This window comes from Notamacropus eugenii, chromosome 4, assembly GCF_028372415.1.
Source record: "Notamacropus eugenii isolate mMacEug1 chromosome 4, mMacEug1.pri_v2, whole genome shotgun sequence".
Lineage (NCBI taxonomy): Eukaryota > Metazoa > Chordata > Mammalia > Diprotodontia > Macropodidae > Notamacropus > Notamacropus eugenii.
The window spans coordinates 315,534,262-315,606,350 of NC_092875.1; positions in this window are offsets into that span (position 1 = coordinate 315,534,262).

A 72,089-nucleotide genomic window follows, 5' to 3' on the forward strand; every position below is an offset into this window, starting at 1 on the left:
CTTTGTAGATCATTAATATAACTTCCTCAATTTAACAGTACAATTAAAGTAGCACCTAGTGGATAATGAGAGGTTTGTGTCACAAGAGGAGAGGGAAATGAAGGAAGTAACTCTTGAGCAGAAAAACAGCTGGAGGGAGACATTTTCCTTCAAGGATTTAATGTGATCTTTGCTGTCCATGGCAAAAAACAAAACAAAACAAAACAAAAAAAATTATGGAGGACATGTAAGAAAAAAGTAGTGGAAGGTCATTAAACAGAGGAACTTTGCAATACTTTCAGCCCAGTGAGCAGTAAAATTGTTGTATCTTCTCTGGAGGATAAAAAAAATGAAAAATGAAAGAGTTTAGTTGTATATTTCATATGACAATGCCAAGGTCCTGAATGCTCCCCTGAATTCCAAATGTCATTTTTTTTGAGTTGTTTTAGCCATATTATATTCAACTCTTCATGATTCTATGTTTTGAGGTTCTCATGGCAAAGATACAAAAGTGACGCCATTTCTTTCTCTAATTTATTTTATAGATGAGAAAATGAGCCAAAAAAGGGTTAATCAACTTGCCCAGGGGCACAAGATGAGTAAGTGCCTGAGGCCAGATTTGAATTCATAAAGTGACGTGTTTCTGATTTCAAACCCCAGTGCTCTATCTACTGTACCACATAGCTGCCCAAACGTTTCCTATTTTAAATTAATTATAAAATGCATCATTATAAGCAAGTGCTTGAGCTTCATTAAAAAAATGTAGACACATTAGTAGTATTAGATCTCAGTTTGTATTATAAAATGATAATCATCAAAATAATCTGGTATTGGCTAAGAAATATAGTGGTATATCAGTGGAATTCATTTGATTTATAATACACAGTAATAAACAGTCATGGTAATCTAGCATTTGACAAACTCAAAGAACCAAGATTTTACGACAAGAAATCACTATTTGACAAAAGTTTCTAAGAAAACTGGAAATTAATTTGGCAGAAAATAGATATAGACCAACATTTCATGTCATTTATCAAAATGAGGTCAAAATAGGTGCCTGATTTTGACATAACGGGTAATCTTTATAATATTAGAAGAGAATGGAATATTTTACATGTCAGATGTCCTGATAAAGGAAGAATTTATGAACAAAAAAGAGATAGAGATCATTATGAAAAATACAAAGGATAATTTTGATAATATCAAATGAAAAAGGTTTGCATACACATGTACATACCTATATGAACAATTCATCCAAGATTAAAAGGAAAGCAGAAACCGGCAATGGGGCATTTACACAAAGTTTTTTTGATTAAGGTCTCATTTCTCAAATATATAGGGACAAATTTGTTAGTCAAATTTATAAGAATATGAGTCATCACCCAATTGTTAAGTGGTCAAAAGATATTAATGGATAATCTTTACAAGAAATCAAAATTATATATAGTCATGTGAAAAAAAATGCTCTAAATTACTTTTGATTAGATAAATTCAAATTAAAACAACTCTGAGATACCACTTCACACCTAACATATTGGCTACCATGACACAAATAAAATGATAAGGGATTGAATAAGGAACTGAGCAACGTTGTGGTATATAATTGTGATGGAATACTATGGTGTTATAAGAAATGACCAGGAGAATATTTTCAAAAAAACCTGGGAAGACTTACATGAAACTGATGCAAAGTGAAGGGAGTAGAATCAGAACACTGTACATCGTAACAATATTGTATGATGATCATCTGTGAAAAGACAGTTCTCAGTCATGTAATGATCCAAAACAATCCTAAATAATTTATGATCAAAAATACTATCTACTTCAAGAGAACAGACTGATGATGGCGTTTGTATCACTAAGCACCCCAACATACACAGCGTGGCCTGTTATCAGTGTTTCTTTGATCTGTTTTTCTAAAAGGAAAGGCAACTTTTGAGGGATTAACAATCACTTTAATCAAGCATATGTATCACACACTTAGTTCAGGAAAAAACTCTAGCACCCTGAACTTCAGAGAAAATACAGAGAAATCTAAATCAACAGACAGTACTTCCAAATTGTCTGACGGTAAGTAATACATACATCATAAATCAATAGAAAGATGCAACTGCCTGACCCTACATACATAGTTACCAGGGAAGGAAGCAATAACATCTGGGTTTTCAAAGCCGGGGTAGAGTGGGGCTGCTTAGTGGCTTCTCAGTTTCATCTGGCACACAAACCTTCTTCCAAAAACTAAGCCTCAAAGTAAAACCTCACCCTCAGAGTGTGTGTGTGTGTGTGTGTGTGTGTGTGTCTGTGTGTATTTAGAGCCAGGGGGCATCACAACCCTTGAGAAGCAGTGCCTCATTAACAACAGGTGTGAGTCTTCCTACAAATCTTCCCAGACCCATTAATGGACCTTAAATCACATTATTCTTTAATCACATTATTCAATCAGAGGGACTTAATTAGCTAAAAAAGGCATTATCAAAATAGCGTTGAACACAGATGGAAAATATACTCTTTTATAACTTTAGTATTTTTTTGCTCTGTATTTTTTTGCAAAATGACTAATATGGAAATGTTTTTCATGACTGAACATGTATAAAATGTATCAAACTGCTTGGTTTTTTCAAGGCAAACCTGGGGAGGGAATAAGAGAAGAAGAGAATTGTGAAATCAAAATTTTTGAAAATGAATATTATTTTACATGTAATTGGGAAAAAACAAAATTAATATTAAATGGAAAACTGTAGACATTAAATATGAGATAAAACTCTTTAAAAGCATCATGTACTTTTTCTTAAGGATACTGTGAAATGCAGATTAAAATTTTAATTTTCCATGGCATTTTGGGTAGAGATAGTTTTAGAAGAGGAAAGAACCATAGAGGTTAACTAGTCATTGTAGGATCACAGTCATATAATTGGAAGAGACTTTGAAAATTGCATCTCTTCCCTCGTTTTAAAAGGAGGAAACACAGGTCTCCTTATGTGAAGTAACTACCCTTAGATGTTTCATATAAGAGATGAGGAAACTAATACATGACCCAATTAGGATAAAGGACACGAGAGTGGTAAAACTAAGAGTAGACCCCAGTCTCCTGAATTCTTGTCCAATGATCTTTTCATTACAATCTTAGGGTAAGCTTGCCTACCTAGACTTAACCTAGTTTCATTATTATGACTCTGTCATAGTGATATGAGAACATTTGACAATATCATAATGGCTGAGAAGTACATAGTCCTTTAAAATTTGTGAACTGTTTATGGATCTGATCTCTTCTATTCCTCAAAATGACCCAGTAGAGTCTACAGGTATTATAATTCCCATCTTGCAGATGAGAAAATAGAGACTGAGACATACCTGTGGTCACATAGGTCTTGGATAATACTTGAACCCAGGCTTCCTTGACTCTACATTCAGCACTCTATCCATTCAGTCATGATGGAAATCTTGAAGGTTTTGGTAATAGTTTTAACTGAATACATACAGATTTTAGAAATTAGGTGAGAAGAACCCATACCTATCTTTCAACACATTCATTTTAAAGTTTGTAGTTATAACACTATAAACTCTCTTCATAACTTAGTCATGTATGAGATTCTCAAATTTGCTGATATCCCTGAGGCTTGAATGGGGGTATACTGCTAAAGTATTACTGGCACATCTCTGTCTGTCTATAATCTATGTTGTCTATATGTAAAAAAGTTCCTGGAATTACTAATTACATCTCATCTCACAGAATGTTATGGAATTTTCAGCACAACTGGAAGCAAGATGTAATGCCATAATGTCAGAAAAAATCATAATAGTATCTAGTATAAGGTATATCCTGTCTCTGGTTTGGGAGTGAAGAAACAGAAGAAGCAATTTGAATAGTACACTATCACCCCTAAGTTCTGCATTTACCATCAAAATTCTGTACATAATTTTACACTTCAGGACAGCAGAGAAATATATGTATATGTGAGGAGATCTTGAGAAAAAAATCGAAACACTCAAAACTCAGGAATCAGTTTATTAATCACAGGCATTTAAACATATGTGACAATCTTAACCTATAGTCCTTCAGCAGCAAAGATGGCTTAGGTATTCAGAGTTATACATCCACTACAGAGCCTAGATCTCCTGAGTCTCTGAACTTAAATCTGATTGTTGTTGCTAGACAGTTTCACAAGCATTGAGTCAGAGGGAAATTTTGAAGGCACTCAATAGGTAGACATTTCCCCCTACACATACACACATATACACCCTTCATCAACTATAAGTTCACTATTATTAGTAAATGTTACTTACTTTATATACCGGGATTAGATAAAGTTTGCTAAACTGATAGTTTGCTAAGCCTTACATTCCTAAACCTAAATGTAGCTCACCATTCTAGTTCTGAGGTATATAGGAATTTCCTAGTATATAGAAAGTACAATTGGTGGCAACCATAGAGTCACTTCTCTCAGATAGGGTCTGACAATAGGCCATTCCTGACAGTATAAACCTTTATTCTTCTTGAAATATATGATAGTATATGTATATAATCTTGTAACTACTACTAACAAATGAAAGGTTCCTCTTTACATCTACATATCTACATATATATATATATATCTTTATATACACATACATACACATATCTGCTAAATGTTGTACTAACAGGTATGGTCCCCTCACAAAATGATATCTCTCCTTACCACCAAATTCCCCATTTTCCTCTCCCTCTTTAACTCCCACAATTACTTCTACTGCTCTACTTGACCTGTACACCATCATGCTCAAAATTTATAATGTAATTTTTCAGAATAACACCATACCAAGAATACAGAAGTTTCAAATTCCACTCCAAGAAAATGAACTCCTGCTGTCTCTACTTTCTTGTTCATACAATGCATAGTTATCCTTTATAGGATCTCTAGTCTTTGGAGCCATCCCTATACTGCAATGCCATATCCACAGTTTATTTCATTTATTTCCATACTCAGTCTTGACCCTATAGTTGACTCCTCAGTTGAATCACAAGCAAGTCCCCTTGTCTTCAAGTCCAGCCCAGTCAATAAACATTTATTAAGATCTTATTATGTTCTAGGAGCTGTCCTAAGGACTAGGCATACAAACAAAAGCAGAAAGGCAGTCACTAAGAACCCTTTAGGGTGGAGCCAAGATGTCCGAGTAGAGGGAGCACTATAGCTGAGCTCTCCCAACATTCCACTCCGAATGATTCTAAAGGGACACTTTAGATCAAATTCTGGAATGGCAGAGTCAATAAAATTTTGGAATAAGACAGTTTTTTTTCCAGTCCAATAAAACTTAGGAAGTCAGAAAGAGAGGTCTATGACACTGAGGTAAGGGATAACTGACAATGCATGTGGCATTGTGGCATACAAGCTGTGCTACTTGGCAGCAGTGAAAGCAGCAGCAGCAGCTTTGGCAGCTCTCAAGTTATAGATGATGAGGTAATTAAACAACTGCTAAGACAGGGATGAGAGAGAACCCCTGTGCTTGCATTGGGTGAAAGATTAAACAGAGTTAAATAAATCCATTGCATTCACCAGGGTCAAGATCATAGTTCTAGGGTAGAAAGGGACACTTCAGTTACCTGGGCCTGAGGCAAAGTGAGTGCTTTTGGTCTCAGTGGAAAAGGGGGCCCTGAGGAGCAATATCACCTTGTGGTCCCAAGGGAGAAGGGTACTGAGGAGTAATAGATTTTGTGGATACCCACAAAAGATCAGAGGCTTTTCCTGGGTAAGGACCACTGTAGAGATCAGTAGAGTGGTGACCACAACTTTCCCCAGATCACAATACCTTGGTGGCACCAAAAACTTCCAAACTTCTAGAACTAGCTCTGAAAACAGAAGTACAAAAAAGCCTGAAGGTTAGAACAGTGTCCTCCCCCACCCACTCACCCTACTCTCAGCACAGAGCCAAATCTCAACATATTAATTTCAATGTCAAGAAACAGGTTGGGAAAAAATGAGCAAGCTACAAACAAAAAAAGTACCTGATTATAAGAAAGCTACTATGGTGACAGAGAAAATCAAGGTGCAACCTCAAAAGAAGTCAAGCATGTCAAAATCACCAAAAGCAAAGCCTCAAAGAAAAAGTGTGAATCAGACCCAAGTCCAATAAGAATTTCTGGAAGAGCTAAAAATTATTTTAAAAATCAAAGTGGTCAAGGAAAAAATGGGAAAAGAAATGAGAGCAACGTAAGAAAATTATGGAAAATAACTGTTAAAAGAGGCACAAAAAATACCAAATATCTTAAAAAGCGGAATTGACCAAGTGGAAATAAAGGAACAAAAGCCCACTAAAGAAAACATAATTCCTAAAAAATTAGAATTGGGAAGAGGAAGCTAATGACTCCATGAGACATCAAGAAAAAAGAAACAAAATCAGAAGACTGAAAAAAGTAGAATAGAATATGAAATATCTTATTGGAAAAAACAACTGACTTTGAGTATAGATCAAGAAGAATTTAAAATTACTAAAATCACCTGAAAGCCATGTTCAAAGGAAGAACCTCAATGTCACTTTCAAAAATTTATAAAGAACTTCCCTGATATCCTAGAAGTAGAGGTACAATAGAAATAAAAGGAAAGAGATCACTAAATAAAAATGCCCAGAATATTATAGCTAAATTTCAGGGCTTCTTTTGTTATAAGAAATGTGTCCATGAATTCAGATGTGACTGAACCAACTTTGTTATGTAAAGGAATATTATTGCAGTAACAGAAATCACAAAAGAGTTGGAAATTCATCAAAATCTTGGAAGACATTTATGAATTAATTTAAAGTGAATCAAGTATATCATTCTAGCCATAAAGCAGTCTTCATTTGGACCTTTCAGTTTTCGTTTCATTTTTTTCATTCCTTCTACTGCTTAATTTTTTGAAAAAAGTTGTCTATATAGAGTGTTTCTACTTCACCATTTAGTCCTTCCTCAACTTTTCTCCATTAAATTGCAACAGCTACAAATGATCTTGGTGGTGTTGTCCAGTTGTCAAATCGTGTCTGACTCTTACTGGCCCCATGGAATTACATTCCTGACTCTTAAATCCTCCATTATTGTCCCCAAATCTGTCCAAGCTCATGTTCTTTGCTTACATGACACCATCTGTCCAACATTATCAATTGCATCCTCTGTCATTTCTTTCTTTTATTTTCAATCTTTCCCAACATCAGGGTCTTTTCTAATACATCCTGTCTTCTGATTATGTGACCAAAGTATTTAAGGTTCAGTTTCAGAATTTGACCTTCCAATGAAGAGTCTGAATTAATTTCTTTACATATTGACTGATTTGATCGCCTTTGCTGCCCAAGGAACTCTCAAAAGTCTTCCCCAGGACCACAATTCAAAAGTATTGATTCTAAGGTGCTCAGTTTCCCTTATAATCTTACTCTCACAGTCATATAGTCCTACTAGAAAAACCATCACTTTAACTTTATGGACTTTTTTTGACTTTCTGCTCTTTAACATGCTTTCCAAATTTGCCCTAACTTTTCTTTCAAAGAGCAAGTATCTTTTAATTTCATGGTTGCAGTTGCCATCTGCAGTCAGCTTTGAGTCCAAGAATATAAAATCTAACATAACTGAAGGAACTGAATAAGAAGAAATGATGTATTAATTGCTGTACCTGATGGACATACACACATATGTATGTGTATATGAGTCTGTGTAAAATTACAAATACATATGTATGCATACATATATACATGTTTTGTAGTTGTTTAGTCTTTTTCAATCATGTCTGATTCTTCATGACATCATTTGGCGTTTCTCTTGGCAAGGATACTAGAATGACTTGTCACTTCCTTCTCTAGCTCATTTTATAGATGAGAAAATGAAGCAAATGGTTAAGTGACTTGCCAAAGGTTACATAACTAGTAAATATTTGAAACCATATTTGAATTCAGGCCTGTACTGTATTCTCTGTGTCACCTACCTACATCTATAACTATATCTATATTCATATCTAGATAGATAGAGAGAGAGAGATAGAGAGAGCAAGATGGATAGTAAGATAGATAGATAGATAGATAGATAGATAGATAGATAGATAGATAGATAGATAGATAGATAGATAGATAGAAAGATAGATAGATTGTATAGATATCAATAGATTTATATCTCTATGGAACAAGGCAGGGAGGGAAGGAAAGAGGGGGAGAGAGAGAGAGAGATTTTTTAATCCCCTTGACTTTTCTGTAGCTACTAACAGTATGGGTCCTCTCAATATACTCTCAGTAATCTAATTTACCCCAATACCTCTAATTACGTATTTAGTAGTACATACCTCTAGTCCTGATAATTTTCCTCTATTTTTAGATATTCAGTTCTCAGTTTCTAATTTATTTTTTCAACAGAAATGTTTTTTTAATGTATTTTCTATTTATTTTCCGGTGTGCAATGTCCCCACCCCCCAACAACCTTTTTTGGGACAGAAAATGTTTTAATGTGTTTCTATATTTTGGATTCCATTTACACTATCTATCTTGCAGCTATAAGGTTTTGTTTGTTTTTGTTTTGTTTTCTGTAGAGTTTTTTGCATATTTTTTCTTCTTTAGAATGTGAGCTCCTTATGAACAGGGAATATGTTTTTACCTTTTTTTTTTTTTTTTTTTGCAGCCCCAACTATTAGCAAATTGTATGACACATAGTAAATGCTTATTAAATGTTGCTACCTGAGTTTAAAGTAGGAACTTAAATAGTTGTTGAATTATTGCATGAATGGATAATTGATAGGCATTATGAACTATAAACAAAATTAAATTTATTATCTTTCTTACTAGATTAGCTCCTCCTTTACCATCTTTATTTGTGACACTACTATTCACCTTGAATCACATATTATAAAATTTAGAGTTTTCCTTGATTTTTCTTTCTGCTTTTCTGATATAGACTCAATAAAACACTTAATAAATACTTGTTCCTTCCCTCTCATCTATAATTTCTCTTGAAACTGATCCTACCTCTCTACTCCCACTGCCACTAATGGACTAATGCAAAAGAGTAGTCTTAAAAGGAGTTCTCACTTCTTCTCAGTTTTCTCCAATCTGTATTTTAAATTGCTGACAGGATATTCTTCTTATTCTTAGAGCTGTTTATGTAACTCCTTTGCTCACATGCCTTCAGTGAATCCCTATTGCCTGAGAAGAAAACCACACATTTCTTTCCATGGAAATATATGTCCTTCAAAATCTGGCACATTTCCAATTTTATATTATTTGCCTCCATGCTTCAACCTTACTACACTATTTTGGGGCTGCAAACATGTACTCTACTCTCACAGCATCACAGAATGTCTGAATTGGAAGAGACCTCACAGGTCAAACCATTCATCTCCTATCTGAAAAATAATGTTCTTTACATTATTCAATTAGCTAATGTTATCCTAGGGTGCTTAGCTATTCAATACAATATAATAACCTTATCTTATGTGTAAGAAACTAAGATAGGTCTTGGAAAAACTAAAGACATAATATGCCTATCCTCAAAGACTGCTGAGGAAAAATGAGTAATGTGTGGAGTAGAATAGTAGTTATCCCTTCCAAATTGTGACTTTCCCCATAGCAGTTTAGGTATATTGCAGGTTGGCATAAACACTTAAATGGGAATTTTTCAGAAGTTACATCTTCTAACTCAATTTCAACCCCTCTAATAAGAGGCAATCCAAATCCAAAGCCAATTCTACCTCTAAATCTGTGGTCCACACCATTTTTAATTTTTTTTTTTAAAAATTAATTTATGGAATAAAACAAGCATTTCCATAACATAGTATATTAAAAAGATGATTGTATAGGAAGCTGCATTATCTACTGTGCACAACTTTCTATTCTTTTCAAATATACAACAAAATTATCATGTAAATTTCCTTTTCCTTCCCCCTTTTCCTCCCTATTTTTAATCTTTCAATATGCCTTCATGGAGACTTACTCTGTGAATGCCACTGCAAAAACCAAAGAGGGTGTAAAGATTATTATGGCCAATTGCCCACTCTAAGGATCAAAACACACAAATCCTTTCCAGAACAAAGTTGAGTAGGACAAGTACATAGCTGTGGAATAAAACAAAGAGTTCACAGGGAAGGACAATTAATTCTGACTTAGGGAAATTAAAGAAGACTTCCAAAAGAAGATGGAATTTGAGATGAACCTTAAACGATGGTACAAAGGTGGAGATATTTCTGTGTGAACAGAATCATTCTATATAAATGAGATAATATTTGTAAAGCACTTAGCATGATACCTGACACATTACAGACAACTGTGTTAAGTGTTTATTCCCTTCTTTTCCCCTTCCTCTAGTTAGCATATTGGAACCAGGTTCAAAATGTTCCAAATATCTCCAAAGCGCTTTTATTATGCCTCATGATGACTATTCCAGAAGCACAATCCCCAGTTTCTTCAACATATGCAATTGCATCAGCAGCACTTAGAGCACATTAATAAAAACTAGGCTTAATGACCTGTCCTCCTTTACTTTTTTTTTCTTTTATTGTTATTTTGTGATAGGCTCTCTCCTCTAGCCTTTCCCCTTCTTTTTGTCTGATGCCTCCTCCCTTTTCCTAATCTCTTCTCTCCTATATCTAGAAACTATTACATAGAAATATTCAGCTTTGCTATAAGATCATTGACCTTGTTGCACATAAGTGAGTACCCTTTTGTATGGGACAAATCAGGTATAGCCACAGCAAACTGAGATAACTGATTGTCTAGACAACAGGTCCAAAAGATTATCTTTTATTGGATCACTGATCTTCTTCCTGCCTTCCACTACCATAGCCTAAAGATCATTTTGCATGTGATAGCTCCTGGAACCTAAGTAGGTCATGATTTCCCACCCACCCACTCCCTCCAAATTTATTTGTATCCTTATCTCTCCAGTGACTTCAATGCATATCTTCCCTTAGCTCTCCTTTCCACTGATGCCCCTGAATGTCTAAACTAAAGCTACCAAGAAGTCTTCCCACTTAAATGTACTAAAGGCTTTTTGCTGTTATCATCATTTGCTTGACTGCATCTTTTGTCCCCAAAAGACCCCTACGTCAGACAAGAACATAGCAGTATTTGGGGAAGGGTCCTTAGTTCTTTGGTGGATCACATAAAAATATCCCTAATACCTGGAGTTCGTATATAGAACCACAAAAGTTCAAGTCAGTACTTGTGTTAAAGAAAAAGGTAACTAAATGATCTTACCTTATCAACATACTCTAGCTGTCCTTGGTAGTTCCTATTAAAATGAGATATTTTCTCAGTGAATTTTATTTTCCAATCATATTTTTTAAATACTCCAAAATTAAAATTTGTTCTTTTTCTAAAGTAAAATTAGCTCATTTGAATCTTTTGGAGGTTAATCCTAATTACATCTTGTCTTATGTCCCTTAAGGACAGACAATTTTCTACCAAATTTAACTCATTTAGTGTCTTTGTCATCTTTTTTCCCCATTTTTCAAATTTCCCCCAGGAACTACATATATAAAACCCACTATTCATGCAGTATATAGGGAATCTCAAGTAACAGTACAGAACTATTTATTTTCTTATGCAAAGAAAGCGAATATAAGTACCTATTTGTTTGTATAAGAATATGAGGCATTATATGTTTTTATGTTTGTTTTTCATACATAGAATTGAAATTATTCAATTTGAACAGGGAAGCTACTCATTGCTTTAGTCACCTCAGATGAAAGAATAGAAATTCCTTCAACTTCTAGGAAAATGACTTGGTGCAGGATGGGAAGGACAGAGAATTGGAAAGGAAGCTGCTTAACCAGATCATTTCCTTTCAACCTGATTTCATTAATTTGAATCAAGTAACCATGGAAATTGAGAATAAAAATTCAATATTAAGTAGAGAGTTTATCATATTGCTACATTTAAGCTTAAATACTTTGGTAAGTAATGTGAACTGCAGTTATTAAAACAATTTGGCAGATTTTTGCCTTCAGATGGAGTCACAGGCATCAAATTTAAATTTCTAGTGTGCACAGGAAATATTACAAAAATATTTTTTGACATAAATAGGTGGCATAGGGAGACAAAGTGTGCCCAATTCATTTTTAAAATAACTCTCAGTCAGCTCATGTTAGGAAATACCAATTTAATCTCAGCTCACCATTCGTTATAAGTCAATCATGAATCAGAGTGGTATAAAGACTTTTCCCCACAAAAATGAAACTTGCAGATTTTCTTCCATTGTCTTTATAGAAAAAAGAATGATTGAAAATTCTGATATATTTTTACATGTAAGCTCCATTTGGAAAGTTCTAACTTTAAAAGAAAAAAAAAACAATTTCCTTCTGCCAAAAAAGAGGAATTAGCATAAAATATCTAGCAGTAGTTGCCAAACTTTCCAAAATTACAGCAAATTTATGATCATTAAAGAAATGCAATCATTTCCCCAACACTTATAAAATGCATACATTTGGAAAAGCTTTTAAAGTTTAGAGTGACTTGTCCAGAATCCTTGCTCCATCAATTCAATGTCTCTGAGCTTCATATTTAGATATATTCTTTCCTAAGATATGAAGCTTTCCTTTACAGAGAGTAAGATTAGGGCTTTGCACTTCATTCTCTGCTTTCCACCTACAGTGTTGCTTGATTTGAGCTCCAGACAAGATATCCACCAGTTAGGTATTCCTTAGGGTCCCCCCAAATTCCCTTTTCCAGATTTATTCCTTGTGTTGTTTTTCCCCATTTGACTCGGTTCTCGGCAAACTATATAACCATTGAAGTGACTGGACTTAAAAATGGAAGAGATAAACTAATCCAGCCCTTTTATTTTGTATATAAAGAAATTGAGGTCCAATGAAGCTATGTGATGATCATTACAACTCAGGTTTCATCATGAAATTCAGTAATCTTTCTAGGCGATATGCAGTATAGTCTGCCAGGCTTGGAGTCAAGAAAATCTGAGTTAGAATACTGACTCATTTACTGACTATGTAACACTGGGCAAGTCACTGAACTTCAAAAATCTAAGTTACCTCTGCTGTAAAAAGGGGATAAATAGAGTATTTACCTTACAAGATTGCTATGAGAATTGAATGTGTTAATATATGTAAAGCACTATGCAAACTTTAAAGCATTACAATTGTTAGTTATTATTATTATGGGCCCTTCCAACTCATCCTATAACACTATGAACTGTTATATTTATGATGGAATGGAAAAGCATTTATTGAGTAGTTAATAAGGATGCAACGTCTTTTCCTTCACTGTTTTATGTTGTAGCCAAGCTTTAAATGGATATGAATAGGAATAATTTTCCATTTCAATTCAATTCAATAAACATTTATTAAATGTTTCCTATATGCTAGGTATGTACTAAGACCTGGGGATACAAATATAAAAAAGACGGTCCCTGCCCTCAAGGAACTTACAATTTAATGATATATGAAAACTAAAAAGTAGAGGAGGAAAGTGGATGGTGGAAAAGTCACAGAAGTCCAAAGCCAGTACAGCAGGATGGGAAATAAGGAAATGTCTGAGGAAATGCCATTCCACCCTCCTCCAATCAATGGGGCATGGGATACAACTGTAACAAATTGTCATCCTGCCACTGCCCCCTATAATGTGCCACCTAGATTGATGAGTAACTTACAATCTTCTGAAGCCAGCCCATTTTTCCTTGGAATAGCTCTGTTAGGAAGCATTCAATTAAAATCTACCTTTTTGTATCTCCTACCCTTTGTTCTTAGCTTTACTCCCTAAAACAAAGCAAATCAAACTAATACTTTTTCAAAATATCAACCCTTCAAATAATTGAGCAAAGCTGTCAAGATTTGCCCTTGTCTCATGATTTATCTTTAGGTTAAATATACCTAGCTCTATTAGCTAGGTGGCACAGTGAATAGAGTTCTGAATAGAGGATCTGCACTCAATCCACCCTCAGACATTTGTTAACCATGTGACCCTGAGCAAATCCCTTAACTTCTCAGTTCACTCATTTGCAAAACTTCGACAATAAAAGCACTTACTTTCCATGGTTGTTGTGAGGATAAAATGAAATAATATTTGAGAAGCACTTTGAAAACCTTTAAGTGATTGATAAATGCATGTTAGCTATTTATCGAATCCATGGATTGCACAGTTTGCAATTCCCTCACCATCTTGGCTGACCTATTCTGGATATATCTATTTTGATCATGTTTTTTTCACCTATAATGTGACACTTAGAGTTAAACCCAAGACTCTTGATATGTATTTCATGGCATGTCTACCTTTCCAAATGCATTCATTTAATATTTATTAATTTCCTCCTCCTACCTAAAAAAAAAGTCAGATATTGAAATGTTAAGTGATTTGTCAGAGGTCACATATCTAACGAATCAGAGATGAGACTTGAATCCAGGTCTCCATTTTTTGAAGATTGGTTCTCTATTCACTCAGCCATTGCTAGCTTTCTAAGAGTTTAAGATACAATATCTCTCCTTATGAAGCTTCAAGTTCCTTCCCTACAGTGACCACTCATTCAACTTTTCTATTTTCTCTTAGAAATCCAACTTTTTAGCAGAAAATAACTTTAGAGATCATATGTAATCCAAATCCTTCACTTTACACTTGAAGAAAGCAAGACCCACAGAGTTTAAGTGACTTGCCTAAAGTTGCCAAATTCACTTTGATGTAAAACTTTGTAATTTAGAAAGACATTTTGCTTGCAACAATTCTATGAATTATGAAATGCATATTTGTGTGTGTAGGTGCATGTATGTACATATGTATATATATACACACATATACACACATATAAGTGTGCATACTACATACATGTGTGTGCAAACATATGTATATTTCTATACATATCAATACAGATATAAATAAATTATCACCTAAGTTTTCATTTGTTTTACTGGACTTGTGATTTCATCACTGTAGGGAGTTCGTGGTCAGAAATTCCTTCTACCAATAAAGCTTAGTGCTTATTGTACAGTTTAGAAGCTTAGAGGGTTTGATGAAGTAAATGAGAGATTGAGTGACTTGCCAAGGATCATGCACTACCTGGCAAAGGCAGGGCTTAAACTTACTTTTTCATCAATCCAAGGTCAATTCCCTATTTTGATTTTACAAAAAGGAATATTGAGACTCAGGGACACAGAATGATTTGTCTTCACTTAACTAGAAAGCACCAAAACCAGGACTAGGGATGAAGTTTCTTGATTCCAAGTAAAGAGTATCTTTCACTACACAACTTTTGTAAAGCTCCACTCTGTTCTTCACCCCTATTTCTCTTTTACACATGAGAAATTATCAGTATCTTATTGAATCGCCTCCCTAACTGCCAATTAGCCATAAGCATGCATCTGTCTTTTCCCTATGGAATATAATCAAATATTTTGTTTCCAAATATCAACACCACTATCTGATACACTCCTGTGATTTAGCTTTCAGGCCAGTTTTAATCAGAAAATTTAGAAAAGGCCACAATTTGTAAAAAGGTAGTAAAACACTAGCCATGGCTGTTCTGTCTTTTTAAGGCGTGGGGGGTGGCCCTTCAATTTCTCATAAATATTCTCAAGATGTGGTATGTTGTAAATCCCCCTACTAAAGTTCTGTCGCTGTCACTGGAATGAAACTAGAAGCCATCGTTTAGAACTGCCAAATCAGATCATTAGGAACTATTCTTTCTCTTTTGGGGCAGAGGTAGGAATGGGGATGGACTAGAGAGAAAAATGGGCAAGAGGAGAAAATTAACTAGCTCAGGGATTTTTAATCTGAAAACAAAGAAATGTTTAAAAATAACAATATTTCAGCAGAATTGGTTTCCTTTGTAATCTTTTATACCTAGAATGTACACATGGTATGTGCATGACATGCATGCATGTGTATATACATTACCCCACATATGTGTTATATTTATCTAGATATATAGAATGATAGATGATGGTAATGATGATGATCATGAACATGAAAATTATCATCATCATCAGACCAAAGCAGATAGAAATAGAAATGTGTTTACATAATTTTAGTTGCAAATGATTATCATTATTGCTTCTTAAGATTCTAATTATAGAATGAAAGGGATATTGGGAAATTTTCTAATCTTCTCATTGTCTCTATAATATAAATAATCTGAAGCACAAATGAGTAAAGTGATTTTTTTGTCATACATACATAGAATATAGAATAGTATCAGTATGTAAATTTGGATCCTCTGACCCCAAACTCAGAAGTTCTCCCACTATACCATACTGTTTCCTTTGAGAGCTATGTTCATAGTATCAGAGGAATTATATAGAATAAGCACATGATCCCTAAATTCAGGCATTTTACTGTACCTGTCATCATAAATAAAAACTATGGTAATCCTCTAACTATAACAATATAAAACAATGCCTTTTATTTTTCATTGTACACCTATATTTTAAATACATAATCCCTTACCATGATGACTTTTTTAAAAAAACGTTATGGTGGAGAGATGCTTGTTCACAGGAAATGTATATGCCATTTATAAAGAAGGTAGTTAAGCAGTAATCCAAAGACCTAGCTGGCTCTGGCCATTCCTAATTTGGACAACTCATTTTATCTCTTTTTTTGGACCTCCGTTTCCTCACATATAAAAATGAGAAGTTTATTCTAGAGCATCTTTAAAGCCCATTCCTTTAATATCCTGTAATCCTGGAGTAAGATACATAGAGTCAAAAATATGAGCATACTTAGCAGATATAATAATCAAATAAAACCCCACATCCTCTTCTATTTCATAGTATGTTAGCTTATGAGAGTATGCAGTTATCCTTTTCCTTGCCAAGAGATTAGGGAAAACTTCATTAAATGCTGGATTTCAGCCCCAGGAGGTGTCATCAACTCAGCAACATTTCTGCTGAGTCACCAAAATACACCCAGCTAAAAGTATTCATTTCCTTTTGAAAGTATTCTTGAGAGCTGAGCTCTTTCAGAAACATGAGCAAAGTCAGATGAAAAGTGCAGTCAAATTCACCTTTAAGATGAAAAAAATCAATTTCTTATAAATTGTTGTTATTTATGGGGCAGAGTTTAATACAGTAATCCAACCCACTACTATAAAGGACAAAGTGGAATGTGTTACATGATCTTAAATGCCTTTTATATGGAAACAGCTTACTATTTTTTTCAGCATAATACCTTGGGATTTGATCCCTCATCTTTGAGGACTGGACTGATATATCACAAAGTTTTGATTTTAAGAAAACAACCAAAAATATCTATTTTCATTAAAAGTTTGGTTCAGTAACATTCTTCCCTGATTTACCACAATCTTATAATTTTGTGACCTGGCCAGCACTAAAAAGTCTGTGTCTTCTCTGATTTGTATTTTATGAGACAACCATATGCTTTACAATATCTTTCTGATTCTGTCTCTATCTCTCCCTCACTCTGTTTCTCCCTCTCTCTGTCTCTCTCTATCTCTGTCTCTCTGTCTCTCTGTCTCTGTCTCTCTCTCTGTGTCTCTCTGTCTCTCTCTCTCTGCCTCTGTGTCTCTGTCTCTCTATCTCTCTCTTCCTCTCTTCTTGATATAAAATAGTAAATAATTCAACTTGTCAACTGCAGTGGCTTTTATTTGTTGAAATTTTTTATAAATACAAACTAATTAATCTCCATGACAGGCCTCTAAGAGTGAAAAGTAATATATCTATTGTATAACAGAAAAGAGAGGTGACAATGTTAAATTACTAGGTAAGGACCACAGAAAAATCATCAAATATGTTTTGCAACCTGGTTTGCCCATTCCACAATCAAATAAAAAATCCTAACCCTCTCTACATAACTTCTAGTCCCTCCTTTGGGGATAGACTAGTTTAATTATATAGTACTATATTCGGATGATTCAGTGTGTTAACCTCACAGTTAACATACTGGAAGCAGTGTAAGAAAGGTGATAGAAGGCTAGAGTTTGAATCAAGTAGACCTGCATTCAAATTCTACCTCTGTTCCATTAGTTATCATGGACAAGTCACTTAACTTCCCATAGCCTCAGTCTCCACATTAATATAATCAATAAAATAATACCTTTCATGTCTGACTCACCAAGTTGCTTTGAGGTTCCAATGAAATGATGTGCAATATTAAAAATGTTTTGAAAATCTTAAAGTGTCATTTAAATGTCAGTTACTTGTGTTGGTAGCCTGTGGGTAGCCTTTAGCCATTTCCTTTATTTGAATAAGTTACTTTTAATGGTAAAATAATCAGGCATCCTAAAAGCCTTACCAAGGAGATATTTTGGTTCTCATAGACTTTTTGCAGACCTTTCAAAATTAATCTTGTCTATAGAAGCATTGCAGCTTTTTACTGACATCAGAAGTTATTACATGCAAGAAGTTGCTAATGTGCACAAGGTTACTATGTAGGGTATTGGTCCGTACTATTTTCTGATTGGATGTCTTGAATGACAGAGTAAGAATTAAGCCTTCTATGCTTCTGCATCTTACCTTCAGAATGCATTTTGATTCAGTTATATTACAACATACTTTTGGAAAGCACTAGCTATGAAATATATCAGCCCATTTACCTACCCACTCCCCGCTTCATGGTTTATGGCAGTTAGAGCAAAAGATGTTAACAGAAGCAAATTGTGTTTGAATGAGTAGACTGACTTCACTAATTGCTCAATCAACAAGAATTTAAACACCTACTGTGTGCAAGTCACTGTGATAGGCACTAAGGATACAAATACAAAATATGAAATAATATTGTCCTCAAGTATTGTACATTTTATCATAGAATCATCAATTTAGAAAAGGAATGAAGAAACAGAGAGATAATGTCATCCCATTCATTCATTAAAAAATGAAAACAAGCAAAAAATGAAACAAAATGCACAAAAACAGCTTACTTGTGGCTTTTAACATAAGGTTATTTTCTGATGTTACCATGTAGGTAAGTCACAATTAGAGTAAATAATGAATCCCCTGAAAAGGTTGTATATACTCCAATTCACACTATTTGAAGTTATATTTGTGTGAAATACTGTAATTAATTATAGTTTTTTTTTTAACTTTTAACATTTATTTTCACAACATTTTGGGTTATAAATTTTCTCCCCTTTTATCCCCTCCCCCCCCCCAGACCCAAGCATTCTAATTGCCCCTGTGACCAATCTGCTCTCTCTTCTATCATCCCTCTCTGCCCTTGTCTCCATCTTCTCTTTTGTCCTGTAGGGTCAGATAGCTTTCTTTACCCCTTAACCTGTATTTCTTATTTCCTAGTGGTAAGAACATTACAGTTGATCCTAACACTTTGAGTTCCAACTTCTTTACCTCCCTCCCTCTCCACCCCTTCCCTTTGGAAAGCAAGCAATTCAATATAGGCCAAATCTGTGTAGTTTTGCAAATGATTTCCATACTAGTTGTGTTGTATAGGACTAACTATATTTCCCTCCATCCTATCCTGTCCCCCATTACTTCTATTCTCTTATGATCCTTTCCCTCCCCATGAGTGTCGACCTCGGATTGCATTCTCCTCCCCATGCCCTCCCCTCTATCATCCCCCCCACCCTGCTTGTGCCCTTGTCCCCCACTCTCCTGTATTGTGAGATAGGTTTTCCTATCAAAATGAGTGTGCATTTTATTCTTTCCTTTAGTGGAATGTGATGAAAGTAGACCTCATGTTTTTCTCTCGCCTCCCCTCTTTATCCCTCCACTAATGAGTCTTTGCTTGCCTCTTTTATGAGAGATAATTTGCCCCATTCGATTTCTCCCTTTCTCCTCCCAATATTTCTCTCTCACTGCTTGATTTCATTTTTTTTTAAGATATGATCCCATCCTCTTCAATTCACTCTGTGCACTCTGTCTCTATGTATGTGTGCGTGTGTGCATGTGTGTGTGTGTACTCCCACCCAGAACCCAGATACTGAAATGTTTCAAGAGTTACAAATATTGTCTCTCCATGTAGGAATGTAAACAGTTCAACTTTAGTAAGTCCCTTATGACTTCTCTTTGCTGTTCACCTTTTCATGGTGCTCTTCATTCTTGTGTTTGAAAGTCAAATTTTCTTTTCAGCTCTGGTCTTTTCATCAAGAAAATTTGAAAATCCTCTATTTCGTTGAAAGACCATTTTTTCTCCTGAAGTATTATACTCAGTTTTGCTGGGTAGGTGATTCTTGGTTTTAGTCCTAGTTCCTTTGGCTTCTGGAATATCCTATTCCATGCCCTTCGATCCCTTAATGTAGAGGCTGCTAGATCTTGTGTTATCCTGATTGTATTTCCACAATACTTGAATTGTTTCTTTCTAACCACTTGCAATATTTTCTCCTTCACCTGGGAATTCTGGAATTTGGCCACAATGTTCCTAGGAGTTTCTCTTTTTGGATCTCTTTCATGCGGTGTTCTGCGGATTCCTTGAATATTTATTTTGCCCTCTGGTTCTAGAATCTCAGGGCAGTTTTCCTTGATAATTTCATGGAAGATGATGTCTAGGCTCTTATTTTGATCATGGTTTTCAGGTAGTCCCAAAATTTTTACATTGTCTCTCCTGAATCTATTTTCCAGGTCAGTTGTTTTTCCAGTGAGATATTTCACATTATCTTCCATTTTTCCAATCTTCTTGCTATGTTCTGTGATATCTTGCTTTCTCACAAAGTCCTTAGCGTCCATCTGTGCCATTCTAGTTTTGAAAGAACTATTTTCTTCAGTGAGCTTTTGAATCTCCTTTTCCATTTGGCTAATTCTGCTTTTGAAAGCATTCTTCTCCTCATTGGCTTTTTGAACCTCTTTTGCCAATTGAGTTAGGCTAGTTTTCAAGGTGTTAATTTCTTCAACATTTTTTTTGGTTCTCCTTTAGCAGGGAGCTGATCTGCTTTTCATGCTTTTCTTTCATCTCTCTCATTTCTCTTCCCAGTTTTTCCTCCACCTCTGTAACTTGATTTTCAAAATTCTTTTTGAGCTCTTCCATGGCCTGATCCCATTGGGTGGGCTGGGACACAGAAGCCTTGATTTCTGTGTCTTTGCCTGATGGTAAGCATTGTTCTTCCTCATCAGAAAGGAAGGGAGGAAATGTCTGTTCTCCAAGAAAGTAGCCTTCAATAATCTTATTTCTTTTCCCTTTTCTGGGCATTTTCCCCAGCCAGTGACTTGACCTCTGAATATTCTCCTCACACCCACCTTGCCTCCTGGTCCTCCCAGCCAGCGTTTGGGGACTGAGATTCAAATGCTGCTTCCCGCCTTAGGACTTTTGGTGGGGGCAGGGCTGCTATTCAGTGTGAGAATTAACTTCAGGTGCTCAGGTTGTGGCAGGGCCACCTCTCAGGCTCAGTTCCCTCAGGGGGTTTATGCACAGACCTTCCACAATGGATCCAGGCTCCCGTCTGTTTGGGGAGCCCCTGTCTGCAGCCGCTTCTCAGCTTCTACCTCCCAGGGGGGCCCGAATCATGGGGACACCCCACTCCCCTCTCCACCTGCCAAAGATACTCTCTCACCAACCCCAGTCACCTGTGGGCGGAGGAACTTGTGCAGCCGCTGGAGATCCTGTCCCTGAAGCCTGCTCGGGTCTGTTTCTCTTGGTGCCAAGGCCGCAGCAGGGCTGCCCTCTGCTTCCAGTCCTGGCGCCCAGTCCACAGCGCGAAGGACCGCCCGCAAGAGGTTTGCAGGTCTCTTCGGAACAGAAATCTCCCTCGCTCCAATATTCCGTGGCCTCTGGGTGCAGAATTCACTGTGAGTTGCTCCCCTATAGCCGATCTTTGGGTTGTGGGTTCAGAGCTATGTGTATGTGCGTCTTTCTATTCCGCCATCTTGGCTTCGCCCCCAATTAATTATAGTTTAATGGAAATATGCCATGCAAATTTGTATAATGCAGACTTCTTAAAAATATATTACTTGCAGTAATTGGGACAGATCTGTTAAGTAACTAAAAAACAGTTAAATAAAACAAGCACAATGATCACTTAGTTCTTCATTTTTCTACCATGATTTATTGCCGTGGACCAAGAAAAGTTATTAGAGATAATTAGGCTTTGACTAACTTTTAGTGTTATTTTTACTGAAATTGTTGGAGCCATTGTTCTTGGTTCCCTAATTCACCTTGCATCAACTCTAATGGGACTTCTCTTGTTGTACAAAATTCCTTGTGTTGCGCTTTCTTATGGTAAAATATGATTTCCTTATATTCATAAAGCACTAGTTGTTGTCACTGACCAATCAAGAGCCACTTATTTTATCTTCAGTTTTTTTTTCCTTTTCCTGCAGCAGAAAGTAGTGCTATGAATACATGAGTATACATGGGGCCTCTCTAATTTTGACTTTCTGGGGCACTATGACATAATACAGATTGGTCATTTTACATTTGAAGCAAGTGAGGACCAACAAGAGAAAGTTGTACTAAGAAGTAAAATTATGGTTCTAATTAAAGTCTTTTCACTCCTAGATCAGTTCTTTTGTCCTTTCTATGAAACTTGCCATCTGTATCAAATAAGACAATATGATTTTGGCAATCTGTTGACTAAATATTGCTTCTTCATCAGTGTTGTAATGGGAAGGGTGTGGGCATAGAGTGAGGCAAGATATGCTTTTCAGTCCCACCTCTGACATTTGCAAAGTCTTTCAAATGGAAATTTTAAATGAGATTATGTGCCTCATAAATCTTAAATGTTTTATTCTTTGGACCACTTCAAATTCACTAAATTCTATATTGTCAGTATTCAAAATAGAAATTTAATTTATGCTTCTCTAACTTTCCAACTCTGTTTGGGAAGATCTTTCTGACAAGAAGAGCTATACAAAAGTAGACCAGGATGTCCAAGGAGGAAGCAGATTCTTCTTAATTAGAGGTTTGTTAGCAGATATTCTATGATCACTTGTCAGGATTATTATAATTACAGATCATCTTGTTTAGATTTGGGATGAACCAGATAGCCTCCGAGGTCTAGGTCTGATTGTGTATTTAGTAATGGACCATTGTCACAGAATCCACATGAGCTAGAACTTGACACTCAGACCAACTCTCTAATCACTAGGTCTGACTAACTCTCATACATATATACATATATGTGTGTATATGTATGGATATGTATATATTTATATGGGTATGGATGTGTATGTGTGTGTAAGTATATATGTATAAATATTACACATAGATACACATATACATATGCACATGTAGTCATATCGACATAGACACACATGCATATATGTATTTATATGTGTGTATGCACATGTATGAACACACACATGTGTGAAATGCACGTGTGTATGTAGGGGAGTCTATGAGTAGATATTGGTGAGTTGATGTATGTATGAGCTACAAGTAAAATATAGAAGAAATATATACTCATACTCATGGATCCCCAAATATAACAGGTGTTACAGTTTTGGTGTATGATCTGATATAACATGGAATAGTCACCAATCAATATAACATAACTTACGTATCATACTACCACTCAGGTGGAACATGTTGATTAATACTTACTCCAACTTGTGCTAATTCAGACAGTTCTGTTTCCAAGGATAAAAAACCATCACATGGCTTCATGGCTTCACTCAAACTCTCACAGGGTCCTAGGTATAATCCTATTGAGGGCAGTGCATTTCTACTCACCACACTAGCTTGTGAGTCTCCATCTTAGGTGTGTCCTATTCATATAATCAGCCACTCACTGAATTAGATCTTAAACATAGCCATAAAATTATCACAGTTATCACTACATATTGAAGTTAATGCATAAATAATAAAATGCATCATTATACCTATATAAACCTGAGTTACATTTTTCAGACAAATGCATTGAATATTTATGGTAAAAATTAGATACACACCTACTGGACCTTGTGAGGCAAGCACATGAGAGAGGGAAATTCATTATTGTTCTGAGTAACTAACAACTCAGGACTGTGCATTTTGATATAGTTCTTTTCAGGAACACAAGCACCACAGGAAGCTGATTCTGTGTTCAGTACTTAGCTTAGATCTACATCACACTTCAGGTGGGCAAATTCTCTTCTCTTAGATAGTCAAACACAGAATCTACAAACAATTTCAACTTAACATATGAACTTTAAATGTGTTATCTCTTAATGTGAACAGCAATTCTTTTTAAGCCAGAGAACTGACTTTAATGCCAAACAGTAATTTTTATTTAATCTTGGAGCTAATAGGAAGTTCCTAAAGTTTTCTGAGTGGGGATTGGTGAGGATGACATAGTCAAATCTGTGCTTTAGGAAGATTACTTTGGTAGCTGAATGGAGACTGGATCAGAATGAGAGAACTGAGGGAGGGAGATCAATTAGAAGTATATTTCAATAGTCTAGGAAAAAAGATAATGAAGATATGAACAAAGGCTATGGTTGTATAAGTAGAGAGAACACAAAGAAGAACCTTTGGATATGTGAGCAACATTTAGATATGTGAGCTGAGTGAGAATAATATGGAGGATGCAAGGATGAGAGCCTGGGTAAATGGGAGGATGGTATAGTTCAGGACATTAATAGGAAAGTTTAGAAGACACAAAGGTCTGGAAGAGAAAAATAAAGAGTTTTGTTTAAAACATGATGAGTATGCTTTAACTCTGTGAAACTGAGTTCAAGATGAACAAAAAGAAATTTATGTTATGAGACTGAAGCATCAGAAAGTCTAGCATTAAACATAGAGGTTTTGCAAGTATCTATATAAAGATGATAATTGAACTGATGGATGTTGATACTAACAAAGAACCAGTCAAAGAAGATGAGGAGGGATCAGACAGGAAGAAAAAAAAGAGAGATATTGGTGTCATAAAAAGGAAGGAGTAACCATGTCAGCTGGAATAAATATACCAGGAAGGATGACATTTGAGAAGAGGTCATTAGATTTTTCATGTAAGAGACCCCTGGTAACTTTGTAGAAAGCATTTTCAATGGAACAGAGGTCAAGAAGTCATATTGCAAAGGGCTTCACTCACCTGTTAGTGTTTCTTGCCTCAGAATTACTCTGCATTTACTTATCTATGTATAATTTGTTTTCCCCTCGTAGAATGATATTTCCTTGAAGACAGAGGCTTTTTATTTTTAATGCAAGTATCTCTGGGTCTTAAAAATAGCTGTAAAATTGAATTGGCAGAGGAAGCACCCCACTGAAGAAATTATAGATCTTTTGCAGTATTCTAATAAGCATATTTTGTACTCTGTGTGAATTATCACAGAATGGTTAAATTACTGTAGACATGGTACCGTGCACTCCTTTTCCACTCTTCCCAGAAACTTCCCAGATCACATTTCTTATGACAGTTGTAAAGATAAACATCAAACACTGCACTAGTACATGAGGAAGGAGAGACTATTTCATTTCTAGATTCATATTACACCCCCTTCAACAGTTCATTCCCTCAATATGTGGAGAACAAGTAGGGTTAAATAAGTCCCAAAGCCCAGTGGTTGGAGTGAAATTAAGCCTTTCAACATACTGCTAAATAATCATAGTGACCTACAGCTTTCCCACACACTTTAACGTTCTCCCAAATTGGCCTTAAATTGCTTTCCTGAACATTATTTTGAACTTTCAATATATATAAACATGCAAATGAAAAGATTATGACCTATTAGAATACCATATTTTAATTAAGAATAGTAATTAATCAGTAAATAATGGAACCATTCATTCTATCTGGCTATCCTGGGGGATATTGGAAACGTTTGCATTTCAAATTTTGCTTCTTGTGAAATAAACTCTTAAAATGATCCCTCTTTGTTATTTCACTGGTGGTTTCCCTTTGCACCTCAACTTCACCCTAAAATCCATTATCTATGCCATCTGTCATTCAGAATTGTCCCCCTACCCCCCAACCACAGACACAATAAAACTGGCTATTTTCCCTGGAAATTAAATGTTCTATATAAAATCTTCAGTATGATATTGGAAATTTACTAGGTCAGTAGCTCAAGTTGTTACTCATTGCTAGTTTCTTGTGGAAATAAAATGGGTGTTATATAAAAAAATTCCCAAATCGAACATTTGAAAAGGATTCCACGTTACCATCCACACTCCCCTTAGCTATTTTAAATTGTACTCATTTTCACCAAATTATCTAGCTTCTCCATGAAACCTTTTCTGGTCTCCCAACCAGAAAGACTTTCTCTTCTGAATCCTAATATAACATTATTTCCGCCTTTCTTGAGCATTTCTGATCTATTTTGAAAAGGCAACTAGGTATCTGGCTTATGGAGTTCTGGATTTGAAATCAAGAAGAATGGAAATTAAATTCTGCCTTGGACACTTGTTAATTGTGTCCCTCTCAATAAGTCACTCTTCCTAGTCCTCATTTTTTTATACCTAAAATGAGGATAAGAGAACTTATTTTGCAGGATTGCTATGAGGATCAAACACACACACACACGCACGCATGCACGCGCACACACACATACACACATGCATCGGTATATATGTATGTATGAATGGTTGTATATCTTTTCAAACCCTAAAGAACTGTTAGACTTTTTATAGTTTTTCTATATGAATCTTATCTCTCCCACTGTAATATAAAGTCTTGAAGAAAAAGATCAGGTCTTATTTATTTCCTCTCTCCCTCTCCTCCTACCTCAGGTCTAATATAATGCCTTGAACAAGAAAAGGAATTCAGAAACGTTGAACTGAATGAAAATAATGGAGTAAACTTTGCTCCTATAGTTGACCTTACTTAAAATATAGTTATTACTAGCTATGTGAGCTGGGGAACATTGTTTATTAAACTTCCTGAACTTCTGTTTCCACATCTGGAAAACAAGGATAATAACACATTTTCCCTTTTGGAAGTTTTGAGGAAAAAGTTTTTCGCATGTTAATATGATGTATGATTTTTTTGTATTTTTATTTAATCCCACTTTAGTGACATTATCACAAATTCTTCTTCAGAAGACAAAAGATAAAAGGGGACAGTTATGTTTCATTTATTGCATACCTCTCTTTAAGCTTGAAATGTTTTAATGTAACTTCATGCATTATACCAGTTTTCTACTTATCCATTAAAAGAGTAAGATTGCATTGGAAGAGACACTTAGTAAAATTGTCTTTTTTTCATAAATGAGGAAACTGAGCCTTGCCTAAGATCACACAGGTAGTAAAGGACAGGCCTGGCACACAAATCCTCGTCTGATAATTCTAGAACCTGAAAGAACAGTAGTGAGGTAGTTCAGTGTATATACTGTGAACCTAAAGACATGAAGATCTGACCTTCAATCTGGCCTCACACAGTAATATGACATTGAATAAGTCACATGTTCAATGTCTGCCTGAGTTTCCTCCATTGTGAAAAAGTATAATAGTGCCTATCTTCCAAACTTGTTGTGACATTCAAAAGAGATATTAGCACAATTTCAGGCACATGAATGCTTAATGATGCTTACTCCATCTCTCACCCTTCCAACAAAACTAAACTACAAACCATGTGTGCATAATGTTGACCCTCCTCTCTCAAAGATGATGCCAGGGAACATAAATTCTGATAGATCTCAACAAGATGGAAAAGCTTAAACCTTCTTTGCAATGATAGAGCAGCTAACCAAAGGCCAAGTTTCATCACTAAAAGTTTGGCCACCAAGGGTTAAAATTTTATAGCCAGAGGAACTAGTGGACCAAGGTATGAAGAGCTCACCAGCAATTGCTTCAGGAGATAGGTGAAATCACAGTTCTTCAAATGTGTTCCTGCAAATGTCAGTACGGGTTTCAAATGTGAAATGTGATAACAGGTTATCACAGGCTACAAATGTGAAGTAATTTTTAATAACCGTCTGATAAACTCATGACTCTGATGGAATAGGGCAGAGGTCATACTCTTGGTGACAGAGGGCAGTGACTTCCCTGGGCAGCTGTCTCTTATTGAGATTCATAATGCTCAGAGTAAAACAAATCCCTAGGTTTCAAGAAGCAAAATGTAATAAAATAACCAAATGCTTAGCCAGTTCTGTTTCCTTTATTTTTTGCCAGTAAACCATTCGGCTTTGCTTGACAACATCCTGAAGAATGAGTGGACAGCAAGGCAAAGACTGGTACAGCATACATTATTACTTTTCCAGGAAAATGCTGTCTTGATGTGTCTTGTCAAGAGAGAAGTTGATATTGACCTAGGGTGAAGTTCAGAAAAAAGACCATCCTAAAGTTCAATTTTTGTTACTTAAAAAAAAAAAAAAAAACTTTCTAGAAAAGAAACTAAAAAAACTGTAGAATTTTTGAAAAGGAATTGACAGGAACACATGGAAAATTGCATGAATACTTCTTTATTGTTTCTCCTCTTGAAAATCTGTATTACATGATGCAATTAAATATTGTCAGGAATTTATAACAAAGGCCATGGTCATTTCCTTTGACACAGAAAAACAAAATTTCCTCAAACTGGAGAAACTGTTATAGACAAAATGGGTGTTTTTTATGGCTAACTCCTGGTCATAAAATGTGTTATAGCTAACCCTTGGCCATTGGATTGATTTGAAGGAAAGCCTAAATCATAAGTTCACTATACAGACTGATGCTTCACATGGTTTAACCTTGGTAAGGAGTAAGATTGGGGCAGCAAGGTGGTTCAGTGGATAGAGTGTGAGGGCAGGAGTCAGGAAGACTCCTCTTCCTGAGTTGAAATCTGACCTCAGATACTTACTAGTTGTATAACTCCAGGCAAGTCACTTAACCATGTTTGCCTCAGTTCCTCAATGTGTAAAATGAACTGGAGAAGGAAATGGCTAACTACTCTAATATTTTTGCCAAGAAAAACTCTAATAGCACAATGATGGCAGGACATCACGGAAATGGTTAGACAACAAATGGAGTAAGACTCCCTTATCATGAGCTTCAAAGAAGATAATGTTAGAAGGCATCCAAGTGACAGCAAATGAAGACAGGAGAAGAAGGAGCTAACCATTTGTGACTTCATTTTTTTTCAGGAAAAAATATCCAACATTTTCAACCTTATAGGTAAGGGTATGGGAAGCCATAGGAGGTTTGATGAGAGGTAAAAAGGTTTGGAGTAGCTGCTGTACAGAGAGGAATAGTACATTGATGAGGTTCCAGTTAAGGTTGTGTAACATAAACTTGTAGCGAACCTAGTTAGAGAGAATGTTTTTCTCCACTTTTATTCAGTGGTAAGTGTACAGGAGCAAAAGAAGTAAATGGTGGGAGTGATACAAAGATTAAGGCTTATCAGGTTTCAATGGATGAGATGTTAAGGAACTCAAAAGAGGGGAGCAGTATCAAGTTGAATTAACTGACCAAGGGAAAAGAGGAGAAAATTGCTAGCACTGGAGAGCTGGGTTGGGAGAGCATTGAAGAATCAAGTGATTGGAAGTCATGGTAGAGGAGAAGAGCAGGGTTTTGAAAAGAGAGGCAGAGGGAGAAATAAGAAGACAGCAGACTATGGTTAGACAGAAAAAGAATTGATTCATGTCCTTTAGAAGATGCCAAGAGTTCTGCCTAATAACAACAGCAAACATTAGTATAACTTACTATGTGGCAAGCATTGTACTTTACAATTTATTACCTCACTTGATTCTAACAACAACTCTAGGAGGTAAATACTATTATTATTCCCATATTACAGATGAGGAAACAGAGGCAAACAGAAGTTCAATGTCTTTCCCTAGATCACACAGCTAGTAAGTATCTGAAGTCTGCCTTGAAGTCATATCTTCCAGACTCCAGGCCCAGCTCTCTATTTATTGTGCTACCTATAAGTTGCCAATAGCAAAAACTCATCATTTTGTTTGTAGCTGATAAGAATAAAATAAGGGCTGTCAGGTAGTTAGGCCTAAAAAGTGCAACCAGTTACAAAATGTCTAATATATTTTGCTCACATGTCATCATAATCTCTTGGAGGTTGTATGCTAGCCTCTCCATGTGGAAAAGCCATTTCAGGTTATCTGGGCATGTTGCTAGATTCCCATTACATAACAAGAAATTTCTCTTCCAGACTTTAAAATAAACAACAGTAGACTAATTTTTTTATAAATACAAATATAAAAACAAAGAATTTCAGTCAGTCAGCATGCATTTACTAAGTGTTTACTATTTTCCAGGCATTATGGTAAGCATCAAGGTCATGAAGACAGGAAAAATATAGTTCCTAATCTCAAGAAGCTCACATTCTAAACAGGAAGACAACATGGAAAAAAAAGTGTGTTTTTTTTTCTGTGTGTCATGGATCTATTTGTCTTTCTTGAGGAGCTTATGGATCCCTTTTCAATGTAATGAGGTGTGGTATATGTCCAAAGCACCTTAGATGGCATTCCTCCAAATGGAAAAAAAAAAACAAAAAAACTATGGAGCTACTTCTGAGAAAATCATGAGATATGAAGAAAGTGCCTTAAAGACAATGGAGCAAGCAGGGATAATCTACGACTGATTCCAGTTGGCTAAAATCTTGGTGAAGGAGTGGTTCATTGTTTTGAAGGCATTCAAAAGGCTTTTCGATATTAGTGACTTGCTCTTTGCCCCTCTTCAACTTATCTTTAGCTATAGTCTAACAGAGTGACAAGTTTTTGGAAAAACCATGGAGACAAAGAATCTTTCCATTCTGAAAGCCATATGTTCTTAAGAAACAGGATCTTCTCATCCTGTTCATTCATTCTTTTCTATCATAAATACAGAGAATGTAGCCTCCAATCTGGTTTGGGAGTTCACATTTTGTAAATCTACTAGTCAGATTTCAGGTCAATGCTCTGAGGGTAAAGAAGGTTAATTTTTGGAAAGGATCTTTGGATTCCCACTCCACCCTAAGATCTCATTATGTGATGATGTCATTTTCAGTAATGAAACTGGAACCCATACTATATAGAAATAGAAATAATTTATCAATCAATTAGTTCTGAAAGAAATTCTCCACCATCACCTAAAAACTTCTTAGACTGTGTACAGGGTATTATGTGTTACCAAGTTGTGGGAGGAAGTTTTTGCATGTCTGTAATTGCTATATCATTGAAGTATTTCTTTATAAAAGCTACCCAATGCTAACTGGTTAAATGCAAGTGGAATACTATTAACTGGGGCCCTAACAAATAAAAGAACATAAGGGGGGTGGGTGAAGTAGAGTATCAAATTCATAGCAATATAGGACAGTAGAGAAGAGACGGACCCAAACCCTTCAGGGTACTTGAGAACCTTTAGAGAGAGATGAAACCAGCCTGATTCTGGGAGCGATAAGCCCTGGCACTTTCACTTCATCAGAATTATAAGGATGTATAAGGATTCCAAGGAAACCAATTATATTCCACTATAGATACCAATAATGGTTAAAAAAAAAAGTTTCCAGATATAGGGTTAGAAATCCATTATCTTAACAAAGAGAGTTGTGAAGTCATGTGACTTGGTAAAGAAAATCTGAGGAAGAGATGAATGACTCACTTAGAAAATGGTAGGCAGAAGTGTTTATAAGAAAAAAAATGAAAAGAGCAAATAGAAATAAATGGAAAGAGAAGTCAAGATAGATGAGATTAAAAGAAAAAGAAAGTCTTTCTCTAAAGCCATGAAGAATGTTTTAAAGACTAATAGAGTGAAGTTAGAAAAACAGGAATCTGATAAGAAGTATACCTGTTTGTAGTAAGGTACTTTATAATTTATTTGTTACTCTGAAATTTATTAATTCAGTTTAGCTGGATTTAATCAAGATAATTATACCTGATCTCTCTAAACTTGAATATGATTTTTCTTGGTTGGATCATGTGATTCTGTTCTATGTGGGAGCAGCATCTAAGCATCACATGTACAGGTACAAAAATAAAAATATTAACCCCAAAGATTTGAAGCAGCAATGGATCATTTAGGAATCATTTTGGAGCATTTGTATTTTTAAATTATAGCAAAGCAAGTTCTTTCTAAAGGACTTATTCTACTTCTCCAAAATAAGATTCAATATTCCTGATTGTTATTAGTGGATCTACACGTTACTTGTAATTTTAGTAAAGCTAGTTAAAGTCTATGAAGCAGGCTGCTTTTAAAGCAAATATCTTCTTTATTTTAATCAGCAAAGATCCACCTTCTCACTCTTCCACCTTTGCCCCAATTGGAGAACACAGGAAAAACAAAACTGATTATGAAAATATGGTATTAACTCTATAAAAGAAAAGATTCACTGGTCACTTCCTAAAAGAAATACACTAATGAAAATTCCCAGGAATGCCAACAGAAAATCCAGAGTTTTCAGGTCAAATGAAAAAAAATATTGCATGAAGGCAGAAAGAAAGAATTCAGGTACTGAGGAGACACAATCAGAATCGCAGTGTCATCATTACAAAGAAGTCACGAACATAAAATACACTATTCTAGAGAGTAAAGTTTGTGGGCTTACAAGCAAGAGTAGAGGTGGATCAATGAAAGGATTAGTCCTAAACAAAACAAACTTTCAGCATGCAATAACATAGTATTTGTAACACAAATGGCAAAGAATCTGAGGGGGTGTCCATAAATTGGAGAACAGGTGAACAAGGGATGTTATATAAATGTGAGAGAATACTGTTGAACTCTTATCAGTATAACGACCAAACAAGATTCCAGAGTACTTTTGATGAAACATGCTCCCCACTTCCTGATAGGTGAAAGACAATGCAAATGAGACATTTTTTTAGACATTAGCACATTTTTTACATACTGAAAGTTTGCTGACCAGTGAATCTCTTCTATTTCTCATTTGACCTCTGATTCTAAAGGAAATAGCCAATTTTCTTTTAATATTTCTTGAAATATGATATCTAGGCTTTTTTTGGTTATGGACTCAGATAATCCAATGATTCCTATGCCTTTTCTCAATCTGTTTTACAGGTCAATGATTTTTGCTACGAAATGCCTTATTTTATCTATTTTTTTCAGCCTTTTGACTTTGTTTTAATATTTCTTATTATAACATGAAGTCACTGGTTTCTGTTTTATGCATTTTTATTTTCGGTGAATTTGTTGCTTGCATAAGGTTTTGTAACTTGTATGTAACTTGTGTTAATTACACTTTCAAGTATTTCTTCCATAGCTTTCATTTCTTTTCCATTTTTTCCCCAAAATTGCTCTTGTTCCATTTATGAAAATATCTTAACTCTTTTTTTTAATTAAACTCTTGTTTCATATTTTCAGTAGTCTTAATTGAGTTTGTGGCCTAACTATTTTTCCTCTAAGGATTTACTTATAAATGTCATTCTCTTCTCCGTGGTTGTCTTGTGTGTCCTGGCTCCCATGATAGCTCATTATAATGGAGTTCTTTTCCTGTTCGCCCACTCTTTCAGACTACTTCTTGTTAAGGCTGGGTTTCACTTCTGGAGGGAAGTCCAGGGTTGCTAGTTTTGCAGCTTTCTTATTGAGTATTGTTTTTTATTTTTTGTTTTTCTTCCATCATCTCAGAGACATACTGGAGACCTGTGAGTTTTTAATGCTTCTGACTAATCTGATTCAGGGCAAAGTCTGAATGCTACCACTCTGCTCTGAGCTCTGCAATTTCATGACCTGAGTTTTGGGTTGTACCAGAGTACAGTGTTGCTGGACTGTGCCACTATCAGCCAAACATAAAGCTTGGCTGGTTTGGAGTATAGGCTTCCCAATGATATGGGATTCCTGCCTTGGTTATTCCTTTGCAGGCTTGACTACATGCTGAAAGTCAGAACCTGCTTTGAACTTAGACCACATAGGTGCTGCTGGCTTCTGTTCTTCCTCCTTTCTCAGGACACTGACTGGAGATTCCCTATCTGAGGACCACTACCCCATGTGGAGATCCTCTTCTTACTCTGTCCTGCATCTGTGACCCAAAACTGATCAGTGGGCAACAAAGCTACCGTTTGGCACCTGTCCCCATTGTTCTGCCCAGCTAATGTTCCAGTACAGCCATGGTATGGTCTGGGACCTTCTCTTGCACTTTTTCACTGTAGCCTTTTTCCTGGGCATTGTAGCACTCTGCTCATTGGGATCCAGACTTTACCCTAACCCTAGTAACCATAGATCTCCTTGTTTGTTTCCCTATGCCACATTGGGCTGGACAAATGCCTCACTGTGATTTTTTTTTTCTGAATTTCCCCTTCAAGATTCAGTCTGGTGAATTTTCTGGATATGTTTAAAGGAGTTTGTGGAGAAGTGTCCACTATACTGCTTCCTTTCACTCTGTCATCTTGGTTCCTTCCCTAATCAGAACACTTTTTACAGATGGGTCATACCATCATTCATTATTTCATGCAATGAACATGATTGGGCACCAATAGTATTATGTTTAAATGCTATACTTGATACCGACATTAATAATACTGTGGCTTGAATTTGAGTTACCTGCCTATAAGCAATAATAGGTTTTAAGAAGGGAAACTATGGAAAAATTTAAGAATCCAACCATAATTGTTAGAATTTCAATGCTACCAGTTGTTCTTTGTCCCTTGTTCTCAAAGGAGACCGTGACATCAAGGAGGTAATGCCATGACATGCAAATGAGTTGGATTTAAGTGAGAAAGGTCTATGCACAGTCACCTGCCTCTCTTTATCCTCCAGAGCCATCTGGGTGCAGTGGTGAGATATAGATCAGGATGACTGGAGATGGCCCTCCAATATTACTAGTACAACTCAGGCAGATGGTTTTCCAGCCTTGCCTGTTGATGTGGGTCTGCTAAAATGCTAAGAGTATCTCCAACTGGTAATAGAGCACCTTTTGTAGTCTGAATGACATATACTAATGTCTGATACAACATGTAGAGTGCTGACTTTGGACTCGGGTTTAAATCACACTTCTGAAATGTACCAGCTACAATGGCCATGAGGAAATAATGGAATTTTCTTAAAACCCAATTTCCTCATCTTTATCATGAAAATAATAATTCCTTTATGACCAACCTCAAAGTATTGCTGTGAGACTAAAATAAAAGGACATATGTAAAACAATTATTATTAAAGGTAGACATTTTGTAGGTAACATATAGAGAATTCTGGAGAAACTGGTTTAATATATCCACACAAATATATAAAAATAGTCTGGAGAGATAAATGTTACTTTCAATATGAAATTCTTAATATTGTCATAATCATGTTCGCATAATGAGGCTATGTCAATTACAAATAGGGATAAGCATTACAGCTCCTATTTATATGCTGCTTTTGTTTACCAGGGCTTTTCCAAGTTCATTGGATCCTTACAATGACTTTACAAGTACTATTTTTGTCCCATTTTAGAGATGAGGAAACTGATGCTAAAAGAGATAAAATGACTTACTTGCTCAGTCACGAAGCTACTAAGTTTCTGAAGCAGAATTTTAACTCGAGTCTTTCTACTTCAAAATTTGGCACTATACTATCACGTCTAGTAGTTTCCTTGAACTACAACCAATTTGGTTGACGAAAATGACCTAAGGTCCTTAAGATACATCAATGAATTAACAAGAAAATAAAACAAACAAACAAAAGATGAATAGACATGGAGCACATGCAAGGAAATCTATAGTCTGTAGCATGGGATTTCAGATATAATGGAGGGAAAAGATTGAAGGAGAGACCCAAGGAATGCTAAGTATCTGACTTCTCAAAGGATGATGAATGCGATTGTTGCTAATGCCTCTAGATTCTTCAGGGAAGGGATAGAGGGGAGATGACATAGAGGAAGAGAAAAGAGAGAAAGAGACTAATCAGTTATCCCTTTGTTATTAACCTATATGTTCCCAAATACTTGAACTTTGACCTTTGGCCAGTTACCAAGAAACATTTCTTTCTGGTTCACCTTACATCTATGGCTACTAGAAAGACTATCTTGTCCCCTTAAGGGGCAGGCTAATTGAGGTTTGTACCCTGACACTGGCAGAAAGAAAGAAAGACTGAAATCAGAACAGTAAAGATTTAGCAATTAATGGATATTTCCCACCACCTTTTGCTTTAGTCCAGGTTGTTGTTTACAAGTGCCTAATAAAATAGCCATGTTGTCAATAGATCCAAGAGACTGGACCTCTTGTTATATAAACAATCAGGGAAATAATTTCATGTAAGCAAGTGATAGAAATGACCATTTTCATTCAATAAATATTTACATCTGCCCCGAAGATAACTGTTGACAGCAACTACTTTATTTTAAGAAATAGCTACCAATTCCAAACCTGTTTCCAATCCTATGGTCAGATTGGTTTTTTGAGCTGAAAACTTTAGCACTTTCATTAAAAATGTCATCGACTTTAGGGTCTACTGGGAACATGCCTGGAAGCTAGAAAGAAGCTGTAAGTGTTGGGCTACTATGAGTAATACTTACTTAAAGGCCACAGAACAGTTTCAAAGTAAACTAAGTTCCAACTTGTAAAATGAAGAAAATATGAAAATGGACCAAAGGTACCTTAGTATTGCCTATTGTCATCCGACTATGGATCAGAAGGATCACTAATCTATTCCCTATCTGAGGGTAGTTCTCCATTACCTGTTTATGGTTACTTTGAATTGAAGACAACGGAGCCTCAAAGATATTCTCAGACATGAGTCTACTGAGCCTAAACTAAGGCCAAAGTTAATCTTTGGTTACCTCTTTAATCCACTCAAAAAGCTCAGGTCAGCCCTTGCTTCTTCCCGCTATGAAATTCATAGACACAGAGCACACAGGTGTGAGTAGATTGTCATGACTTGACTGCTTTGCAAATTATTGGGGCCTAAAAAGCTATTTAACTAATTTGCAAAGGGGTAAGGAACTCCTCTCCACTTAGCAAGGTTAGTCCTTAGATAATAGACATAAGTTCTATATCCAGGCCTGTACTTAAAATCTTTCCATCTACAAAAAGCTACAAAGCCTTTGCCTTCGGCTTTCATAGTGTACAAATAAAAATAAAATAAAACAAGTTCACCACCATATCATGATCAGGCACCAGAGAAGGACTTTCGGGGAAAATGTATGTGTGTGTGTGTGTGTGTGTGTGTGTGTGTGTGTGTGTGTGTGTGTGTGTGTGTGTGTATATATGTATATATGTATATACGTATATATATGTATATATATATATTTTATATACATATTTTTTTTAATGAATTTTACAGTAAGGAGGTATCAGACCTTTTAAGGGAAGATGTTTTAATAGATTTAGTCAGTCACTCAGTCATTAAGCTTTAAATACCTAATATATGATGTGCCAGGAACTGTTCTAAACTGGATGATCTTCAAGGCACCTAATGTATAAAAAGGGATGAGGAATAAAATGAAAGGCAAAAAGGACACATAAAGAAGAAGTTAGAGGTACTGAATAAAATTTTCTCCACAGTCTTATCTGAATGTATAATAGTAGAACCATTTCTTTTTTTAAATACACTATTCATGAACAAGACCAACCCAGACTGTATATAATTATGAATGAATTTACTTAGATTTAGGGAGGGGGAGGGTAACACATGATACAGCCTGTTAAAAGCCATGTAAATGACCATATTGTACTGAGTTTGATTCTAATCAACAAGTATTATTAAGACCTACTATGAGCCAAGCTTAATGCTAAGATGCAGTGGGAGGGGGGAGAAGAATAGGGAAGGAAGGAGAGAGGGTAAGACAGAGACAGAGACAGAGAGTCCTTACCCTCAAGTTGCTTATCTTCTATTAGAGAAAGGGGTTGGTGGGAAGGAAAGGAAACAAGCTTTTGTAAAAGTAATTACTGTGTGTTAGACTGGCAGGCCTAGAGGCCTGTGTGGGCTACCCGAGTCTTCTTACCTCACCTCCGAGGTCTTCGGTTGGCCAAAACCGGATGCTCATATGAGAGAAAGGACGTTCTAGAGTCGAACAAGGGTTGAGCTTTATTTCAGGGTCTAGGTTACAAGTGCAGGGGGTCTTCCTTAGGAGGAAGAGGGGGAGATTTCCTAAGGAGGCTAGAATCTTAAGGGATTGGAAGTAGAAGTACAAGCGGGGAGAGAGGGGGAGGGGAGAGAGGAAAGAAGAAAGCGGAGCCTACTGTCCTCTTGGCTCCTCACGTGCTAAGAGAGCTTTCAGGCTTCCTCAATCCTACTTAACCTTCAGCCACACAGTTTGCATCTCAATACCGTGCTGTTAGATAACAATAGTGTGCCCAGATCCGGGATGACCTCGAGGGCAGGGAGACTCCACCCATCACGTATCTCCCGGGGAGAGGCGGAAATACCCGAGCTAGCCAAGCTAGCTCAGTCTGACCTTCTCGAATCCCCGCTGTTCATGGAGGGCCTCGTAAGACTCTAAGATTTAGAAGTCCCACTTTTACCCGCCCGAGACCGTCCACACGGATTTGAACTTCCAATCCCAACATTAGACATTGTGTTAAGTTGGTCTATTTGTCTGATTTTTTTGTTGATGTGTCTGCCTAGATACTTAGTACTGAAAAGGGTGCCTTGCTATTTGTATATGTATCTGATGGGGTGATTGGACCTCAGCTAAGGACCATGTCCCTAGCAGTAACACATGACTGGACCCAGTGAGGAAAACTATTCCTTCTGGCTACAGGGACAAGCTGATCCTTTGTGCAGACAAAAGTATTCTGTACTGACTCCCATAGTCACTATATAAAATCCAAGTTATTGACATCACCTTCCCAGGCTATCTTGTATAAAGAGGACCTTGGCTAACAACAAACAAGATATCCATGACCACTAGTTGATTTACTGATATAACAGACCTAAAAACACACCCTTAGAAGCCTCTCCTCCAGGGTTTCCTGCAGTGAATTCTGGGTATGACAACTGTGCACAAGGTACAGAAACTGTTTGTTCCTTTAAGAATTAAGTACTCCTTGATTCTACCCTGGACGACCTAATTTGCACAGTTGGCACACCAAACTCTGACCTTTTCCCATAAAAGCTTTTGTTTCACCTCCATTAGGTTGTGAGTTGCCGAAGGGGTTCAGCCTTCTTTATAGTGTCACAATAAGGTTTTGCCCTTGACTTGAAGATGTATTGAGTCCAAAAATTCTTTCTGGATAGCACTTTCCCATGCTCCAATATTTTTGGCATTCCCCATGACACAACATATCCAAGAAGATAAAAGTAATGTGAAATATGAGTCAAAATTTCAGGTTTAAAGAAGTTGGACATTATTTTCCTACTCTTTAAAGGACTTAGATTGATCTGTCACTTGAGTCCACTGCAATGTCAAATACTCTGGAAAGAGGTTGGTATCTTTTATGGTTTCCTACTTCTTGCCATTCTTCTTCCTTAGGCTTAAATCATGACTGGGTATTGCCTCTAACAACCTGAGACAAAGTGAATCCTGAGAAAGACTTTAGCTTAAAAAGACCAAGGTCTCCCAAGGTATCTGGGATCTGTCACCTGAACTGTGTCATGTCACTGGCCTCAGATGATCCTGGAGGAGTGAGTGAGGCTAATACCTTTGCACAACCCTGACTACCTTAACTCCAATTCACTTGCAAATCAAGACATCAACCTCCTGATGTCATTGATCCCCTGAGAATTGACAATATTCCTGTCCAGGAAAATTTCAGTTTCATGTTACCAACATATATATTCTTCCTATACTATTTAATTCCCATACTTTCTACTTTACATTTTACTTATTTAACAATTTACAAACTCTCCTTCCTTTATGGTAAGCTCCATTAGCTTAGGGGGTTCTGTCTTATCTAGATTTATCTTTCCTTTGTTCTAATAATACTTTATACTTTTTTTTCATTATTGAATTAAATTGCATAGGCCTATCCTTTCTTCTCCTAGAGTCCAAGATGAACTTTCAATGAGGCAGTAACTTGTATCTAAACTTCTCAAGTTGTTTGTAGGCTTTACTCAACCAACACGTATGCCCAAAAGAAAAGCACTATGCCCTAGCATTAGCTCAAGACTTAGCCCTTTAAAAAAAAACACACACAGAACAGTAATAGCAATTTTGTTCTTCTTGTATTTTTAAAATGAAAGAATGAGGATGTACATTTTCTGCTTCTAATAAACACACTTTGTTAAAATTTCAATACCAATATTCTTCATTTCCACACAGTCATATGATGAGAAATTTATTGCTTAAAAGTGGAACTTCTTCATTACTCAGATGATTATCCTATGTTATATTAGTTATCCATCAATGACCAAATAATTGTAGAAATGAAAATAACCAGTGAACACAACCTAGATTCATTTTAAATGACCACATTTAAACCTAATGGCAAAATCTTAAAAATAAAATTATATGTCGGAAACCAGAGCAACATACCCCAAATGAACCTTTTCATTTACAGCTTGCTGAAAGGATCTGTAACTATCTACCAGATGACTGTTTACATATTTTACTGATAATATTATTGGTATATTTTAAATTATTTAGAATATATGCATGATTAATCACAATGATACTATTACTCCCTTCCCTAGGAAATGGATGCTATTAATTTTTTATGTGAGTTACTGATAAAGCATAACTACATCCACAATTAACAAATCATGCCATAATAATGTTTATCAAGGGAATTTTTTTCTCTTAATGATAATCATAATTAATAAAAGGACAATAATAGATTATATTTCTGAGCTTTTATGTCAAACCCTACAGATTCTCCACAAAATAAGAATTTTGAACTTCACAGTCATAAAAGCATTAGATCATCACAATTTGATTCAGTATAAAAATTTTGGATTAGTCATGCCTTCCCTTATCAGAGGAACACTTGCCTTCTCTGCTAAACAATCAAATTCCATTAACTAATTCTTATGTCACCAGAGTAAGACAGCAAACAAACTCAGGTGGTCTCTAAAGGGTAACAAATATAAACATTTGGCTTGAATAAATGAACTTGGATGGTCTCTACAGTATAACAAATATGAAAATTGGCAAGAAGTGAACTGCATAGGATTGTGAGTGACAGGGGAAAGCAAGTAAAGCAAAACTTAGATCATCCAGAAGCCTCTGCAATTAATCATTTTCAATAATAACATTTTCTAGTCAGTGAAGAGTACACAATTTAATAGCTGAATCTTTTAAAAGTTGATTGTTATCTTTTGTTTTTACAGCACCTTTATTTCCAAAAATTTGCTTCCTCGCTCCATACCCAGAGAATCAACATCTATAACTAATATATGTGTATATATACACATATACGTATATGTATATATGTATATGCATATATACACATATATACGTATGTTTGTGTATAAATAAAAATATATGTATGAATATATGTGTATGTGTGTGTGTATATATATATATACATATATATATATAATTCTATATCCAAATCACCCAACCAATAGTCTTACATCGCTACAAAATAGTGAAAGAAGATTTATTCTTACATCTCTTCTTATCATTATAAGCCTAGTCATTATAATTACATAACATGTTATTTTTTTGTTTCTGTATACCATGTTCAAATCAGTGAATATATTATTTTCCTGGGTCTACATACTTTACTGTGCAGCAGTTCATTAACTTTCCATGTTTCTTTCTGTATTTGTCATTCTTATCTCTTTTGGTATAATATTATATCTATACTATACTATACTATACTATACTATACTATACTATACTATACTATACTATACTATACTATACTATACTATACTATACTATAATTTGCTTAGCCCCTCACCAATTGAAGTATATCTACTTTTTTTCAATTCTTTGCTACTACAAAAAGTGCCACTGCACATATTTTTCATGTATGTTTGGCCTTACTTTTTATCTTTGACCTCTGGAGAATTTTTCCATCAGTGGGATCTTTTGTCAGAGTATAAACATTTTACTTATTGTTTGGTTAATTCTCAATTATATTCTGAAATAGTTGGATCACTTTACAACTTTGTCAACAACTCATAAGAGTTCTTTTCTTTTCAGATCCCTTCCAGCATTGACACTTCCCATTTTTGTTTCCTCTGCTAATCTGCTGGGTATGATATAGAAAGATTTGCTTTATATGAAAATCTTTATTATATGTTGTATATGCTTCCCAGGCTTCTGAGAATATTAAACATGAGGAGATATCCTGAAAAACTCTTTTTCTGCAAATTTCAATTCATAGGTTTCACTGAAACTTGGTGGAATGAAACTCATACTTGAAATATGGAGCTGGTTGGATTTGCTATATTCAAAATAAATAGAATAGGTTAAAAATGGGTATATATAGCATTGTATACTTGGGAGGATTCAGAGGAGGAAAATCTAGTGCAATGCATTTTGGGTGAACAATAATCTAGGGAGAAATAAAAGTGAATTTTGTCATCAACAAATCAAAAAGCTTTTGTTTAGCATCTATTATGAGTCTTATACTTACTACTTATCAGTAGGGAGACAGATACAAACATATATAATCATATCAATTTCCAGGGAACTTACATGCTATTGGAGGGGACAACATGGTGTGTGTGTGTGTGTATGTGTATGTGTGTGTGTGTGTGTGTGTGTGTGTGTGTGTGTGTGTGTGTGTTAAGCATATTGGAAGAAATGTAGAACAAATGCAAGATAGAGAGGGATAGCACTATAATGTAGGACAGGAAAGAAAATGCTTCATGTAGTAGATAGTTAATAAGCAGTATCTTGAACAATGAGAAGAACTGTTTGAGGAATAAGTAAGGAAGAAAGCCTGGAAGACAACTTAAAGGCTGGAGATGGAGGACTATATGTGTGACAACCATAGAATACAAAAAGGAGAGTAATTCTTGATGCTGGAGACTATGTTGGGCTTGCTGTGAAAGTATTAAAGGTCAAACTGAGTTTATTTGTGCTTGATCTTAGTATAAATAAGGAGTTGCTGGAATTTATTAAGTAAGGGAGTGCCATTATCTGATATGTTTTTAAGGAAAAAACACTTTTATAGATGTGTAGAGGATATAATGAAATGGAAAAGACTTAAAGAAAACAACTTTAAGGCTGCTGCAAGAGTGGAAGTGAGATATAATGAAGGTCTGAACTAAGGTGTTGATTGTGGGAGGAGAGAGAAGGGGATGGATACATGGGATGATGTAGAGGTAGAAATACTATGATTTGAAAATAGACCAGCTACATTGAGAAAGAGAGAGAGAGAAAAGGCAGGGATAATATTGATTTTATCAACTTCGTAGCCTTAAAAATGGTAGAGCCTTGTATAGAAGTAAGGGAATTTGAAAGATGAGTATTCAATATCTCTTGAGTTCTATTCGATGTGGTGAAGTCAAGATGTTTGCAGAATAATTCAGTTTAAATGTTGAGTAGGCACTTCCTACTATGAGTTCCAGGAAAGAGACAAGTACAAGATATCTAGATCTATGAATCATCAACCTAAGTACAATACTTTATCCATAACTTATGAACTTACTGAAAGAGGGTATAGACAATGAATGGTAGAAAAGCCCTGCACAGTCTTGGATAATACCACAATGACAAGGAACAATACGAATGATGAGACAGTGTAATGATAATTTAAGTGGGAAGATCTTTCTCATTCATTACTAGACAGTGTGACGTTCTCAAGTCAAATAAAAGTCCGAGTCACATGACTCGAGTCACATGAAACAGGAAGGGGCAGAGCAGGAAAGGTGGAAAAGGAAGAGGCAGAGCTAGAGCAGATGTGAGAGGAAGTAAGTCAGAGAGCAGTCAGAACTGGGAAGGACACAGGCAAGAAGGAACAGATAGGCTTCTGAGGGTTTGTTTGTAGGAAGGGCGCAGCAGGGAAGGGAGAGAGAGGCTAGGAAATGCCTTTGTCACCTGCAATGCCAAAGTGTATTGACTTCCTGGCCACTATGATGGGTTTGGCTTTCCAGTCCCTGAATACATATTTTTCTTCTGCCTTCTACATGGAGAGTCTGTTATACTTTGCAATTCAGAACTATGCTAGCACATTCATACTTGTCCTCAGTGCTGTGAATATTGCCTGGGCAATACAGAAAGCAAAGAAAATAAGAAGAGAACAGATAACTGAAAGGAGAACCAGGAGAGAATAGTGTCAGAAAACAGAGATGGTAGAAGAGTCAGGATAAGATTGGGGACAACTTTATCAAATGAAGCAAGCAGAAAGGTCAAGAAAGCTGAGAACTTAGAAAAGACCACAAGTTTTGACAATCAAGGGACCATTAATAACTACAGAGAGGAAAATCTAAGTTGATTGATAAAGTTGGAAGTTGAATTATGAAATGCTGGGGAGTAAGCAAATCAAGAGGGAGTAGAAATGATAAGTACAGTTTTGTTTTTTTTCCTAAGAATTTGGATGGAAAAAAGAGAAGAGATATAAGATAATGGCTTTAGTGGTAGTAAGGTACAGTGAAGGATCGATTCACTTTATTTAACTTTTTTGAAGCATAGCAGAGACTAATATAAATTTGAAAGCAATAGAAAAGGAACCAGTACATTTAGGGCAATTAAAGAGTAGGGGTGGGAGTTTTTTTGATGGGGCAATCTGATGAAGAAGACAGAAGGCATTTAGATCAAGGACATATATTTAAGAGATGGCCAGGACCTGGAGAAAGATCATTTCACAATCAGTGCCTGGGGGAAAGAAGGAGAGAAGAAGGAATAATGTTTTAATATAATATAAACCTTTAAAATAAGGTTTTGAGAAAAAAAGGAGAGAATTTGGAGTTTTGGAGTTTTCTCAGTAAAGAAGAATCCTGATCCTTAGTTGAGAAGGTGAGAGACCAGGGACATATGGGGCTAAGTGAGAAAAGACAAGATTCAGATTAAAATACGCTGCAGTCCACCTGAACAGAAAAAGGAAATAGAAAAGCACAGGAAACAAATCCAAAGACTGACAGAGAGGCATGACTAAAAATTATTAGACTAAAACAAATATCCAGCCATTGATTCCAGCTTTCTCTCTGCCAAAGTCAAAGCAGTTACTATTTTTTTTAATTTTTACTTATTTTATTGTCACCTTAAGAAATAAAACAAGTATTTCTATAACATAGTAGAAATATAGTTTTTTAAATTTGTTTATTTTTAACATTCATTTTGCTGTGATTTTTCACACTTTCCTGTTTTCCTTTTAATTTTAGCTGCATTGGGCTTTGTTTGTCCACATCCTTTTTAATTCCATGTAATAAAAATCATTCAATTTTACCTCCTCTGATCTCTTTATATGTTGTTTGATCATAAACTCCTCTTATCCCTCTGTCTGACAGATCCATTTTCCTATACTCCCCAATTTATTTATATCACTCCTTCTAAATCATTTATCTAATTTGACCTTATTTTTGTATATGGTATGAGATATTGGTCTTTGCCTAATTTCTTCCAAACTTCTTTCTAGTTTTCTTAGCAATTTTTGTTGAATTGTGAGTTCTTATACCAAAAACTTGAATCTTTGCATTTTTCAACTACATTACTATAATCAGTTACTGCTGTGAATTGTAAAACCTAATCTAGCCCACAGATCCACCACTGTATTTCTTAGCCAATACCAGATTGTTTTCATGATGATCACCTTGCAATATAGTTTGAAATTAGGTACCACTAGGATGCCTTCCCTCATATTTTTCAATTGATTCACTTAATATTTTTAATCTTTAGTTCTTCCAGATGAGTTTTATTATTATTTTTCCTAGCTCTAGAAAATACTTCTTCATTAGTTTGATTGGTGTGGCACTAAATAAACAATTAGATTCAGGTGTAGATTGAACTAGAATGAGGGCTTCTTAAACTTGTTCTGCTCAAGACCCCTTTTCATATTTTTGGCAGTCTGAAGCCATGCACAGTGCAATGTGTACTTGCTTTGTGTTCAGAACCAAGACTTCAGTAAAACTGCTTGATGCAACACAGGGAAGTACTGACGGAAACATCTTGGATTCATTACATGTTTGATTCTTTTTTTCCTTTTTATAAAATATTTTATTGATTTATAGTTTACAACATTCATTTCCACAAGAGTTTTAGTTTTTAATGTTCTCCCCTTACTTCCAGGACTCTCCTCAAGATGGTGTGCAATCTGATACATGTTCTACATATATGTGCTTGTCCTTTATTCTCAAAGAGGACCATGACATCAAGATGATGACATGACGTACAGTTGACTTTGATTTGAGTGATGTAGGGCTATGCAAGGTCACTAACCTCACCTTCTTCTCCTGAGTCATCTGGGTCCAGTAGCATGATATTCATTAGGATGACTAGCCTCTACATATACATTCATATTAAAAATTTTTTCACATTAGTTGTGTTGTAAAGAAGAATTATAATCAATGGAATGAACCATGACAAAGAAGAAACAAAACAGAACAAAAAAGGGAGAGAGAACAGATAGTATGCTTTGATCTACATCCAGACTCCATAATTATATCTCTGAATACGGATAGCATTTTCCATCATAAGCATTTTGGAGTTCTTTTAGAACCTTGCATTGCTGAGAAAAAGTCAAGTCTATCAAAGTTAGTCATCACACAATGTAACTGTAACTGTGTACAATGTTCTCATGGTTCTGTTCCCCTCACTCATCATCAGTTCATGTAAGGCTTTACAGGTTTTTCTGAAGTTCACCTGCTCACCATTTCTTATAGCACAATTGTATTCCATTACATTCATATACCATAACATATTCGGTCATTCTCCAACTGATGGGCATAAACTCAATTTCAAATTCTTTGCCTATGTGCTTGATTTTTAATTAATTTTTCATCATTGTGCTTTCAGAAACCTTCTACTGTTGCCAAAATTTTTGGAACCCCGCATGAGGTTATGACCCACAATTTAGGAAGCACTAACTAGATGACATCTGAGCCTCCTTTTAACTGATATTTTCAGATGTGTGATGATAGCTCAGGCAAAACATATACATTCTTTATCATGAATGGAAGTTGATAATTCTTCAACCATAACTCAAATCTTGCTTTTAATGTTTGATTTCAAAACAGGCTTACACAGAATATATATACATGCTTAATAAATGTTGGTTAAATTTAACTGAACTGAATAAAGAGAACTGCAAACAACATTTTAAAAATCTTCTTTGATGTAAAATAAGAATGACAGGCCTGTACAGTGCCTGACTGATGCATCTAGTTTTGCATGAATACAGTTTTGTAAAATGCAACATAATAAGCAAGAACAAGTGCCTTATATAAATGAGGTAATGTTTAAATGGTAAATCTACTTCCAGATAATCCTTCTTTGTAAGGTAAGCCCAAAAGTTATGTAGCAATGGAGAGGCTTTGTTGTCTTCAGTTATGCTATGGACATTTACCCTCTTTTGAGAATCTTAGCTTATTAATGTTTTAACACCATGAATAACAGCTTCAAATTCTATTGGTTCAAAATTGCACAGTGAAATGCAAAATTTAAATTTTATTACTTTTAATCTAAACGCACCATGTCAACTACAAGCTAAATCAAAGCAAAACAAAATATCTAGGTAAGAAACATTACTTCGTATTTCAGTCCCGAAGAGAATTCCCAACATAGGATACAAATTGTACTAAACTTTGTTCAACCAGTTTTCCCATTGAAAGAATTAATAAAATACACTCTACGCTTGATTTGAAGAGGGAAGACTAATCCTCCTCCCATTTGAGACCATTAGATCAAAAGCCATGAGCAAAGTGAATGGAAACCAGCTATCTGTCAGTGAAATATTTCATTTAGTGGATAACAAATATAAGGAGAATAAATATTTTATTCAAATACAACAATTATACAATTACTATGAACATTCTAAAATTTGATCCTCCCATATCACATGCATAATTAAGGGCTAGTAACTTTAAAAAACTTTAGGAACATGGCTGAACCACTGAAAATTTTAGATTTCATGCAAAGCAAGTTGATTTTCCAAGGTGCCTAGATTCTCTAAGGGCATAATTTTAAAAATCAGTCACTCAAACCTCTGCTTTCTTCTTGCTTGTCTTTCTTTCCTTATGTTCCCATTGGCACAGAATCCTAGTGCAAAGCTTCCATATGATGGAACCTTGTCTTTATTACACTCTGTCACTCACTTATATGATAAAAGGATAAGTTCTTCTCTGCTTTAACATCAATTAACTGAATGAAATCTCTTACATTGCAGTTTAGGGTAGCATTCTTACTCCTCAGGCACAGAGGCAATGTTTTTCTCAATTCAGCTTCACTAGACCAATCATGTGAGAAGAATGGATGACAAGAGTATTCACCAGTGAGTTGAAGGATGGCAATCAAAACCAAGGCAAGAAAAAAATGTTCAAGGATGCACTGATAGAGAATTGGAAGTTGTGTAGTGTCATTGTGGACAGCTAGGATCACTTTGAGAACAAACCTTATGTGACATGATAAATAGAAAACCAAGACTCACCAAAATATATTTTTATACTGGTTCACAAAACTTGTGTCATATCCACAAGGACTTGAAGCATATGGGGGTGGGGGGACTTATTCTGGAAAAACTCCATATTTTGCAATGATTTACCATAACTTGCCCCAAATCACACAAGTAGTAGGTATCCCAAGCAAGATTTGAAACTTTGTTCTTGTCATTAAGCACATGTGCACAAATGACATTAATGAACAATAAGCATTACTATGGACCAGTCACTGTGAAAGGCATTGGGCATATAAACAAAGGCAAAAAATGATCACTCATCTCAAGAAGGTCACAATGAAATGCCGGGGAAGATAAGACAACATTTATACAATCAAGTTCAAGCTGAAATTATCTCAGACCGTAGAGGGGGGAAGACTTCTTGTAAAATTTGGGACTTTAGCTAAGGCTTGAAGGATGCTTGATAAGCTAGAAGGCAAAGATTAGGAAGGAAAGAGTTCCAGATATGGAGGACAACTAGTGAAAAAGCCCAAAGTCAGAGACACACGGTTGTCTGTGCTAAATAGCAATGAGTGAGGCTAGTGTCACTGGATGACAGAGTATGTAGGGGGTAGAAGTTTGTAAGGTGTAAGAAGTCTGGAAGGTTGGAAGGGTTCCATTTATGAAAAGTGTTATAAGTCAAATGAGATTTTGCATTTTACTCTTGAGGAATAGAGAGAAATGGAATTGATAAAAATGGTGAGGTTAAAAAATGGACAGATATGCTACAAGAAGATCATTTTGACAGCTGAGTGGAGAATGGATTAGAATGGGTAAAAATGATGTATAGAGACAAACCAGAAGGCTACTGCAATGATCCAGGTATGAAGTGATGAGGACCTAAATCAAGGTGGTTGTAGTATCAGAGAAGAAAAGGAGGCATATGAGAGATGTCACAAAGGCAAAAATGATAGGACTTAATAATTGATTAGATAAGAGAGTTGTGGTAAGAGAGGGAAGAGCAAAGAATAACATCTAGTTTGGGATCTTGGGGGACTAAAAGAATAGTGGTATCATGGATAGTAACAGGGAATTTAGCAAAAGGAAAGGGTTTGGGGAGAGCATATAAGGAGTTCAATTCTGGACGTGCTGAGTTCAAGATGTCCATAGGACATCCAGTGTGAGATGTCTTATTGGCCTTTGGAGATGTGAGACTACAGTTACTAGAATTATGAAGAGAGATTAGGGCTGAACATGTAGAACTGAGAAACATCTACATTGTGATGATAATTAAATCCAGTGAAACTGATGGAATCACCAAGCAAAATAGTATAAAAGGAGAAGAGAATAAGGCCTTTGACAGAACCCTAAGAAACACACACAGTTGCTGGGCATGATCGAGATGAAGAACCAATAAAAACAACTAAAGAAGAGAGATGAAGAAAAATATAGGAGATAAGTTCCATGAAAACCTAAAAAGAATAGGGTATCAGGAAGACAATGACCAGCATGCTCAAATTCTACAGGGAGGTCAAGACTGCGGAGCACTGAAAAGCGGTCATTAGATTTAGCAATCAAGAAATCATTAGTAACTTTAGAGAGAGCACTTTCAGTTAAATAATGAGATTGTTAATCAGAATAAAGACAATGAAGAAGAAAGTGAGAGGAAAGGAAGTGGAAGAACTTGTAGATGACCTTTTCAAGGACTTGCACCACAAAAGGGAAAACTGAGATAAGATTATGGCTAGCAGGGACTGGTGATTTAAGTGAAGGTTTTTTTTGAAAGTGGTGGAGACATACACACGTTTGTAGGCAGCATGCAAACAGTCTGTGCCCATGGGGAAAACTGGAGATCAGTGAGAGAGAAGGGGTGATAGAGAAAACATTCTACTGAAGAAATTGGGATGGAATGAGATGACTTGCATATGTTGAGAGGTTTGCCTCAGCAAATAGAAAGATATCTTTTTCTGCTGAAATAGGAGTTAAGGAAGAGAAATTAGTGGAATCCATCTGAGTGATGTGAGATAAGGCAGAAGGTAAAAAGAGAATTCTTGGCAATTTTTTCATTGAAATATGATGTAAAATTCTTGACTAAGAGTATAAAGAAAGTGGAGTTTTGAAAAGGGATAAAAACGTTTTGGAAAGTCAACGTAATGAGTAGGATCTAGAGTCAACTAGTGCGTTGCAAAAGATTTATCATACCTGAGTAAGGGATAAACAGAGACTAGATATTATCAATTTTAATGTTTTTCTCCATCTTCATTCAGCAGCATTTGAGATGGAGTCAAGGCAGCAGATGTTGGAAGTAATCCAAAGCTGTAACTTTACCATTCAAAATCTTTAATAGGATAAGGAGCAAGGGGTTCGAAAAACAGGATAGTGTAGAAATAAATTGTTTCAACAAAGGGTCAAGAGAAGAAAGAGAGGAGAGTTTAGCTAGGTCAACTGTGACCGTTTGGGAAAGAATTGAGGGATGGCAGACCTGAACATATTAACAAGGAAAAAGAACAGTTTTGAGGGTATCAAGGCAGAGGAAAGGTAGAATAACAGTTTTTAATTAAGAGAATTTCAGAATTTATTAACTTGGAAATGGTACATTTGAAGGTGATAGCAAAATCAAGGATATGGCCATTTATGCTCTGTGGTGAAACAGATCATGGGAAATGAGTAAGTAGAAGAATTGGGAAGTTAAGGCCTCTGAGAGAGTATCAACATGCATGTTTAAGTCCTCTTGTATCAAGGCAGGAATTAAGGAGGAAAGAAAGATTGAGAGCCAAGTACTTACATCATTAAAGATGACAGGAGAGTATCCTGGAAGTCTGCTGAAAATAGTCACCAGAAGCATGATGGATGATAAATATAGATTGAATGAACCTCAGAGCAGCAGAGGTTACTGAGTGATTATAGTAATGATAAAGCCTGGAAATGGCAAGGGAGGGTAAGGAACAATCCTAATTCCCCACCTAATTCCCCACCATGACGTGTGTATAGTGGAAAGAGTGACCAGGAAGCTCTCCTGTGTTGTCAGGAGACAACCAGGTTTTGTGGAGTACAAAAAGATGAAGAGAATGAGAAAGCAAAAGTTTAAGACAAAATCTAGTTTGTTTCATGTGGACCAGACCAGGGAGTACAGTGGTTTGGGTAACTTTTGAGTGAGATGAGACTGATATTCATTTGAAGGACTAAAAACAAGGGGTTGGTCAAGAGGGAACAAGAATGAGGTTTGAACAAAGGCCACTATGAGTTCAAAATCACTGAGCTGGGGAGGGAGTAATGGTGTGGGAGTAGGTTAATCATTAAGAAATGAGTTTAGGTGAGTTATTATTGTCCTTAATGGTTCAGACTAGAGGTGGAATTGTCTCAGGGTATGAGATTGTTTGTCGGTGGAAGGAAATGTGGAGCAGATGGCCCCCAAGAAGAAAGGCAAAGAATCTGCTGTGCAGAGTAGGTGGCCACGGAGAATATGACTCCATGGTGAAATGGTGTTCAAATAGATGAGAAAACCTTCCTAGGCAACCACAGACTAGGAGGGGAGAGCAAACTATATAGCAAACTATAACAAATAGAGTTTGAAAAAAAAAAAAGATTCAAATTCTGCCTCTACTTCTTACCAACCTATATGACCTTAGATGAATCATTAACTTCTCGGGGCCATAATCCCCTTTTCAATAAAGTGAGGAGTTATTGTTAGTTTTCTGTCATCATGTGCCACTGCTGACACAAACAATGTCATCAGTGAGAGGATATACTCAAAATTTCACTTTTAAAGAGGAGCTCAGTAACATCCAAGGCCAAAAAAGATCATCTTCCCAAGACCTCAAAATATAGATTATCTGATATATTTCTCTCCTGGTTTTAAAGTAGCACTGACCCTTACCACTTTTCTCAGAGCTGTTATTGAAAAGAAATGATCTATTTAGAGAGAGCATAGAATCTATTCATATCCCTTAATAACAGTGAGTGAGGAAGCTAACACTCACAAAGAAGAGTGATTTGGCCAAAGTCACATAGTGTATTTGTTCCAGTGTTCAGACTAGAATTTTCCCTTCTCCTTCTACCTCCTGATGAAGCAGAAATAAAAAATGATGCGTGCTAAAAGAAAAAAAAAACAATGATATATTAGAAAGGGCATAGGACTGTGAGTCAGGAGATTTTGTTTTGATACCTGGCTCTTTAATTTCCTAGCTGTGTGACCTTTTCCAGGTGACTTTAACACTCTGATCCTTAGTTTCCTATTTTTTTTAATGAGGGTTACATCTGCTTGAATTTCTGCGGATGATTGCGGTAAGGTTCAAGTAGGATAAGAGAGGAATTTGTAAAGAGTAGCTCTGTGCTTATGTAGTGCTAGTATTACTCCCATCACAGCTACATTAGCTAGTCAAATCATATGCAGTTCCTATGTGGTCATTAAGGAAAGGGATGTAGGTGATGACTCATTCATAACCAGTCATAACCCACTTGGTATACTGGAGAGACAGACCATTATAGATATTCCAGTATTTCATATGATTGCAGGACTAGGTTTAGAAATGAGTACTGACTGGATTATGACTAAATCATTTATATTCTATCCCTGATTTGTATGCAGGTGGGCATAGCAAGGCTGGTTTTCTAAGTATATCTTATGCTTTTTGTCCCTAATTTTTTTCTAAAAAATTATTTCACTAAAGTGACAAAAATAACAATTCTATTTATCAAACTGAGATTATAATGGAATTAAATTGCCAAACTGTACAAGTCTTTAAAATTGTACACATTTTTTTCCTAGGGAAAGCAAAAGAAGGTGGCTTCTGATCTAAACATTATTTATGAAGCATAAGAACAAAAAACATATTGCAATTTACCCAGTATTTGAAAGCAGGATCTGGTTGATCATTAGCACAATTTAAAAAAAAACTTCATTGAAACTCTTCCCAATTTACAAATGTTGTCCATGTCCCTTCAACTCTCTTCTCAAATGATACAGCATTATTTTCCTCCATGTTCTCCACTGCTACCAGTATTCCATATGCTAAAACTAAAATCTATCATTCTGTATGTGATAACTGAAACTAGAGGTTTACTCTTGAAAGTGCTAGAAGAATTCAGCATTTGGGATTTTCAACTAGGACAAACAAGAAAAGAAACCAGGCCTTTTTTTGGGTTAAAAGAACTCTTTGCTTTTTCCTAAGTATAAATAAAACAAATATGATTGGCTTGACTATCACTATCCTGTGTTTGAAAAACAGATCTTTTTGCATATTTCACATTATATTATCCTAATTAAGTCCATTTGGCAATAATATTTTAATATGATAATACCAAATCTGACTGTCAAATACAATGCTTCTTAATTTTTTCTATTAATCACCCCATTAGTTTAAAAGTACAGAAGTGAACATATAGATCCGTTAATATAAATCTATAGGTAGCAATTATATATAGATTTATATGTGTACTACTGCACTTAAATATTGTGTAGATTTTAAAACACCCACTAAAATAAAAATGAAAAAGATGCAATGAAGATGAAATAAACAATAATTTTTGTTCTTATTATTTATCAATAGTACCATTTTACTTTGCCCTAACAAATATTATTCATAATTATAGGAATTATTATGGTATTTATGAATTCATATTATTGATATTATCTATAACAATATTTGAAAGTGAAAGCAATGTGATTGAATATGCTTTTTTCCCCTTGAAAACTCTTGTGTATATCCTTGAAGGATAGAGCATACTTATAAATAATGTTAGCAATTAATTATTCAGTTAATTTAAACTGTGTAGCTAGTCTAGCTGGTGAATTTCTTTTTTTTTTTTTTTTTTACAAAAGATAGATTTTATTAAAGGATACACAATACAACAATCAAATGATAGGTTGTAATAAGAGTGATATCAGAGCTATTTAGCAGGACTCACCATGCACAAAGCTAAATCAAGCAAAAGAAAATTGTCTCTGATTTCAATTCAGTACAAAGTTTTCAGTATGAATCCTTTCCTCTTAACTGTATGTGTTCCTGCTTAATAGATGATATCATACCTAATTTCTTATTCCTGTGTGGATATTTTGCTTATATTTTTACATGATCATAGGGAAGAGCCAGAAGACTAGTGTAGCAAGAATCTCCAGTCCAGGAAGGAGAGTAATGAATGATTTGACTTGTGAGAGAGGATGGAGCTATGTTGTAGAGTTTTAAAATAGGAGATTTAAGCTGATTCCTGAATCCAAACAGAGACTATAGATTCTAGTTGGGGATGGAGGGGAAATAACATGTCAGATTGGAGAATCTAGCCAATCAGAAGTGGGTTGAGTGGCATCTTCACTTCGTTTTTTCCTTGCAGCCATCTTCATATACTTAAACAGCACATTCTACTCCTATATACCTCACCCTAGATTCTCACTAATATTAAGCCAAGTCTCTTTTCCTTCCCTGATGTACCCCCCAATAGTTCTCTTTTCTTCTTCAGTCCTAAGGTTTCTTTGCAGGTAATCTAGTTAATCTCGTTGCTACTCCAACAAGAATTGAAAGTGTATCCCCCAGGAATCCAATGCACAGAAGAAAGGCACTTCCAATGTAACTTTGCTTCTCTTCAGTTCTTAGAGGTAGTTAGCCATCTTTTCCAGGCACTTTTCCTCTTGAATGTCCCTATTACAATCATGTTCCTTTTCCACAACTTGAACTAGATCATTGGCCTTTTTCCTTAACAGGTAATAAAGGGAAGGTCCGTAAGCATATAACTGCCAAGTTGTGAAAGAATTGAATGTATTTGTACTCCAGGTTTTTTTTTTTAGCACCAACTGATGGCACTATCTCTGTTGACTGACCTCCTGTATTGTTGTTCTATTACATGGGCCCCCTCCCAGAGAAACTCCCATCCTTCCATGGCACAGGATTTTATGTCAGATAAACTGTAGAGTGCCCTCCCCCCGCGTCCCCAGATTAAACTTTTAACTCTGCCAAACCACTTGGAAGTTTGAAATCTCCTGGGCTATGTGGATTGAATTTGTTGATTGTTGAGTTTTTTTTGGAAGCTGTAGGCATTTTTTGTGGGAGCTGAATTCTTAGAGAGAAGAGCCTTTAATCTCCCTGTTGCTGTTACTTAAGCTCTATATCTCTAATTAATGGCTGTTCACACCATTAGAGCCAATAATGCAAGACTAGTTTGCTTATTAGCAGTGCTCCAATTTGAATTCAAAAAGAGATAACTTGGAATGTGTCTAGGTCTCTTGTTACAGTGACTGTCCCTGCCTTTAACCTCTCCTCCCCACAAACTCTCAATGAGAAAAAACTAATCATGTTAAGGATCCAAATTTCAAAAAATGAATTTTGTCTCAACTGCCGAGCTTTGTTTTTAAATGCCTTCAGCTGAGATCCTTCATTAAACTTCAGATCCAATGATCCAAGTCTTAGATAGTTTTAGCATTCAATTAAATTGAATGAACATTTATTAATCGTCTATAATGCCCACAGCAATGATATGGAGTGAAATAATGTCTAGAAAAAGACAGCCTTAGATTCGAAAAGATCAGGCTTCAGATCACCCCAGGCTGTGTGACCCTGGGAAAGTGACTTCAACTCTACCCCCTGGCAATCTCAAAGACTATATAGTTGTAAAACTGATGAGGGAGAGGGGAGTTCCCCAAAACAGTGAAATCTCTGAGCCTATATAAAAAATGGGGGTAGCAGTGGAACCATATCAGAGTATACAAGGCTCATACCACCATCACCACCACTACCACCACTACCAGGAGGAATTCAAGTAATAATAATAATGCCCCTAAAACAATAATCCTGAATCCTTCCCTGCCTACATAAGGTAACTTTGGCAGCTGGAGAAGAGGCTGACTCTTCCTTTTTTTCTTTTTGCCAAAATTTTTTTTAAAATGCTTTTTAAATTATTTTTAAACACAATTCTTAATCTGGTACCCATGAATTTGTTATAACATGTAGATCTATACAGATATGGATATGTACATATGTATGTATGTTTGTATATATATACATATGTCTATATAGATAACTATTTCATAGTAGAATTCTTTGGTATTATGTATTTTATTTTTATATGTATTTAAAAACATTATTCTAAAGAGGAATCTCTAAACTTCTTTAGATTGATAAACAAAAAGGTCAAGAATCTCTGTTTTAAGAGTTTTCTGCAATTGCTCTGTGCTCTTAATCTGATTTATTAACAGGAATTGGAGGATCAGTGACTCAGATTCTCCTACTTTAGAAACTAAGCATATAACTAACCAACTAAGTGTATCTACCCCACCCCTTTTTAAAACCCATGCCTTATTAAGTTTTGCAACACCCACTTGGCTTAATCTGTCATAAATTATTTCAGTTATGTTGCTTCATTTTTTCCCAAAATTTATTAATTTATTTGTTTTCTGTTTTCAACAATCTCTTCCATACGTTTGAAATATTCTCCCCCTGCCTACCTCCTCCTTCTCCGAGATGGCATTACCTCAAAATATAAGTGTCTCCTCAAACCAATAAAAACCATCATTCATTTAGGCCCATAAATTATTCACTGTCAAGAAAGAAATAAACTTAGATAAAGGCAGCACTTTTTAAAATTAGGTAAACTAGCCACTTCCTCACGACTTCCTGTAACTTAATCTCACTAAAAACAAAACAAACATGAAAGTAAAACAGAATAAAATAAATGTTCATGCCTTTTCTGAGAAATTACATTTTTAGAACTCAACGTTCAATAGTCAGGTTTACAGTCACCCACACATTTGCTCCAAAGGAAGAAACACAATGAAGATCCGGGTCCTGGAAGAAGGTGGAAAATGAGGTCTAGGGTCATTAAGTGGTAGCTTCTACAGTGTTGATTATGTCCTGCTTTCAGTGTTTTCCAGCTACCCTTTTAACTGTAATTGGGTGCCTTACAAATTTTTTTTTTAATGTTTTTAGAGGAGTTATAGGGCTTTCTTTCATGAAATGTGTGAGATTCAGGAAGAAATCTATTAGTAGTGTTGCTGGTCATTTACCATTTTCCTTTTGGTCTCAGTTTATTTTAGACCTGTATTTATAATAGCAAACATTTGAGTAAAAGTTAAGCTGAACTATGGGGCATAGATGTTCCTTCTTTGGTTGTTAGATTACATTGTTCAGAAAAAAAGCATTTCATAAAAGCTTAGCTTTAACTAATATCTCACAAATTAACAAGTATGGTGGCAGGGCTAAGGTCATATAAATGATGAATTCCAAACGGACAGCATTCAGGATATAAAGAATCTAATCCATTTTAAAACTATTTTCTTTTTTGTTGTTCAGTCATGTCTGACTTTGCATGACCCCATTAGGGGTTTTCTTGGCATTTCCTTCTCTAGCTCATTCTACAGATAAGGAAATTGAGGCAACCAGGGTTAAGTGACAAGGTCATACAGCTGCTATGTGTCTGAGGCCAGATTTGAATTCAGGAAGATGAGTTCTTCCTAACTCCAAGCCAGACACTTTAACCAATGTGCCCCCTAGCTGCCTTAACAAGTACTTTTATATAGCGCTAAAATATACAAAGCACTTTTCTGACAACTTTATGAGGCGGGTAGAACAAGTATGTTTATCCTATTTTATATCCCTATTTTATAGATAAAGAAACAGATTCAGAGAGGCTGTGACTTGATAGTCACAAAGTTCATAAGCAGCTGAGGTAGCATTTGAATCAAGGTCTCCTGTCTCCAAAGCCAATGCAATACGATTGCTACTGTCCCATTCTATCTGTTGTGGTTATATATGGTTCTATACAGCATAAGAATGTCATCCTAGTACTAAAGTCCATTGGCATGAGACTCTCTTATTTGATGGAGAATGCCAGTTCTGAGTCAAGGGCAGGGAGGATGGAGACTAACAGAGCAGAAGAGACAAAGTATAAATCTTCTTTGAGCTTTCTTCAAGTATCAAAGTCTCTTAGAAATTTTGGCACTTCTAGCTTTCAGACTTGAGAGAGAAGATAGATGGTGCCAACCTACTTCAGATCACTGAAGGAAAAGGCTCTGGGAAGAAGCTGACATGAGAATAGCTGCCAGTTTCATCATGTCCCCATCCTAATTTTGCTACGGTGGAGATTTGGAGGACCTTCTCCTTGAGTGAGATTCAGGACTCTTCAATGTCCCTCCTTCTTTCCCTTGAATTGAATTTGTTCTATCCCAATAGGAAAACTCCTTCATGATGTTTTGTTTCTTATATATTCTCCTATGTATATTGTCTTCATTTTCCATTTTTCTATGAATTAGGGAAATGAGTTTCTTGATTGCCTACTATATATCAACCTGAAAACCACATCCACTAGACTGATGATATTTAAGGAAGCAAATAGATATAATTCTAGCCCAGTACTCCCTCTCTCTGAAATAAAAAAATAAACAAGGTGGCTGCTGACCTCTGACCCCAACTTCTTGTTTCCTCCTCCTGGAAGGAATTTCTCTGCCTTGGAGAAATGTGAGAGTAGACAATTCTAGAGATGTCTATTCTGCCTCCATTTGATCTGCACAATGATACCCCCTCAATTATATATGGGGGGGTAGCCTCACACCAAATATATTACTGATTTTTGCAATATTTCTAATTTTTCTCTGTTTCTTATCTACTAGTAAATTTTAAGGAAGGAAAAATGAAAGAAGATAAAAGAGTGCACAGGTTTCCCACCCCCAAATGCCTCCTGTCCAATTCACACTGGTACTATTGGGAATATTGAATCAAAATTATCTTTTGCCAATCATTTCAAAATGATTGTACACTGTGTACAACACGTAGAAAATAGAACTAGTTACTTCATTTGAAATTGTTATGTAAGCAGGATTTTGAAAGACATATGAGTAGTTTACTTTTGACTTTTCTTCCTTTTTTTCTATAATTAAAGGGAGGAGGGGACTAAATAGAAAAGAGGCATTTACTCTCTGTGTGACGAAGAGCAAGTTACTTAACCTGTATAACTGTGAGTTTCATCATCTATAAAATGAGTAAAATAACAGCTTGCAGCTCATAGGCTTATTGTGAGAACTACTTGAAAGAACAAATATAAAATGCTTTCCAAACCTTAAAACCCTAAATAAATTCTCCTTCTTCTCATTCTCCTTCCCCTTCTCCTTCACCTTCACCTTCACCTTGACTTAGGTGTCTTTAGATTCTCAAATGCAATGTTTTTCACCATGTTTATCCAAAATATGTCTCCCTTTTAAAAAGGTAAAGGTGTAAGAGTTTTATTTATAATTTATATTATTATATAATAATTTATTATATATTTATAATATATAATCAGTATATACACTGACCATTCTCACTTTTGATTCATAAGAACTCATGGAATTGAAGAACAAGAGCGGGCAAAGTCATAGCAAGTGTAGTCTGATTTCTAATTTATTTTGTAAATAAAATAAGCATAAGTCATTCCCAAGGAGGCAAAGGACCATGACTAAAATAAGCAATGATGATAATAGCAACATGAGATGACAGACTTAGGTAAACATTGGATAAGTCATATATTTGGAACTAAAAGGAAATTTAGAGATTTGTTTTGTCTAGCGCCTTCATTTTACAGGTGTAGAAACAGGATTCTCCAAAGCTTAAATAATTTACCAAAGTTCAGAGAGGTGGTAAGAGGCAGAACTGGAATTTGATCCCAGATTCCCTAACTTGAGTTTTGTTTTGGTTTTTCATTCCCAAACTCTATGCTTATAGGACAATACAGATTTGTGTGGGTTTCTAAAACCATCACTGCACAAGAATGAATGTATTTATATTACACCAGAAGGCTTCTACAAATTGACAGCTGTAGGAAAATATGTTCATCATCATTAATGAGTTAAGCTTGTTACTCCTTGCATATGCTAGGATGTAACCTCCACTAAATACTCTGATGCCTCACCATGGCATGGAGGTGAACCTGACTCAGAGAATCAGCCTCTCTGAGAAATCTTACCAAGCTGCAAAGGTGTCAAGCACAAGACGGGTCTAGTAACAGTCCTCAAATATCTGTCATCTGAGCCTGATGAAATATTCTAATCACGGCAAACTAGAAAAATGACCATTTAAGTTGGGAGGGAAGGACTATCCAAAGGGATTAAATCACAGATCCTTAAGAAAGTATAGCATCTAGTCAATAGTCAACAATACATTAACATATCCGCAGTTTAAGACTAATGGATCATAAAATGTTAACAAGTAAGAGTTCTTAGAGATCATCTCTAATTAGATTACCAATACTTTTTTTTTGTTTTTTTATTGCTGAAACTTGAATACACAATAAGAAAAGAAAAAAAGAAAGATAATAAACTTAAATATTGAAACAAATACAAAACAAGAAAAAAAACATATCATGTGCATAGCAGAATATGAGAGGATTCAAACTATATAGCAATAAATTTCCATTTCCTGAAAGCCTATATAATAATTACTGCATGTTGTGTTGAGAGCTGCCCATGTCTTCTTTGCTTCCTTTTGTTTTCTGCTATGCAATTTTTACTTTGTTCCTTTTCCCCTCTTTCCCAGAAGGTTACAATTAAGCACACACACACACACACACACACACACACACACACACGTTTATATGTAGACGTATACTTTCCCTAACAAATTCTACTTCTGATCTTTGTTTTGATGTTTATGTGTATCGCTTATTTCTTGTATGTTCTAACTCCTCCACTTTACTTCTACCTATTGCTTTGCCCTCCTATTACTTAACCTACCTCCCAAGATGCCTCCCTTGTCCTCCCATTCCTATTAGTTTATTTAAACATCCTTCTATACCTCCCATTTAACCTATTCCTTTACCCTCCCTGCTAGATATACCTCCCTTATCCTCTCCCAGCTCCCTATCCCCTTAGTGTTTCAGTTCTTTCTGAATTTCGAAGACTATTATACTCTTCTGCATCCATCAATCTAATCTATCCATCTTTCTATCTATTTATTTATCTGTCTATCATTCCCTCTTGAACTCATTGCCATTGAATGGGACCTGTTAAGTTTCCTGAACTAACAGCACTTCTCCCCTATCTAATTCCTCTGTGGGAGTTCTTCTCACAACTGATTTGTATAAAATAATTACTCCTTTTAGCTGTTCCTAAATGGTTTTGTTTTTTAAAGTCATACCATACTTAGGTCTACCCCAATCTTTCTTATGAACTACCCAATTACTAATAACAGTCTTAGACATATGTTTTGCATTTTATATGCATAAAAATAAACAGTCTGTCCTTACTGAATCCCTTGTAATTAGTCTTTGGTATGTACCTTATATTTCTCTGACCACTTGCATGTCAAATCTTTTATTACATTCAGTTGTTTTTTGTTTTTTGTTTTTTTAACAAAGTCTTGGAAATCTGACAGTCAATTAGGTATGCATTTTTTTTTCCATTTAGGATTTTGCTTAGGTTTGTTGGGTATGATATTTTTGGTCAGAACTTCAGTTCTTCTGCTCTTTGATTTATGCTGTTCCAAGACTTGCAGTCTTTTAGTGTCTCTACTGCTAGGTCTTGTGTGATTCTAATTGTGGTACCACCATATATAATTTGTTTGTCCTTGTTGATTGTTTCATTTTATCCTTGAGCTGGGGGTTTCAGAATTTGACTAGAATATTTGACTAGAATGAGTTTTCCTAATAGGATCTCCTTCAGGTGGTGATCAGTGGATGCTTCTTTTTTCTATTTCTACTTTCCCCTCTTGTTCTAATGTTTCAGGGCAATTTTCTTTATTTCTTGTATTATTGTATCAAAATTCTTTTTTACCATAACTTTCAGGCAGCCTGATTGCTCTTATGTTTGCTCTTGATCTATTCTCCAGATCAGTTGTTTTTATTCTGAGATGTTTCACATTATCTTTTACTTTTCATTTAATATTTTGTTTTTCTATATCTTAATCTCTCATAATTTTGCTATCTTCCTCTTGTCCAATTTTGTTTTTGAAATAGTCATTTTCTCCCTTAAGGTTCTGTATTTCCATTTCTAATTGGTTAACTTTCTTTTCATGGTTCTTTTCTCTTGGATTTTTCTTTTTTTATTTTATTGTTTCCTCAATCACTATCATTTGATTGTTAAAGTCTTTTTTTTAATGTGCTTCTATGGATTCTTTTTCAACAGGTGATCATTTGGTGTTACTCTTTGGAGGTAGAAGTTGATTTCTTTGCTTTAGTATCCTCCTCTGGAGATGAGCTCTGGAATTCTCTATTCCCCTAGTAACTCTCTACAGTTGGATTCTTTCTCCTTTGCCTGTGCATTTTTTTAATGTGTAGGATCTTAGTTTTCATAATCACCTCTAATCTTGGAGAATGACAGATGGTGCCTCTGGACTCAGATCTTTCTTCAGTTCTCCCCACTGGCCTGGAACTGCAACCAAGACCTCCAGCCTCCAGTAAGTACCCAGAGTCAGCAGTGTCTCCACTCTACTGTTTCTGCACTTACCTGGTGTGTGCTGGTTTCCTCTTGACCCTGCCACATCTCTGCAGCACATCTGGGTCTGGCATTCCTTGTCAGTACAGGTGTTCCCTTGATCTTCCCGGACTCAGATGCCCAACACACCTCACTGTACTGAGGATTAAAGTTCTTGCAGGATGGGGCTGAAGCAGCCTCCCAACCCATCTAGTCCCAGGGCTTGCCTCTTGCTGTTTAAACTGACCTAAGATCTAGCCTAGAAGTGTTTACTCTTCACAGCCACCAAACCTCATTCTGGGACTTTTCTTCAGATCTTCTCCAACTGTTCCCCTGTTCTGCCTCTACCCTTATTTATTTTTGCTGTTCAATATTCACCCTGAAGTGCTATTTCATCTCTTTTGTGGGGGGAAAATCTTGAGAGCTTTGAATTTTCTAACTTACTCTGCCATCTTCCCAGGATCCTCTCCCTGGATTATGAATTCTTGATCAACATCTCTGCATACATCTTCTTCTTAGCTTGGTCCTTCCCCATTCAGATGATTGCATTAGCCTTCTAATTAGTCTCCCTGCTTCTAGGTTCTCTGTCTCTCTCTTCCATTTTGCACACAGCTGCTGCCAGAATGAGATTCCCAAATCTCTGTCTCGGTCTTTCTGTCTCTCTGTCTCTGTCTGTCTGTCTATCTGTCTCTCTCTCATGTGTATGTGTGTGTGTGTGTGTGTGTGTGTGTGTGTATGAGAGAAAGAGAGAGAGAGAGAGAGAGAGAGAGAGAGAGAGAGAGAGAGAGAGAGAGAGAGAGAGAGAGAGAGAGAGAGAGGAAGGGAGGGAGGGAGAGATGGTTAGACCTACATTTTAGGAAGATAACTTTTGACAACTTTTGAGTGGAAGATGAACTGGAATGGGGGGAAACTTCCTGAACTCTTCAGGCTAGAAAAAAATAGTTCTTTTAGTATACCTCACACATAGCATTCCCTCTTCTGTCTCTGCAACTTTGCAAAAAATGTCTCCATGTGTAGAATGTATTCCCTCTGAACTTCTGCCTCCTTGAATCTCTAATTTTCTTCACAGTTCAAATGTTGATCACTCAAGCATCCCATGCTTTCCCCATAGCCAAGAAAATTATCTGACATTTATTTTATATAGTGCAATACATGAATATTTAGCCACCTCCCCCAATAAAATATTAACTCTTTATGTGCAGAGACTATTGCATTTTTGTCTGTGGACCCAGGACCTGACAGAGTACCTGCCACATAAATGCACTTATTAAATGAAAATTGATTGATGGATTGACATACTTTGACCCTTCATTTCTAGATAAGTAAATTAAAGTTCATAGGAATAAAATGACTTCACCAAGGTCACAGAACTAATAAAAGCTAGAGTTAGGGCTCAGACCCAAGTCTTCTCATAATAATGTTCTTGCTTCTTCTTCTACTCCACACTTCATGACTTGGAAGTTTAATGAACAAATTATCAGAAGAATATTAGTGGACTAAAAAAGTAAGAAATCAGAATTTGTCATCATTTTCTGAAATATTTTGACACTTCTCTTTGCATATTTAATTGATGGCTAATATTGCTATTAGCAAATTAAAATATATATTTTGAAGTTCTGACAGATCTTTGGAAGAAAGGCTAAACAGAGGCACAAAGTTTCACTTTGTCAAGTTTAACAAACATTATTTTTACCAGTTCTTCAATCATCTCTTATGTAAGGATGGATACATGGTTTCAAGGATACATGGATAGATAGATATAGATATATGCATATATACATACATACATACAAATATATATATATATATATATGTATATATATGTATGTATACACATGCAAGCTCTCGTGTATTTGCTGAACACCTATTTGTTAGGCCCTGAGCCTTGTGCCCGAGGGTTACAACGATGAAAATTACATAGCATCTGTCTTCAAGAAGTTTATATTCTAAGGAAAATATCTTGTAATGTGCTAAAACAATCTGTTGGCCTCGATTTCACCTCATATAAAATCGGGAGAGTAGACTACATTATTCCTATTGTCCCTTTCAGTTCCAAATCCATTCATTTGGTTCAATGACTATGAACTGGTGAAAAGTGGTTTCACGGATATGTTCTCAGACCAAAGGATTCTTGTATGCATGTATCATTCATCACCTCACTCTTGGCCTCTCCCTGGATGGACAGAGTTAGAATTGTTTACTGTGCTCATTCCTCTTATTCCACATTCCTTATTAGACAATTTAGGAAATACCCTTATTTCACTAATTCTAGCTATACTTTTATCTTCTTCTATGGATAGAAGCAATCTTCTATCTATGTCAGCTAGCTTTCTCCCGCTAAAACTCTACATAATTTGGAGCCCCAAGGGACTCTAGGACATAGCTCAGAGTATGAAAGCCAGTGACCCAGAGGGACCCCACCATGAGTTGCCCTCAGCCAAAAGAAATGAGAGCTGTGCTCTGAGACTGATACCTGTTGTTGTCTGTCTTCTCCTACCTTTCTGAATAGTAATGATATTTTGTCCACTTCTGTCCTTATGTTATATTTATGTTCTTGTTCTTCTGAACTCTCTTACATGATAGTGGTCATCAGGTAAATAAATGCAATACTGTATCAGGAACATAAGAGTGTTAACATAAGCTAGACATGTATCATAGATGGAGAATAACCAGTTTGCCAACCTGGGGGCAGGAAATATTTGGTTCAAATGTGACTCCAACTCTTACTAACTATATGCTCCCAGGTGCTTGCATGACATCTGAGCAAGGATCAGATGAAATGACATTTGTAAATATATAATTCTGTAATCATGACAGTGAAAAAATGCAATGGATTTAAGGTCAGAATATTTAGCAAACCTCTGATCTGCATTTACTACCTGTGTGACCATGGGCAATCTATTTAACTTCATTTCCGTTATCTGAAAAATCAAGGAGTTGAAGTAGATTAACTTTAAAGTCCAGCTTTAAATATATGATCTATGATGAGTTTTAAAACCCCACATAAATTTTAGCTATTGCTTCTACTACGATTTACAAGCAAGCAGTAATTTAAGAATTGGTCACTCTTAAAGCAACCTCAGCATTAATTTTTCCTATAGATGTAGTATTATAGTGGTTTGGTTTGCTAGTCCACAAAAATCTATTTAATCAAAAATGAACTGAACTAGAATGTTAAAATAAAACTAACATGATCACTCAACTTCCTCTACTGAGACAAACCCCACTTGGATTCCCCTTACCATCTGAAGTCCTCTACAAACTTCAAAATCAATTCCGTTCCTCCAGCTCTAATTTAAAATTTCATTCTCATGGCCACCACAACACTAGGAGCAATGGCTTCAGCTCCAGTCTTAAAAAGAAAACAGCTTCAATGAATTAGTTGTAGTAAGAATTTGGAATTTGAAGTTAGAAGACCTGGGTTTAAATCACAAGTACATTACCTGTTAGATTTGTGACTTTGTGCCAGTTTCTTAACATTGCTTGGACTCAGTTACCTCCTCAGTAAAACAAGAAGAATCAGACTGGATGATTTCTAAGTTTCCTTTTAGATTTAAAGTTCTCTTATTACTTGACTTTTGGAATTATTGAAATAGTCTGGGGAACACAAGTTGCACTATCCCTGCCCAATTCTGTCTCCAAGGTCAGTTTCTCTGAATTGTTTTTTTTTATTTTTTCATAACTTCTTCCCTTATAAATATTTTCAAACTCTATCTTTACAATTTAGGGAGTTCCTCATTTTATAATTTGTTGTTTCAACCAGGCCTGTGTTTTCACTGGTGTAAGGACTGCCAGTGAGAAAACTTTGTCAGCTTCTGCTCTGCAACTGAAGGACTGAGAGTTGCCAAAGGAAGTGAGAAGTTAAATGATTTACCTCAGTCACCAGCCAATAAGGATCAGAAATGAGACTTGAACACAGATCCTCCTGACTTTGAAATCATTTTTCCAGTCATTGCTCCAAGTTGCCTTTTCCTGCTCATTTAGAAAAGAAAAGATAAAAACAAAACTCAGGAACTAAGATTGATTAATCAGGAGCAACATTAAAAAGAAACAGTCAAATTTTATAGCATTTAAAAGAATTGCAGCTTTATTGCTTTCAAGTATAGAAGGTAACTAGTGTTTAATAAAATCTTGTGCAACAATAAACTTGTTTTAATGAAAAGATGAGATTTTGTGGGGTGTTTGTTGTTGTTTTAAGATGAGGCCTTTCTATCTCGCCCAGGCTGCAAGTTAAAGGGTCAAATACCACTTTGATTGGCACAGAATCTTTGACCTGCTCCATTTCTGATCTGGAGTGGTTTATCCCTCCTTAGGCACCCTGATTCTCCCTCCACCCCTACAGCATGACCTCATCATCAGTGCCAGACTTAGTGAGGACAACATGTTCAAAAGACATTCAGAACTCCTGAGCCCAAAAGACCCACTAACCACAAAACGCACTCTCTCCAGTGACTGAAATTATAAATATGTACCACCATACCTGACAAAATGTTGTAATTCTTCTATTCTTTTATGTGCAGAAATACAGTAGCTTTGTTAACTGCGCAAAACATTCTATTTCATCTTTACAGCAAGCTTTGCAGCTATATAATTAGCACATTCCATGAAGGGCTCTAAAACTGTTATCAATATTTTTGTGCTTTGATTACAACTGCAGAAGTCCTCATTTTCATATACCTTTACCAAGTAATTCTAAGGCAAGACCTGTTTAGGAGACTGAGTAGCCTTCATTTCTTCTCCCCTCCCCAAACCCTGAATTTTGTCCTAGATAATATCAGAAATCTCTAAGATCTCCCAAATTTTGTGCTCTCCTTCCCAGGAATAACAGTGATAATAACAATGGTAACAGCAACTCATATTTGAATTCTTGTTAACTGATGCTGGCATTCAAGCATCAAGTTGGGATTTCAACTGATTTGAATTCTTGATTCCAAGCCAGTTATCTATCAACTAACACCAGATATGAGAAGGTTATCTCTGAAACCTTTGTAATATTAATTATTCTTTATTGATTAATTAATAATTATTAAATTAATCATTAAGCTTAATTAAGTACAAGTGCTCTAGGTTTTAAGCCCAATCAAGACAACACCTGTTTTCTTATGAGATAACACAGGCTTCTTTTTCTCTTTGTCTCCTTCCTAAGGGGTAGAGAAATATTCTGGTCTTTCTCTTTTTAGCTTTTCTCTGGTGACTGTACCCAGTTGATCTTAGGAATAATGCCGTTCATAATCCACTTCCATCCACTTCCACGTAACTGTGTGTGTTTTTATGGCTACTGTTAAGAATTATAGTCATAATTGATATGTCACTTTTGATGAGCAAGGCACTTCCTTGATAATTCATATACTTGGTAGATCCCATTCATTGTCACCTCCTCTCTCTAGCAAACTTGTTTAGTTAATAGGATTCTTCCACCCTCCAGAATTCTATTGGTCATTTTCTTAAATCAGGGAAGATTTGGCATTACTAGTAACCACTATCTCCAGCTTTTTCCCTTCAAAAAAGAAATTTTTAAAAAATCTCTTTTCAGAGAAATACTGCTATTGAATAGACCTGGAAAAGAAAGTCAGTAAAAAATAATGGAGAAAGAATATTGCCCTTAATATTCTTCCCACCTAGGATATATCTACCAATGGGATAATGTTCTCAGGGAAACATGGAATGATAAATCTTTAATCATTTGGAAGCTGGAGAGAAACTCAGGCTCAATGTTGATGATGTAAACTTGGTCCTTTAGGATCTTGAGGCATAAGCATGAAGTTGAGGGGCTGTGGAGCAGCTAGCAGAGCTTAGTATTCACCGATTCTCCTAAATAAAGGAGTTTTTCAGTACCAGCATTTGAAAGAACATGAGGTGAGAGGATAGGTTGAAAGAAAGGCCTGGCCTCTGACACTGTGCTAGGGACACATATACCAAGAACATAGTCCTTAAATTCATGAAGCTTACAGTTTAACATGAATGAAAGGATAGTTTTAAAAAAGACTGAGACTATGAACAAAAACATAAAAGATTGTTACAAATGAATAATTATGAGGAATGCAAATTTGAGTTTTCACTTCATCTTCCTCAGCAAATTTACAAAAATAAGCAGTGAAAAGTTGGATGAGGCTATGGAAAGACAAGAACTTTAAAATATTTTGGTGGGTCTGTGAATCAGTCTAATCATTTTGGAAAAATAATTTGAAATTATGGAAAGTGACTGAATATGCAGGTCTTCCACCTACTGCTAGGAATATCCCCCAAGGAGGTCAAAGAAAAGAAGAAAAGTCTCATATACATAAACATCTTCATATCATCTCTTTTTGTATTAATAAAAAATTGGAAAAAATAAAGCACATACCAATCATTTGAGTAATACCTAAGCAAATCATGTTATTCTGTTTGAATATAATAAAATATTACTGCTGTTTAAGAAGGATAAATATGAAGAATACCGAGAATCATGTAAAGACATATGAAATGATATAAGTAAACATAATTAGTAAAATATTATACACATTAGCTAAAATTATATACATGGAAAAATAGCAGAAATAGCAACAAACAAATGCTGTACATTTATAATGACCAATAGTATTATATATATATATGTATATATGTATATATACATATATATATAGTTAAACTTAGCTGATGTAATGATTAGTTTTGCCAAATTGATTTTTTGACTTTCCTTTTTAGTTTTTGTTACTGCATAGTTTATTGAGTAGATGAAGAACATATTTAGAATTAAAGTGATGCAAAAATAAAAGATATAAATACATTTTAAAAATAAAAATAATTTATTACTTTCAGAAAGCTGATCAGCTGACCCCAGAATCATATTAGGCTAGAACCTGTTAGGAGTTGGGAATATTCCAAATTGTCTGTATTTTACTGGTAATTGTAATTTTGGGATTTGGGGGAGGAATTGTATCATTAAGTCATCCAATCCCTGAAAGGAAGATTTTTGATGACCAACGGAAAAGGGGAAGAAAAGGAGAGTTTCATATTTTTCCCCAAACTTTTGAGATTTCTCTCTTCATCCAGTTATTTATATGTAATACCACAAGGAAGAAAAAAATACTTGAGAGAACTGATGGGAAGTGAGGAGATGAGCATACTCCACCAAATTTGTCACATAGTAGGGAATTCCAAGACAGAACTCAAAACACTCATTTGGGTGACCCTTTCCACTCAGTATCAATAAAATCACTATCTATAGCCTCCTTTAATAATTTTCACTAGCAATTCTTCCATCTGTTCAAACTGGTTCAAACATTTCTTATATTACTTTTTTCTTAATATACTCTTTATTCATAAAGAACGTGAAGGTAAACTTTTAGCCCAGTTCATCAACAAGAATCAACTAAGTATTTTACTGTGTGGAAGGCACTATACTAAAAACTGAGTAAATAAAAGAAGGTAAAACAAAACAAAACAAAAAACTCAGGAAGCTCACATTCTAATACAGGAAGCAATATACAAGCAACTATGTGTATAAAAGTTAGATGCACTGAAAATGGGAAATACTCTTCAGGAAAGGAATTAGCACTGTGAGGGGTGGTAGTGGTGAGGAGGAGTGGAGCTCCGGGAAATGCCTCTTGCAGAAAAAGTCTTCTGACATTTGAGCTGAGGCTTGATGGAGACCAGGGAAGTTAGGAGACAGAGGTGAGGTGGGAGAAAGTTCAACGTATGGGAGACAGTAAAAGAGCAACAGGCACAGGCAATGGAGGGTTGCGTGAGAGAGATAGAAAAAAATATATGCAAGTACAGCTGGATCATGGAATACGAAGAGAAAATTCAAGTATAAATAAGAAGCTTAGAAATGTGGGAATGGCCAAACAGAGTGTTTTATATTTCATTTTGGGGGCAATAGGAAGGCCCTGGAGTTCATTCGTTGGGGAGAGGAGAGTGATATATTTAGACCTTAATATTAGGAAAATCACTTTGGCAGCCAAATAAAGAGTGGATGGGAGTAAGACATCTGAGGTAGAGAGACCCTGACAAGGCTATTTCTAAAGTTCAGGCATGAGGTGATGAGGGCCTGCACTAGGGCAATGTCTGTCTGAGTAGAGATAAGAGGATGTATAGAGATATGCTGGTAAGAAAGAAATAATAAGATGACAGCAGTCTGGAAATGTAATGTCAGTGAGAATATCCAGGAGTCAAGGATTACACTGAGGATATGACCTTGGGTATTTGGGAGAATTGTGGTGTTCTTGACAGTAACAAGAAGCTGGGAAAAGAGGAAGGTTTGAGAGAAAGATAACATGTTCTGCTTAGGTGATGTTGAGGTCTAGATGCTTGCAAGATATCTGGTTTGAGATGACTAAAGGGCAATTGGTGATAAAAAAAAGAGCTTAGGAGAAAGAATACAGCAATCACAAAATCTAAATTAGTAAGGCATGACATTTTATACTGTCTCTATAAAACTGTTTACACAGTAAAGTCCACCTGAAGTAGGTTTCCAAGATATTCCCTCTGTCCTAGATGTTATATATTATTTTCTCCTAGTCAGAAGTACAAATAATAAAAATAATAATTAATAATAATAATTGTTCTTGCTATTATGCACTGCTGCTGCTGCTATGAGTTCACATTTTTGTAGTACTTGAAGATTTATGAAACACTTTCTTCACAACAAACCACATCTTATTTTTGTAAGCACTGGAAAAAAAAAACTAAGCTCAAAAACACTACATAGAATTATCAGACTAGAAAGGACCTGAAGAAGTTATCTAGCTGATATTATATCTTCAGTCAGAAATTGACATATAAGATACTCTCCTTTTATGTTTTTATAAATAAATAGAAATATAAAACAGATAGATGACAACTAAAATATTTTCATATTTGGCATGTTTCAGGGAAACTAAAAGCCACATTTTGTCATGCCTGAAAATCAAATATAGTTCCAGGTTATAAATTTTATCCTATGTTAATTTGAAATTTGTCCTGCCACATCAGTTACACATGGCCAACTTTTGAGATGGATATAATATCATTGAATATTGAATTGCATCCACTAAAATATCAATGTTGCCTTGGCCGAAAAATAAGCATTTAGATAATTTAATATCGCCATCATCTTTGGCTGTGAAATTGTATTACCTTGCCTACATTTTAATTTTTTTGTTTCACAAAGCAATGGACTCTATATTACTTTTGTTTTCATATATTTCCATTTACCATATAAATCTGATGACTATTTCTCGCTATAGGCAGCTCAATTGTTTTCCACATCACAGAAAAAAAAGAATCTCATTAATGCTTATATTTTGTAAATGTGCCTATGTGTGTGGGAGGAGGAAGGGTTTAAGGAAGTGGTGAGCTTTCTGTACACACTTTCACCAAGGAAGTACAAGCATCAGGAAGAAGAGAGGTAAAAATCACTTCCAGCACATACACAAAAGATTCAACTTTAATGTCTTTCATGAAACTAGAATCTGTCTTAAATATCTTTTGTGGTTATAGAATGTCTTTTTATGCTGATTCAGAAGTGATGAATGAAAACTTCCCCAACTTCGAAGCAAAGCATATTCATGTTCATAATTTGTCCATGCTGTACCCAAAGAAAATTTAGACATCTAAGTGGAAATACAATAGAACTGAATCAAAAATTTCTTTAAAGATTTATAATATCTCATATTAAAATTCTAAAATCATTTTTTTTTCTTTTTCATTAGAAGGAAATGAAGTACCCAGGTCATTTTTTCTAGTTTATCCAAGCATTTTTCATTTCTATGCCCAACAGAACATGAACCATAGACCCACACAATGCTGGAATTGGAAGGGACTTCAGAAATTATCTCATA